General features: G+C 31.6%; 5 protein-coding genes across 6 annotated transcripts; 2 read left to right on the plus strand and 3 right to left on the minus strand.

The window, feature by feature from the left end:
* Positions 1 to 5516: 5516 nt before the first annotated feature.
* Positions 5517 to 14776, minus strand: LOC113397930 (uncharacterized). Its single transcript, XM_064216674.1, has 6 exons — positions 14710 to 14776; positions 13902 to 14027; positions 11549 to 11631; positions 6711 to 6819; positions 6213 to 6351; positions 5517 to 5664 (listed from the first exon to the last, which is right to left on the minus strand). Exons 1-6 carry the CDS (start codon positions 14774 to 14776, stop codon positions 5517 to 5519), a joined length of 672 nt encoding a protein of 223 aa, XP_064072744.1.
* A 2782-nt stretch (positions 14777 to 17558) lies between these two features.
* Positions 17559 to 20099, plus strand: LOC113397882 (dynactin subunit 5). Its single transcript, XM_026636408.2, has 4 exons — positions 17559 to 17823; positions 18031 to 18218; positions 19194 to 19305; positions 19639 to 20099. The coding sequence occupies exons 1-4, from the start codon at positions 17776 to 17778 to the stop codon at positions 19837 to 19839; spliced, it is 549 nt and encodes a 182-aa protein (XP_026492193.1). The 5' UTR covers positions 17559 to 17775; the 3' UTR covers positions 19840 to 20099.
* Positions 20100 to 20550: 451 nt separating this feature from the next.
* Positions 20551 to 40001, plus strand: LOC113397881 (PAN2-PAN3 deadenylation complex catalytic subunit PAN2). The gene is made up of 22 exons (XM_026636407.2): positions 20551 to 20743; positions 21255 to 21415; positions 21794 to 21963; positions 22709 to 22829; positions 23293 to 23492; positions 24525 to 24741; positions 24935 to 25074; positions 25296 to 25448; positions 25852 to 25948; positions 26276 to 26362; positions 27188 to 27304; positions 28727 to 28808; positions 29392 to 29546; positions 31384 to 31621; positions 32691 to 32833; positions 33771 to 33940; positions 34587 to 34671; positions 35174 to 35265; positions 35773 to 35893; positions 36116 to 36309; positions 36807 to 36956; positions 37678 to 40001. The coding sequence occupies exons 1-21, from the start codon at positions 20692 to 20694 to the stop codon at positions 36922 to 36924; spliced, it is 2913 nt and encodes a 970-aa protein (XP_026492192.2). The 5' UTR covers positions 20551 to 20691; the 3' UTR covers positions 36925 to 36956; positions 37678 to 40001.
* A 1693-nt stretch (positions 40002 to 41694) lies between these two features.
* On the minus strand, positions 41695 to 45666 carry LOC113397931 (ras guanine nucleotide exchange factor L). The gene is made up of 4 exons (XM_026636461.2): positions 45018 to 45666; positions 43435 to 43585; positions 42526 to 43080; positions 41695 to 41833 (listed from the first exon to the last, which is right to left on the minus strand). Exons 1-4 carry the CDS (start codon positions 45409 to 45411, stop codon positions 41716 to 41718), a joined length of 1218 nt encoding a protein of 405 aa, XP_026492246.2. The 5' UTR covers positions 45412 to 45666; the 3' UTR covers positions 41695 to 41715.
* Positions 45667 to 49369: 3703 nt separating this feature from the next.
* Positions 49370 to 54660, minus strand: LOC113397958 (uncharacterized). Of its 2 annotated transcripts, XM_064216810.1 has the most exons (3): positions 53521 to 54648; positions 53095 to 53121; positions 49945 to 50055 (listed from the first exon to the last, which is right to left on the minus strand). In XM_064216810.1, the coding sequence occupies exons 1-2, from the start codon at positions 54203 to 54205 to the stop codon at positions 53105 to 53107; spliced, it is 702 nt and encodes a 233-aa protein (XP_064072880.1). In that variant the 5' UTR covers positions 54206 to 54648; the 3' UTR covers positions 49945 to 50055; positions 53095 to 53104. The 2 variants fall into 2 exon arrangements, with proteins under 2 accessions (XP_026492280.1, XP_064072880.1); XM_026636495.2 differs by lacking the exon at positions 53095 to 53121 and having other exon boundaries at positions 49370 to 50055; positions 53521 to 54660.
* Positions 54661 to 72089: the final 17429 nt, after the last annotated feature.

The following is a 72089-nucleotide window of genomic DNA, read 5'->3' on the forward strand; positions in this document are numbered from 1 at the left end:
GCACGCACACACTTACAAAATCGATAAAAACGGCAAGCCCGTGAACTAATGGTTAAGCGAGGTAACGAGGTTACGCCCGAATATTCTAATAGATGGCGCCAAACCGAGCGAAGTAAGATCAATCATAAATCTCATAAAAATTAAAAATAGATAGGACAACAGAATTGTTTTTATTTCTTTCGATGTTAGTTAACAAATGATTATTAAATAAAACTGATTCAATTAAACTTACAATATTTTTATTTATATTTTGTATACAATAAAATAGACAGTTAGTTATAACCTTTTTTTCTTTTATTTATATTATTATACCATAATAAGTCCATTAAAATGTTACATTGACTGAACATTTCCTAGAGGACGCGATTTTATTTGTGGGACATTTAGGGTGGTCAATACAACCTTAACCCCAAGTTTGTGGGGTTGGCGCCCTTGTCCCCCGCCCGCCATCTTGAATAAAGGGGTGGAAACATATTTTTAACTATATCTTCGAAAATATTAATTGTACGGAAAATTTGTAAAGACATAATTTGTAGCAAATCGTTGTGGCTACAATTATTTCTAAATAACTTTTTACCATAAACTCAAAATTTAAAAAGTTATAAGCAAAAAAGTGAGTAAATTTGCTCAAAAATTTTCTTTTTTGCTTAATAACTTTTTTTCTGTTCATTTTAGCACAAAATTAGTTCAGAACAAATTTATAGAGCATGTCTTTCTGAAAATTTTACTCTATATTTGTTTCAACGCTTTTTGGGATACTGATTAAAAATAAGTAGATACGTATTTAAGCGTTTCTGGAAATTCTAGCCCTAAGGGGTGACATTGGGGTAGCCATTTCTTATACAGATTAGTCTGGAAGTCCACCATTTTTGAACTTAGAAACATGAAACATTATTTTTGAGATACTGATTAGAAGCCAGTAGATATATATTTAAGCGTTTCTGGATATGCATGGAAGACCTTTATTTTTTAAGTTAGAAACACGAAACTTTATTTTTAGGATAATGGTTGAAAATATATAGATATGTATTTAAGCGTTTCTGCATATTCTACTCCTAGGGGTTGATATTCCTTATGTAGGTTAGTCTGGAAATCCGTCATTTTTGAAGTTATAAATATTAATCTTTATTTTTGGGCTACGGATGAGAAATAAGTAGATAGTACATATGTATTTAAGCGTTTCTGGATGTTCTACCGCTAAGGATTGAAAAAGGGATTGAAATTTCGTATAAAGGTTAGTCTTGAAGCCCGTAATTTTTTATGTTAGGAGATTCCCGCCAATAACGTTACTGAGGAATTTAAGACCTCAAAAATTATGCAACAGCACCAAACTAATAGTAAGGGTTCTCTATCGTAATGTCATAGGTTACAGTTATCACTGGATGTACTAAAGGAGAAATAGTACACAGGGTTACTGGTAATTCGACGTGTTCCCGTTAGGAGGTGATAGAGGTGATTATTTCCGATAATTTTAACCCCCATATGCATGATGCAAAAGTGAACCATTTTTGAGTTGTCACGTTTTTTAGATTTTTTCAAAATACGTCAAAAATGCAACTTCAAAAATTTATTTTAAAAAAAGTATCAATTAAAATCTATTTTTTTCTTCTGATTTATAAAAACGAATAAACACTGGTTATTTGACAATATTAAAACAATAATTATCGGTCCAAAATTTAAAAATGCGAGACGGAAAAAGATATTATTTCTATTTCTTTTTAATTTTTTTTCCACAAAAATGCCAATTTAATACATAATATAAATTTCTGCCAGCGTCTTTTTTGGTCATTTTATTTCGGTTGTTTTGAAATAAGTTCCTAGTTGTTACACATTTTTGGAGAGCTGCTAAAACGGTTATGTGTTTAAAATAATCTGCAGGACAAGTTTTATAACGATGTTGCAGATATCCATGGGCGGTGGTAGTCACTTTCCATCAGGTGAGCCTCCTGCTCGTTTGCCACCTCTAGTATAAAAAAAAAAAAAAGAAATTTCCACTCGAGCAAAGCCGCAGGCAACAGCTAGTTTATTATAAAAGTATGTATTTAAAAAAATATGTATCTAAATATGCCCCATAGTACTTTTAATGAAAAATATCATATTGCTTCGAGTTCATTACTATCGAATGTAGTCACTCTCAATTGATGTTTTCCTTACTTTGCCCAAATACTCTATCGTAATATTTAAAAAATAGCTCGAAAAATCTGATTCTATGCGAACTGATTGCACATTTTTTCTAATAGATGTTTTCAATATTCATAATTTATAATAAAAAAAAAATGTTTTCTAATAAAATACTCTTACCTTTTAATATCGTTCATAATTGTGTATGTTCGGTGCTTAATTTATATAAACGTTTTTTAGTTTTCCTCACGCGTTTCACTTTATTTCCCATAATTACACAATTAAAATTTATAACAAATAAGTTAATAAAAAACAAATGCCTAATTACTACTACACTATTTTAACTTAATATATTTATTTACAAGAAAAAAAAATATTTATTATAAGAAAACATGAAACAATGAATTTACAATTAAAATTACAAAAAAATATCTCGTAACGTAATGATGAATGATGCGGCGAAAAGATCGACACGTCTGTATAGCATCAGGCCTCGGCCGGCAATGTCTGTACACGGAGTTTACGCACACATGCGTACGCATATTGTTCTATCTATATATAAATCTAGTGATTTTACTAAAAAAGTGACACAGGGGTAAACTAGTATATTGCTTGCAGAATAATCTGACAAAAAACCAGAATTATTGAATGTATATAAGTATAGTTATTATTTGTTAAAAGTTTTTTTTTAGAGGTAACTTTGTGATTTTTTTCTATCGTACCAAATTAATTACATCATGTTTTCAAAATAACAAATAACTAGCATGTATTCTGAAGATTATCATATTTTTTTTTCATTTTGTTTAATGCATTGGATCATATACTTTTTTTCATTATAAAACTTGCATTTAGCTCATGTAGTCCCGTTAAGTGTATGTTTGTATACTGGAAAGGACTATTCAATTTTCTTGAATAAAAACGATAAATGTAACAAAAATTGATTTTTATTTGTTTTTTAAAAAAATAGTCTTTACAATAAAAAAAAGTAGAAGTGCAGATCTTTTTTTAACTTTTGTTTGGACGAAGTATCCACATTTGAGTTTAGAAAACTAATAATCAATACTATAACAATAATTTAAATTGCAAATGAAAAAAAAAACATAAATAATTAGTTCAAACTTTACTGTGTTATTATAACACACGAATTTGAGAGTATGCATATTTATTTTTTATTTTTTAATAAATATACAGTCTCGACATTTCATTTAATTTAACCTAAAAATTTTGCATAGGTACTTATCAAAAATATTAATTCGAAAGTAATCCTGAACTTTGAAACACTTTAAGAGTCCGTCAGTGTATATACTCCTATTCTAACCAAATGTGAAAAATATATTATCGTGCACGAAGACATGTGTTCTCTCGATTCCCTATCAAAATTCGATGGGACAGCAAATCCGACACGAATGAAAAGAGTTCAAGTGCAGGACAAATAACTTTACTACGGACGAAGAACTATACATTTTTAAATTATAGAAACATATTTATTTTTGTTCGTATGCTTGGAAGAATGAAATATCGTAAGAGTTTGAACGGGATGTCTGTCTACATCTTGTATCATAGATAAGGTTTAAATTTAAAAAAAAAAAAATACAGCAAATAGTGAAAATTAATTTGTTTGTTTTTAGAAAAATGGTAAATAAGTAGAATAATGCAAGTGTTATTTAAAATTAAATATAATATAACGGCAGAAGAAACCACATATAGCTAAAGTCAAATATTGCATCTTGGATGTATCGTTAGCATAACAAGTATAATCGGATTCCCAAACCTCACACATGTAGATACAAGTTCTTTAAGAGGAAGAACAAAGTATTATTAATAGAAAGGAGAATCCTTACACAAAGCTAAAAAATATATATAATTTTTAATATCATGGATGTTTATTTAGTCACTGTAAGAAGTAATTTAAATTTTTGTGCCAGTATTACGGTACTAATATAGTACCTAAAATATACCTACAATTAACGAAAAACATAGCCTCAACTAATAATACCTTCCCAGTATATTTTATAATTATAATGTTTTAATTCTACTTTATTTAAGTTACATACAAATTTAAGATATTCTTAAATTATACCTTAAAATAACGAAGTTAGTTTAGTTAAGTTAGGAGTAAACGCCCGTTTACCTAAATCTTTAGTAGTATTTTGGATATTTTAGCCTTGTTCAGCATTGGTTCTGAGCAAAAATAAATTATAACTAATCAACGTCAAATTTATGTACGTAAGTTGGTTAACACTGACATGGACTTAAGTAGTACGAGAGCTTGCTCTTTATATACTTATGTTAATTTTACGCACACCCAAACAAACCCCATCTCACTCAATCTTTCGAAGAGATCTGACATACTGTTTTGATAATGAATTCTTCCTTAAAACGCACTTAAGTATGATCTGTCCAACAAAAGTTATAAGTGGCCCTTATATCCAGCGTTATGTTAATGAACGAACGTTTGGCGTCATCCCAAGCTTCGATGCTAGCGCAGTTTATACTCAACAACCCGAAATGCCTTTTAAGCGAAAAGCGAAACTTCCAAGAAGCATTAGGAATAATTCCATGAAGATGCCTGATGCTACCAAACATGTGCCAAGTCGTTTTTCGATTGGTAGTAAGTGCCATTTTCCAATGATTTTTATCGTGTCGTTTTCACTTCAAAGCAAAAACAGTGGGGAAAAAGGTATAAAGATTTTTTATGAGTAATTCAAAGAGGTAATATGATGCCAGCGTCCTGGATTCAATGTCATAGGACATTTTGGATGGCGTGTTTTTTTTAATAATTTGTATCATGTCTATATACGTTTATTAAATTTTTTTTTTTTTTTTTTATTATTTCTTACATTGCATATTTTTTAAGTTTGTTAATAAATTGTTATAAGATTATTCCTTGAATAATAAAAATTATTATTATTTCATTGATTTCTTGATTATAAATAAAACTACAATCAATATTTATCGCTTTAATATAATTAAATTAAACTTTATAGGATATTCTCCTCGGAACATTAAAATTTACAGGTTCATTTTTAATAAGCTCAATAACTTGAATATTTTTGACCAGTCAGTAGTCACTTTCCGAAAATTAATAATAGAATCAGTAATTTAACATAAATATAACATATTTATTATAAATCATTTATTGTTCATTGTATTTTTTTTGGCTTAGGTTGTATAATGGGATTTTATTTAATGTCTAATTACATTTAAAAGATGGATGGATGGATGGATGGATGGATGTGGCTTTTTTTATGTTTCTTTTTGGTGTAATTGTGAAATGTAAAATTGTTGGTAAACCAAATAAGGAGAAAAAAGGGAAAAAACATTAAAGGAATTATTTTCTATGACAAAGGTAAAAATTAAACGAACTAACAACGTGTATTTAAAATTTAAATATTTTAATTAAAATATTCTTTGCAAAGCTTCGTGATGTGATGAGAAGCGACAGCAGCGCGGCGTGGCAGTGAAGCGACGTCATCGCCAATGGCGGGTCGCACATTGAACGCTTGCAATCTACTCGTTCCCGGCATTACACGTCCTATCACCCTATTTATTTGGAAATGAAAACGAAAATAGTAATTCTTTTAATTTCGCACCTAAAAATACTGAACATACACATTATCATAAAATCTTATTTCAAATGATACCCCTTGCCGTTTGTAATACAAACACTTGGGCACTCGGGCTATTTTTTCATGTTAACTATTCGATCTGAAAATTAGAATTCTGAAAATCAACAGTAAAATGGCAGTTACAATTCTTGTCGTCATTCCCTCACGATCATAATTCAAAGTACGTATTTCCATAAAAGGCTTCAATATTTAACCGCAAATAATACAGAAACAATTTTCCTAACCAAAAATCGAACTTAATTAATTGAAACCCAACGAACCCGTATTAATGCACCGGTCAATAATAAGCGTCAAATAAAGCACATTAAACGAGACATTAATGAAAAGCGAATATAATAATTTTTACCTAAACTATAACGTCTATAAAATCTACAAATCCGATTGTTGAAATTTGTTTTAATTCTATTATGTCACAAATATGTTTTAAAATGGAAAGAAAAAAATATTAACATAACTCTGTACCTTATCATACAAGGTATTTTCAATTCCGGTAACAAAAAGTCTATTTCATAGTAGACTACTTGAATAGCTGGGCCATTATCATCTCTCACGACCAAGTTCTTAGCGCAAGATTCTCCAGCTCTTACGCTGACACATTTACCTAAAAATAATTTAAAAACTGTGCTACTAAACTGTTCTGTTCCCAACTATTATTCATAAAAAATATTCCCAAAATGAGGAACGCTTTGTATTTTTTTTATAATTAGAATAAATTTAATGTGTTTATTTCATTATATTAAAAATTATTGATGTATTTGATACATTCCGATACAGTTTAACTGATCGCCATGATAATTGCTATTCATTTGAGAACAGAGAATAATAATTTATTTTAAGAGGCATTGCAATGCCGACTTTATATAAAGTTAAATGAAGACTACTAGAAAAGCAATTTAAAATACACTTAAACTGATTTTTTATTTGAATATAATATTAGCTAATATTTACAAATAAACTTACCGACTATTTCATAAAGAACCATAACCCCTATGTCTTGTAGCGACTTATGCCATTTTAGAATGTTCTCAACAGATCCAGAATATACGCGTGTGCCATTTATATATAACTCCTATTTTAAAAAGAAAAGTTACGATTTATAAGATTATTAATAGATATTATGAAATTCTATTCGGATTTCGGTTACTCTATTAAAAAAACAAATTAGCGTATAGATAGATTTGTATAATTAACATTTAACATATTTTTTATTAAAACACTAGTATCTGTTTTCTTCAAACTTCCACCCTACTATGCGTTGTTATCCGTAACTTCCTTAACACTACGTAGCAAACTAAAGTTAGCTTCTGAAGTAGGTAAGTACTTCTGTAGAGTCGTAGACAATAGAATTATCGATAAGCATAAGGAATCGTTTATTGAATAAGGTAATGGGGCAAACAATTTGATTAATTATAATATTAAATATTGAAGTTTAACGCAAATATTATGAAATTATAAATCATAATTTAATGATGATGGAAATAAGGATAGTATGGAATAATTTACTTTATTATAATTAATATTAAACATTTTATTTATATAGAATAAATAAAATGTTATACCGTTATGTAATGCGAAATATAATTATAATAATGTTATTAATGACACTGCATAATTAACGGTTACTACAATGAAATAACAATTTTATATTCATTTTATTATTTGAATTAAAAGGTAATTTTGTAATATGTAAGTTTGAGATATATTATGCCCTAACGATCTACAAACGATGACGTAGTATTTAAATATCACAGACGTAATGGATGTACCGTTTGTATGCTTGATCTTTCTAACGTCATTCTTGATAAAGCTAAATCGTGGATATGCCACGTGATTCGTGTATGGACGGATAAAAAGCAATATATTTTATAACCCACGGCTGAATTTGGAACTTATGCCACATTGGTTTCATAGATAAAATTTCATCATGCTCATTTTATGTTTCCCTTTACTGACGAGATACATACAAAAGATAAAACACAAATAAGGCAATGAAAACGAAATAAACTCAGTGTTGCATGCCTGAATTTAAAACTGCAATATTTGCATAATGAGCCGGTCGCATTTCGGTTATCATAAAGTAATACTCGGAGTTTTTTTAAACTATATTTTCACACCATCAAAGTGTAATAACAGTTATGTAACTTGTTTTAGTAGCGCCGTCGATATATGGTAGCTATAAAATAACATAGTTGATCGTTGTTACGCTCAATAACTGTGTAAAGTATGAAATTATTTAAAAGTCCCGCATTGTACACAAACTCGTGATACAAACCATTCCAATGCTTTATATGAAAATTTCATTCGTTCCCTGAACTAACTTGAACAATGTTGTAGGTTTCCAATTTAATAAAATGTTTCTATGTATTTGACTACTGCAGCTGCTATATTATATTAAATAAATTGCGCACATTATTTTAATTCATGAGATTATATGTTCGACTTATTGATTACTCGAAAACGTCTAGACCGATTTGGATGATTTCTACTTTTCTCTATCGAAGTCGGTCCCCAAGTAGTCCATTTTATTCTTTCAAATTCAAAATATTTTCTTTAAATTATAGTAGAAATGCCCCATTTATAAGGAATTACTTATATTCCAATTTATCCCTCCAATGTGGGTTTACATCGCAAGGTGGCCGTTAAATCGTTTCGCTATTGACGCTTCATATATTTATATCAGGTTGCCCGTGTACATTAATAATATCATAACATAGAACATACCGTTTTTCAGAAAATCGGGATAAGCCCTATACATAAGAGGGCCATTACTGTATGCTTTCCATAGATTTTGTTACAGATTTAAAACAAAACCTTGAAAAACATAATTAAAACAAGTTAAAATTACTGAATCTATAAATACTACTGAATCGATATCGATTTGTCCAATACGGGCAAATCGATACCGATTCAATTGTTCTTAGTTATATTACAGTAAAGAAGCTTTTAAAACAATTAACGCTCACTTGCTGACTTCAATCACTTCCCAATTACTTTAGTCAAAATCTTTATTAGAGTTAAGATAGTTAGGAAATTGTAGGATCAGTTTTAGAAGAATTATCGCTTTTAAAATGTTACAAACAAAATGTCTTCCGGCTCTGATTACATTAATCTTACTAAGATTAATGTAATCAAATCGTTCAAAGTACGTTCGGACCTCGCGTAAATTAAAGTCAACATGTTTTGCGCCGAGTTTACGTGTCTTTAAGCGATTTTACTAATAACTAATAATAGTTTTTCGGCGTTTTCGGTGCGATGTTCCCGTGAATATATAACGTTTAACCTAACACCACAATATAAAAACTAGTTAGATCTGAACTGCTCGCAGCCGAAGGAACCGAGCCAGTGGCTTATACCTGGTCATAATAATACGAATATGATATGTTGACTAAACAAAGTCGTCTGTTGTACGACGTAGTATTTTATATTACATTTAAGTAAGCAAGCTGATATAGTTCCTGATATGTAAGAACAATAGAACACGGAAGAGCGCACGCGCAATAAACTTGTCCTGACTGTGAGCGGTTTGAATAGTTTTACGTCCTGTCGGGTTTTTCGCAAATACAAAAAGGTGGCGAATAAAGCATTCGATCAGCACGTACCGTAAGACATTAGCCTTGCTCAGTGTAAATAACTGTGTTATTTAATTTTTTTCATTGAAATTGTTAACAAACATTGTTTACAATATTTTATTAAACAATCAACAGTATGTTAAAGGTCCTACTATTATAGTCACCTGAGGTAATTGCGTCTATAAAGACAAATGTGTATTTCGATGATATCGTAGAAGCACAACAGCGTACTCTTTTTTATATTAACTGTGTCAAATAAAAGGCACTAAAAATGTGTATGGTTTTAAAATGTTGTGCTTCTATTTCATCATCAAAAGGCGCATTTGTCTCAGATAACTATACTTATTTCAATCGAAACTATAATACTGAATATCAAAGTGGTAATACAATATAAACTTAAAAAAATACGTTTCAATTGTTTAATTTAAATTTTAAAATATACAAAAGTTTGTACCGATTGTTTCTAAAAATGCATAATATTCGTGCTGGCAACGTTCTAATGGTTACGTTTGCACTAAACGGCCGTTACATTTGAATTTGTGTACATTCGTGAGAGAAAACGTGTTTCGTGTCACGTATTTGTATTTTAGAACACCGATGTAATTACATCAATGGCAAATGATTTTAGTTTGGATGTTTATTAAATTTATTTTAGTTTTAAATTTTACCATAGTATGATCGACAAAAATAAAAAACGAATATAAAGAGCACTTCATCGAACCATAAACTATTGATTGCCTTTTAATATTTCCTTAGCAGGTTATTAAGAATTCTATTCAATGAAAAATCGGTACCCATCGAGCTGTGATAAAATCATAGCGTTAACGCGACAACGATCGTTCGATGAAAGCTGCTATAGTTTTTTAAAGACAAAACGTTGAACGGATATTGCATCGAGCGCCTTACCGGCTGCTCCACCAATGAACTAGCTTTATTTACTACGACAAAATCACTCACTATTACTTCTAAGAGGACCAAGAGAAAAGTGCTGCGTTTATTTTTAATATAGACGAGCTGTTCCCGTGGCACAGTTAGCGTGATTTTTTAAAATATGGCATTAAGTTTTATGAGTAATTTTTCTGAAAACCTTTAATTTTTTAGAGTTTAATGAAAAAGGATAATATTTACATAAACGGTTCTGAAGTGTAACTTCTTTGGGTGAGAGAAAAGTAACTTTGTCCAATTTAAATGAACATTCTATCAAGAAAATTCTACCGTGTTTACTGAATTTTCACGTCTCATAAATATTGTGTTTACTAACGCTTTGCCAAAGTTTCAGGGAGCTGATCACATTTGTCGAAAGACCGATACCCAATACCGAAAAATCAGCAAATGCAGTGTAGGGCAGTTCCAACCAAAGGTAGAGCGATAATTTAAACACGGTAACAAATCTTGACTGAACTTGGAAGGCGAGCTGAGAGCTTTCTACGCCAAAGGCTTCGGCCTATTTCCAATAGTACATTACAATTTGCTGGATGATGATGATGACTGATATTAAATATTAATTATTATTATATTTTAACTATATGTATTGCATAAAAATAACATTCTATGACTGAAAAACCGCGATATTCACATTCGAGAAAGCCTCTGCTCACACCGTTAGGTAAAAGATTTAATTAAGATCTTAGAGCCGCATAAAGGACGCTCTGATTTAATTTAATTTATCGCGCATAAAGCTAAATTAAAACAGTTTTCATACAACTTTACACAGCTAATTAGTTTGAATAGCCCGGACAGGTATATTAATTTTAATTAATTAAATATAACAACCAGTTGTAATTCTAGACGACCGACATTTTGTTTTATGAAAATGGCAGGTAGTCGTAAATGGAAGACGTTTTTACGATATAACACTTCGGTTAATATTTAATAAATTACCTATTTAAAAAATGTATAATATAATTTTTAATAATTTTAGTCTATCTACTTTTATATATAAAATATATGTTATTATGTTATCGTGGTGGAAGCAAAATCAACACATTCAAGACCCTTCATTGTGATAACGGGAACCGACAATGTGTATTGTATTTTGTTCTCAGGCAATTAAAGAAGAATCTTGGACACCCAGATAATGCGAAGAAGTCTGGGAAATAACCTCGCAGCCAATAAAATGAAACTAGCTTCTTTCAAAATGAAATAACCTGTTAATGGTTGCCAATGTTCAATTTCCTCAATAAGGAACACAAAAGAGGAAAATTGAAAGAAAGACAATGATACACTTACTTTTAGTTTCTCTCCACGAGTTTTAACTTGATACTGTACTTCGTTCTTCAATAAATCAATTTCCGTTTGTTTGTTTGAAGTATCTATAGAAACAAAAGTGTGTCTTATTTTTCTTCAAAACACACTGAATTTCACCAGGTATGAACTTTACTTAATGTTAGATGAACCGACAGAGCATATTCCACGTTTATAGAAGGGCGTTAGCGTAAACCCTGATGAAATCGAGGATTCATAATTTTGATTTGATTGTTTATTTGCTTTATTTTTAAGTTATATGCCTCGTAATCTTACGAGTATATGTCGACATATTATTATTGACTGGTTTACTGGCTTACCGATCGCTTTAACACAAAAAAAAACATTTTTCATTAGTCAGTTTATAGTTAAGACTAATGTTAATAATTCATTATATTAACATTTAATTGAATGATATATACATAATAATATTTAAAAAAAAACAAATACCTAAGATATTTTTACTATAAGTAATATTCAAATATTTACAAAAGAAAACAACTAATTAATAGTAAATATATACATTATATACAAAGTAGATTTCATTGTACAATACACCTAAATTGTAACCATTACCCTATTACAAGTTGTGTAAGTACCCTCATTTTAATTAACCATCCTGTCCACAGCCTTTGAAACTTCAGCCTTGAGGTACCGAGGGGTGAAAACAGAAACTTTGTCTTTACAACTCTGGGTCAAATGTAATGAGTCTTTGGAACTTTAAGGTTTTTAAATCAACCCATTATACTTTTAGATTTCAAAATTACGAGTCGATTTAAATAATCCTTTTTTTAAATTTAGTATTGCTGTTATAATAAATTATTGTCACTGTCAACTTCGTCGAATCTGTTATTTTGATACTTTGTTTTGATTATAAAAAAAAGAAAAATAATGTACACTGTACAGTTTTAAAATTAGTATTAATAATATCTACCTATAAAACTGTCAGTGATTATAAAAAAGAAGTTCGTTTTCTTTATATTTTCCGTAAAATAAGAAATAATTTTGAATAATCTTTCGATAGTAAATGTAGTTACATTGAATATGTTAATATAAATAACAAAAATCTGATAGCACTACCAACGTTGTTTACTGATAAAACCGAATTCTATGTAAATAATCAGATTGCATCAATTACATAGATATAAATTAAATTTATCAATAGAGACTACGGCAAAACTTTTGGAATTAAGGCTGTTATTGCACGTCAAATATACTAAATATATATTAAAAATAAATTAACTGTGAAATATTTTAGGTATCTAATTCAAATAAAATATTCCTAGTATTACAAATTGTACCAATCAATCAATTTGGTGGTATTATTTTAAAATTACTTTTTAAAATAATACATATTTTGAACTAGACGAATACAACTGAAGTTAAATAATAGCATATAAAATAAATAATGTTGAAGCTGTAAATGTAAAAAACACGTCCATGCAGTCGACACTTAATCAAAAATAATACGAGTTCACGAAATATTTGACGCTTAGTAGAATATTTTTAAAACTATGCTTACCATCTTTAAACTTTATCTGGGGTTGTTGTTTTTCAACAACACGAGGTTTAAGTGTTGTACATTTTAGAGAATCTTCTTGTTTCTGATATACTTGGGATTAAAAAAGCAAGAAAAACTATTGTTGTATTATTCTTATGTCTGTCATATATTTTACATTTATTATTTTCTTTCAGAGCATATGATAAATATTACTCTACATAAAAAAAATTAAAACACGTAACAGTACACAGCGACCAATGCAAAATAAAATAATTATTTTAAATTCAATCCAATAATCCGAATATATCTGTAAATTAACTTTGATGATTTTTAAATATATTTATATAATTATTAACAAAATTATAAAATTTAATCCATCTTCCAATCTTGTACGTTAAACGGTATACGGAATGCCTATTAAAGTCAAAGTGTAATGTGAAATTTGCAAGTTCGATCATAACAAACTCTCCAACTACGAATACAAAATCCTTGCAAACTGCCATTGTTAGTTTTTCAAACCAAAATAATGCTATGGAATTAAAATCCAAGTCAGCGGTATATATTTGTGGGACACAACATTTTATCAAATTTATTCGAGTTCTCAGCGAATGCGTAATGGAAAATCGAATGAAATGTCGAAATGTTACACCATGTGAAAATAAATTTGTGATAATAAAAATTTTCTTTCTAAAATAAAACTATCAACATCTCAGTATATCATCTTTCTGTAAATAAAGGCTTTTTTATAATTTTGCGACATTCCCCTTATAGCTATCCTATGTCACCAAAATGTAAAGAAAATCCATGTTCAAAGGCTTAATAACACAAAATGCCAACCGTTCGGAATCCTTTGTGGTGCATAGCGTTTATTTTCGGTCCTTTCGGCTCCAATGAAATTGCGATTCTGGTAATCGCTGCCGAGTGCGTTAACAGCGATTGGATTAAACTCTCTATGTAATTGTCCTGACGAAAACACAATGCCTAACTATAATTTATAACTCCTTATATATAAATAAATACTTGTAGTTATATGAAAAATCTGATTAAATAAAATGTCAATATACTTAAGTAGGCTCTCTCAAGTACTTTAGAATCTAAAAATAGAAAATTCGCCACTAAGGGGGAAGTGTAATGGACATGGTAAATATAGTTAAAATACATAATAAGGAAAATATATATACTCTATTCCAACCATAAGAGGAAAAAAGAAAAATAAACAACATTTGACAGCAAATTGTCGCAATATCATTGGTTGAGTGCTTCATTAATCTATGATGTTCACTATGGATATGCGAAAAAATTGAGTTTTGAATGTCGACGAAACTATTGTCAGAATTTTGGAAGTAAAATTAAAGTGGAAATAAATAGTTAAATGTAATAGTGTCGTATTATAAATAAAGATATATTAATAATAAACACTTAGTAGTACACAATATGGCTGAATAATTAGCAAAACGCATGAAATAAGTAAATATAAGATTTGTTTATCTTTTATTCTACTTCCGTAGGAATAGGCTGTTAGTAGGTAGGTGTTAGTTTTTCAATTTGTAAGAGACAAAAATACGATGTAAATCCGACCCTACGATGGATTTTAACTGAACAAACTAAGTATGAAAAATAAATGAATAATGTTTTTTATTATTACCTGTAGCAATGTATCCAGTGCTGTTATCTGTAAATGCCGCCAAATAACGGGGATCAATTCCAGACATGATTGGACCTTGTGATTGAATTACCTAAAATCCTTCTCTGTTTAAATTTCATATATTTACTCATAGCAAAAATAAAATAAACATAAGCTCAAAGTAATTTAATTTGACAACTGTTCGGATTATAGTGAACTAGCGGCTTCGGCCAAATGTTTCTGTGTCTACGTTATACGTTGAACGGTTGAATTATATAATGTAATAATGTTTAGACAAAAACTTTTTCTGAAACACGCTGAAGATAATGGTACAAATTCTATGTCAATATATTCAGAGACTTTTGCATGATGTGCGTTAAAGAAAAACAGCGATCTTTTTATAGATTTAGATCAGCATGTTCTTTGTTATTTAATAATTTATACGCTCACTGCTTAATATTGTAATGTAATTTTAAGAATTAATATTGTAAAAAAATGGCTTTCATTTTAAACAAATCATAAATTAATTCATAGATAGATTAAACTAAACTCTACCGAAAACAATGATATATATATATATATAAAACTATTTATATAATAATAATGTTATGTACATATTTTAAAAGTAATAAAACTTTCAATTAATACTACTTTATTGAGATTGAGTGTCCAAATCTGGAAGCAAATCTTTTAAATCGTCTTGACTTAGATACTGTTATTAAGTAAAAATAGGTATTTTTTATAACTAAGTGAAAATAATATAGAGTTAATAGACTTTATAAGTGAAATTAAGGAATGAATGTAATGTTCCATACATTTGGCGAATAACTTGGCGCTTGTAGTTGAACTAATCCTGGAACGCCCATATGCATATTTATGCTTGGCGTATTGGTATTACAGGCTCTGTAGCAAGCGTGTCCAGGCCTAAAAGTTTCCAATTTAATTAAAAAAAAAACTAAATAATAATTAAAGATTTTAATAGAAATGAAACAAAAGTCAATTAAAATAAAACAATACGATTTGGGGTTTTAAGCGTTTCAATAATAGAAATTGTATTTTTGAGTAAAATTTCGAGATTTTCTTTCTCTGCAATGTATAAATGGGATCCACCGACCCATTGAATACGTTCCAAACATTGTCCTTAAAGAGATAGGCCTTAGCCCAGCAGTGGGATTTACAAAGAAATAAGAAAACCTAACGTTTAAAATTGATAAATATCTGATGCAAAAATTCACTTAGAAGTCCAAGTTATTAATGATTTTTAAGTTCCTGCGATGACTGTCCTCGGCACGGAATGAAGAACCCTGGCCACTAGTCTTACAAAAATAAAACTACCCCATTTCAAACCCTGAATTTCGTAAGAGGCGACTGAAGGATTTTTAACTAAGCACGTCTTCTAATTGAGTAGGCAATCCAAGAAATTTTTAATTAATATTTCCATGTAACTTAAATACTACGACGAAACAATATATAGGTATATACGGTATACGGGCAAGTACATTATGAGATGATGTATGTATTTATTCAAATTACACGTTAGATAAGCAACTCTAATTCATAGCTTACCTACAACTTACTTATTTGCTGCTAGTTAACCTGAGACAAAGTTCAACTTTATACAAAATAGACTATACTTTGTAACGTTCAGCGAATATAAGTACATATACAAATAATTGAAAATTAAAATGAAAAAACTATTGTTCGAATAATATTGTAAAACAAGCGCTTGTTCCTTTTTTGAAAACAACTAAAATAATTTAATTTTGAAAAATATTTAATTAGCCAAACAGATAAAGTCCGTCTTAGGTTCTTATGTTTTAAATAAAAGATAATGTCAAAATATAAGCCCCCTGGAGCTTTCCAATCTCACAATCTCCCGGCTACTTACATAGTAATATTATTTCCTGTACTAGTTGCTGAAAACGCAATCATTTGATTTCCCTCGGGATATTCTGAAAAACGTTGATTTTACGATACAAATATTCTATGGTATTTTGTTATTTGTTGTCTGAAAGTTTTTATCATTTTATATTACTTCTTAACGCCTCGATAAAGACTTTATAAGATGTTGTTTTTTTGTTTAAATAAAAGTGGTTTTGGTTTAAATACATTGTACACTATGTAGACATATATAGTTAGGTTAGGTTAGACAGGTTTTTTAAATGACGCCATTCTGTTAATTTGTTTGTACTAAAAACAATGAAATGAATATGTAATTAATAAAAAATACATATCTAATTAGCAAAGCTGCCACTAACCTGCGCCTATTCTTTGTTCTCTTATAACATATCGATCCATTTTTTAAATAATAAATTTATAGTATAAACAGACTTTCAAATGCAAGACGCTTAAAAAACTTATTTAGGCGCCAATTTTTATTTATTTCTTTGCATTACAATAATGACAATGGCAGCATATTTTTCATCTTTAAATCATAGACAATTTTCTTATTCAAAATAATACGAGAATTATTTATTTAATTATAATAAATATATCTTTAATCTTTTGAAGATAACTTCTGTAATTACAAAAGCTTTCCATAAATGTTCAATTTTATAACATTTTCTTCGTAAAACTATTTTTGCTCATATCAACTGACTGTGAAAATAACGTTTAAATAAGAACTTGACGTAGATTAATGTTACCAGTTTAAAGGTTACCCTCCTAAATTTTAAGGTAAAAACTGATACCAGCTTTTTACTAAAAATTTGAAAGGTTGTCGGAGATTACCTTCGATTAAATCACAATATATGTATGTATATCGAATGAAATAAATCTATATTGTCAAATTTCCCAACATCTTGATTGTTTTGGAAAATATATCTCACGCGAGCGGAGCAAAAGTTCAAGGGCTGGCGACACTGCTGTCGTAACGACGTAAGACGTCAAGTGAAAAGTCTTGTTTATTAGTCATTTTCACTTAACATTTTTGTAATTTTATATTTCAATATATCATTACTTGACATTATAATAATAAGATAGAAAATATATCAGATAGGGATTGAAATAAATATGCACTCAACTTGAAGTTGAATTGTTAAATATTTGTTAGGAAAACTTTTAGTCTACGGATAAATATAATAAAAAATGGAGCTTCAAGACACGTACTATAACAAATCTGAATACGTCGAAACTGTAAGGAATAAACAATATATTTTAATTTCAAATTTTTCGAAATACTTAAGGAAAGACGCTTATTATATGTTGTTGATTATTTTATATTCATTTACACATAATTTTATTATTGAGTGATACAAAAACAATTCGATGTACGATTCGAATGATAGTCAAATCAAAGTTATAAAAGTTTATGTTGAATTGTAAAAAAATTTTGTTTTACAGGCTTCTGGAAACAAAGTCAGCAGACAAACTGTACTCTGTGGATCCCAAAATATAGTATTACATGGCAAAGTTATAGTTCAAAGCGATGCAATAATCAGAGGTGACTTGGCTAATGTTAAAACTGGGAGATTCTGTATTATCAGTAAGGGTTCAGTTATTCGGCCACCTTTCAAAAAGTTTAGCAAAGGGTAAGCTATAGAGAAGAATATATTGAGCAAGTCTTGTTTAACTACATTATTATATGAAAAAATCATTAAATCAAGTTCACAAATGGGGTTGTCAATAAAGACCAACTAACACTAAAACTATATTTTTAATAAGAATTGTAAACCTACTAATAAGTCTAACAAATATAAGTATTGATTGAGAAGTTACTGGCCTCTCAGATACAGGGTTTCATAATTTAGGGGTAATCTTGTGCTACTTTAATATTCTTATTGTTTAAATGTAGACTAATTTTTATGTTAATTAATTGAATGGTATAGAAGTTGATGTCATGTAGTACTATGTAGTGGCAAGATACTACAAATTTGATAGGATAAAAACCTCATCAAATGAGCTTATTGAAAGATTATAATAAATTATCTGTAAAAAGAACGTACATTTCACACAGTTTTTACAGATAATTTATTATAATCTGTGAAAACATTTTATAATTAAATAACTAAATTCATCATCCACCTGCCCTTATTCCAATTTACTTGGGGTGCAGCATGTCTTCTTCTTCCATACTTCCCTATCTAATGTCATCTCACAAATAACACACAATCCATCCATCTTTTCATTGGTCGTCCCCTTCCTCTATATCCATCTAATTAATAACTAAAATATCACATGCAATTGTACTGGTGTATCATGAACGCTGTAACCCCAAATGTGACATGCATAAAATTAAATACACCATACATACAATTTCATTTATAGATTTATTATTCTATGACGTTTGATTATTATGAATAACTATTCAGATACCTAAAGATGAGTTAAGGTTGACATACTAGCAACAGTAGGTTTTTAGGCATAAAAAATGTCCTATGTCCTTCCAAGCTGCATTATTCTGCATACAAATTTTCATTAAGTTCAATTTAGCAGTTAACCATGAAAGTGTCTGTCTGTTGACAGACAAAGTTACTTTTGCATTTATAATATTATATTTTTTTCAGGGTTGCATTCTTTCCTCTACAAATGGGTGATCATGTTTTTGTGGGGGAGAATACAGTCGTAAATGCTGCTGTTGTGGGTTCATATGTCTATATTGGAAAAAATGTTGTTATAGTAAGTAAATAATATAGCAATAATAAAATAATATTTATATATTTTTAGGAACTACATAAATATTTCCTTAAAATTTATTCTACTTCCTTAACAGTGTATGCCTTGTTATTTTTTGGTGGCTAATTTTTATTTTTTATTTACACATAGTTAACCTTTTTTGTAAGATGATTAATCAAAAAACAAAAATTAACTACTAAATTTATCGATGAATAGATATTAAGACTAGCTATGTTAAACAAAAAAGTACTATTTAGCCTACTCTGATTTCCATATAACTTATATTTTATATATAACATTGTATATATGTATAACAATATATGATTTTAATTTTAGGGTAGAAGATGTGTACTTAAAGACTGTTGCATGATTGAGGATAACTCAGTGCTGCCGGCAGAAACGGTAGTGCCTTCATTTGCAAGATACTCTGGCAACCCTGCAAGACTCATAACAACACTTCCTGAAGCAATGCCTGATTTAATGACTGAATTTACAAAGAGTTATTATCAACATTTTTTACCAACTACTGTGAATTAAGAAATGTAAAGAGAAATCTTTAAACATTGTCAGCTGACAGAAATCAATTATGTAGAAAAAAAAATTGTCAGACATTATGATTTATGTATTACTTACTTTCAAACTATCAACAATTAACATAATATTGCACTTGAATAACTTTTCCGAGAAACGTGTTGATTTGAAAATTATAAGGGCTAAATTAATCATAATTTATAGTATGTTTATGATAGTCACCATGTAATATATATTTATAACAATAAATATTAAGTAAAGGCTACCATTTCGTCTTATTTATTTTAAAGGGGTTTGTATAACTACTATGGAACATTTGCGGCCAGTAATTATTACGAATGTATTTTTGTAGTTATTTTAAAATACATAATATACATAAATAAATTTGTGCTAGGTGATATTATCAAAGTCAATATATTCAAAATCCAACCAATATAAACTGCATTTAATTTATATTAAATAAAAAAATAAAATTGAAATTTTTCTTTTGTGTAGAGTACACACAAATAAATTTATAATTAAATTTAGAAAAAAATAGAATATATATCAAAAAACCGTAATTTATATTTTAAAAATAATTATTTTATTACTAATATTTATTATTAAATTAACGATAATTTTTATTCAAAATGACAAGCACTATATAATTTGATTTTTTTCGTATTTTATGTTATCTATGTAACATTGATATATCTGTTATCTGTAGTTTGTCCTCGATTTGATGTGTCAAGAAAACAAGTGCGAGTTTGTCAAGTTTGGTCTTTTCCGATTGTATAGTTAATTTTGTTGTTAATTATTTAATTTACAATATAAATGGCTCCTAGTTGAATGGTTTAAATATTTTAAAATAATAAAACCATGGAATTCCATTATACCGATCTTGGTATGCAATCGGAACATATAATGGAAGGTAAGTGCTTTGTACTAATTATTGGAAAATTAATACATACAATATTACTATTTATTTAATAAAGTGGTTCTTATGAAGTTAAACTACATTTTCAATTGTCGAAAAATGTATATTACCATACGTACAAAATAAATCTTCTGTCACAATATATGGATCTGCTTCTACCAGCAAAACGTGTATGATTCGTGTCAAAATATATAAATAATGTGAGATTTCTTATATTATACATTCAACAATAAGAAGTACAATGCCTCATAAAATTTCAAGTTTAGTTTAAGTTATAAAAAAATTGTTAATGACATGAAATATACTATATTAAAATTTATATTACTTATAATTCGGAAATTTGAATTTCGTATTTCCTAGCATGAAGAAATATTTATTTTAGATTATTTAAAACATTAGTTAATAGTAATTTAATAATACCCAAGCTCATAATAATTTGAGGATAATTGCATCTAGCACACATTACAAATTTTCTTCTAATCAAATCATATTCTAATGTTTATAGATCAATTCCAAACAAAATATTCACAACCTTATATTCTGCGAAACCAAGAGGCAGAATATGAAGTTCGAAGTACAGTACTTGTTGATGGTGGTGACCGTTATGGTGTGTCAGCCTCTGTCTTTGACAAGTATGAGGAATTGGTATGGATGGGTAATCAAGGGGTAAGTTGTGTCACTATGAAATGTAATATCAATATAACTCTTATTGAGTAAACCTTTTAGTAAGCATTTCATGTTCATCATTGACTAATACAATCAATTTTGTCACTAAAATTTGCAAATTACAAAATATCAACCACATGTAATGTGTAATATAAAAAAATAGTAACGGAAAAGTCTCAACCACAATTTTTGTAAAATAAGGTATGAGACTTTTCCATATCAGATAAATGTGTGTGTGAAAAACCCACATTGAAACAATGTAGAGTAAGCTCCAAACCTCAAAAAGGAGATTATAGATTAGGAGATTATTTACTCAGCAGGGGTCAATAAAGGGTTGTTACTTTATCCAAATAAACAAAGATTATTTTATTTTTTAAGGGGCATGTTACATCTTATTATGGACCAAACTTGCAAAAATATACATCATTCCAAATCCATCAAACAGAAGAAGTAAGAGATATACTGACATTAGAAAAAGGTATATATTGTCTCACTAAAACAAGTTTAAGACACCAAATAAGAAGAGGCATACCTCAGCACACACATAAGTAAGGAGAAATATAACCACATATTTTTTTTATTTTGTTTGGATAACTATTTCTAACCCGCTTTTTTATACAAATACATTGAATATTTTGTGTAAAAATATAACATTATTTTGTTCTTATAAGACGAAAGTTTAAGAAGTAATGTGATGTATCTTTAATATTACCTAAATATTTATAATGACTTTCTATTTTATAATGACAATATAGAATAGAAATCTCTTTTAAATTAGATACTTTTTGATCTGTAATAATATTTAGTTGGAAGATTTATGATGCAGACTTATATTATAGTAGTTGTCGCTTGCGTATTTACTTGCATTATGGATGAGGTCGTCAGGTGTTAAGTATAAAAATTGGTCTGTAGTAGGCTCAAGCTTGCTTTAAACTAAATTTCATCAAATTCGATTCAGTGGTTTTGTCCTTGAAAGCACAACAGAAAGACAGATCACGTTTACGTTATACTATTAGTATGGATGTTGTTCAGAAAATAAGCAGGTCTTCTTTTTTGGGTGGTGTACATGTGATGTGCTATATTGACTATAATAATTATAAAATTTATGAGATATGTGTATAAAATGGCATATCACTAAGTCACTCGTCAACATTGCACTGAAAATCTAAGTAGTCTACTTGTCTGAAATAATTTGTACTTTCCAACATATAGAAGACTTATAAAATAATACTCAATTCAATTAAAAAAAATTGTCATATATTATGTCTATTAAATTAAATTTATCTTCCACAGATCCTCAAATATGATGGACATGCAATGTCTTTTTCAAGTAAACTCGCACAAGTTTTTGATAGGTGGACACCAAGACAAACTCCTAGAATTAGATATCAACAAGATGACTGAGACTGTGATAGTAAGAATATTTCATTAAACATTTTTCATTTACTTTTTACAATTACTTTCCATCATTTGTATTTAACTGAATTTGATATATCTATTTTATAATTTTATTATCTGATTGAACTCTTTGCATCCAATATATGTACAGTAATGATCATTTAATTGTAAAAACTACTTGTGGGGCCGTAAATACTCAGTAGTACAAAGAAAGGCTGTTGGTAGTCTTACAGTCCCCTGTTTTGTAAATCGTTATGCTGTGTTTTTGCGACTTTTCGCAAAATGGATGTTGAATTGTCGTACTACGTTAATATATCTAATATTAAGAGTGAGAGGATAGTGTTTGTGTTAACGCACAGACGCCTTTACTTTAATATCTTCTGCACAGTTAATCATTGAGACTGACTAGTATAGCCCAAATTGGTTAGAAACACTTAATTCGTATATTTATTGTTTTCTTAAAATTATTTTTTTTACAGAAAGTACCAGCAGATGGCTGTGCTGTACTACGGAGTGGAGGCGGCTCATTAGTTGCATGCGGCAGCGCCAATGGCATGGTGTCATTGCGAGATATACGAAATCCCGGTAAAGCGGAGCATACGTTCAGAGCACACTCAGCCTGTCTCTCCGATTTGGACATGCAGGGAAATCATTTAATTACATGTGGATTTACTCAATCGCAAGTGTTAATCCTATTTTTTTTTTTTGTAATAGTAGGCAGAAGCTTTTTTGTGTTATGCCATGTATCTGATGGTAAGTGATTACCATCCCTCATAAACATTCATACCATAAGAGATATCAAATGCATTGTCGATGTTTGCTATTCCTGTAATTAGTGTACAGTTTAAATTGACGATTTTTTAATATTGCTGACAGTGCTAATGTCTATGGGCAGTGGTGACTTCTTACCATTAGGTGACCCATCTGCTAGTCTGCTGACCTATATGAAATAGTAGGTACTATCCTACTCAGGTTTTCAAGCTTCATACATAGGGATGTGAGAACCTTGCAGTTGCTAAACTAATTTTACAGTTGTCAAAAAAATCTTATACAAAGTATTTATTAAGTGTTATTGGAAATAAAGTTAATGTGATTTTTCCCGAGATGACCATATCGTCAATCTGGTTACCATAACAATAAAAGAACTAATTTTTTCAAGACAATTCAACTTTAATATATTTGTGTAGCTATTAAATTTTTCTTTCAATGTAACCTACGAGTAAGAATATAAAAGTAGTTTGCCTTGTTAGAAATAGATAGTACTATGACAATAGCAGTAAATAAATATTATGACAATAAGCTGAAGGTTCTGCAGGTGTTGTATTATTTAATATCCTGATGCTCAGGAGCAAAAGAGAATCATACAAAAATAGAAACTAATCAGAAATTACTTTCCTTATTTATTTATTTATTTACTTTATTATTTAGTCTGTGTTTAATTTTTTTATTTAAAGATAGAGGAAATAATTTATGTGTTGTATTATATTATTCACTAATGCTATGAAAAATAATTTAATAAAACTCAAACTACTTTTTATATATATCCACACTTAATCAATAAACATAAAGTTTGTCTTAGTTGTGAAGTGGTTCTTGCTTGAAATCTAATATATAATAGATTTTTGAATATATCTAACATTTGAATTAAGTAACTAATGAAATATTTCGAATTGGTAAATTTGTATTAATCATTAAATATTGGTAATTTTAGAGCTACCGTAGCAGTACCGGAACCTTATGTATTAGTATGGGATGTCAGAAGAGTTAAAGGCAAAGCGGCTTGGTCAATACCAACTGTGTCTCCACCGTTGTTATTGCACTTTGTACCAGCTGTGTCCGGACGGGCTGTGGCATTGGCTGGGGATGGACATGTCACTTTATTTCATGTTAATGAAGCCCATGAATCTGAGTACCAATCTGTATTTCAGGTTAGTTAAAATTAAAAAATGACATAGGTCCTATTTGAATATACATTAAATTTGTCTGAATTTTTGAATGAGTTTTAATGTATGTTTAAACAATTCGGTAAGGATTATACCTAAATAAAATTTGATCAGAATGAGTTACTTCGTGTTTTATCGTGAGAAAAAATAGTTGAATAATTAAATTTTATAATTTCAGGTGAATACTCAAACTTCTCAATGTAGTGTTATGGACGTGTCTTCCACTAGTCAAGCTCTCGTATTTGGCGATCAGTCGGGACATCTTCATCTATTCTCGGCTCAGCATAATCATGAACCACACTTTAACAACTTTTCTAGGTAAAATAGTCTAAATTCTTGTAAATGGCGTATTATAAAGCTTTCTATTCATTCGCCATTAATATACGGCATATGGAACACCAATTCAAAGCATTGAGGGTGCTGGCAGAATTTATAATGAATAAGTATTAGTTTTATTTTCGAAAATCGCTTATGTTTGAACTATTTCTTACAACTATAATGATGTTTAAATGTTCTCAATATTAAATTTATACTTTTAGGGCAACTGAATTTGCAGACCCAGCACCAGAACTTCCAGTTGTCGGTTTTAACGACACCACATTCCAATTCTCAACCGTACCATTGTCTCCTCTTGCATCCGGCTCGAGGTGGTTCAACGAGTTGCCTCCGGACTTCTTTAAGAAAATATACAGGTGAGACATTTTTTTATGTAATAGATAGGCGGACCGGGAAATGGGCCACTTGATGGTAAGTGGGCACCACCGCCCATAGACATTGGCGCTGTTAGAAATATTAATCATCCCTTCTCCAATGCGCCACCAATCTTGGGAACTAAGATGTTATCTTATATCTTGTACCTGTAGTTTCACTGGCTCACTCACCCTTCAAAGCGGAACTGATAATTGGGTGGTACCTACCCAGACGTGTTTGCACAAAGCCCTACCACCAGCTTAACTTCATTGAGTGAAGTGGTATTTTATATGTTAATATAACGGACTTCATTGTTTGCCTTTAACTCGAAGTTAGTATTTATAACACTCAACTCTATAGTTTGCCTGATTGTATTATGTTATACATACTAAATTGATATTTCAGAAAGCCAAAGCCAATCGATCCCGAAGTATTAAAAACAATGAAGATGCAAGGTCCAATCGGTTACGCGCCGAATCCAAAGACTCATAGACGAAATGAGGTAAACCTTTTTATATTTGAGTAAAGCAAAAATGCATCAAGTCACAAATTTCCTATCTTATTGTGATTACCATGATATTTTTTTTAGATTATTAAAAAAAATAAAAAGTTTTATTGAAATGGTTAAAACACTTGGCTTGGTTGGCACTTGTGGGTATAATCAATTAATTATATTTTGTAAATATAATCTGTTTACTTAAGATCAGTACGTATTTTCATTTTGATGCGATAATGTTGCCATAATTTTTCAATAGAAGCTCTTAAAATAATTAAAGTATAATATATATATATATACTATATAATATTCTAATATAAATACATATTACAGATGCCGTATGTCGAAGACAACCTTGATAATGTAAAAAAGAACGACGCTAGTATTAGTATACAACCGATACCTAGACATTATTTAAAAGTAAGTATAGTTTTATTATTTTTTAGAAAAAAAAAATATATACAATAAATAGTACAATATAGTATTGGGAAAAATTTTGATTTAGCTCTAAGGTTAGGTTATATTATGCTCTAAGGGTATTATTGTCGTAAAATTATAGTCCAAGCGCCGATCTGAAAATATTGTGTGATTTTTCCTGATTTGAAATTGAAAGTTTTCATGTATCTATTAAATAATCTAAATTATTAAGGTATTTTTTCTTTTTGTGTATAACTTTCTACTAACCCTTTTCTAATTTATACTTTTCATTTTTTTTCAACTATTAAAATAATTAACTGTTACATCTCCAATTGTATCGCTGATTTTTTTTTAAACTGTTTTATATAAAGACTCCAGAGAACGCCGAATTTGTAAGTAGTTGTCGCCCGCGGTTTCGCTCTCTTTTAAGGGGTTGTTCGTCAGGTGTAAGGCATACAAAAGTAGCCTATGTCCTTCCTTGGAGTTCAAGCTTGCTTTGTATCATATAAAATTCGATGCAGTGGTTCGTGAACCTTGAAACATTGATCATTTAGCATTTATAATGATATTATAGATGTTTATAAGATTGACAGAGTAGCCCAGAATTAATATTTAATTTATAATTGGACGACCTCCGTGGTCGAGGTCCCGTGTTCGATTCCCGGCCGAGTCGATGTATAAAAAGTTCATTAGTTTTCTGTCGTTTTGGGTCTGGATGTTTGTGGTTGATTTGATTTTCCATAACACAAGTGCTTTAGCTACTTACATTGGGATCAGAGTAATGTATGTGATGTTGTCAAATATTTATCTATTTATTTATATTTTCAGATAGAAATTCGATTCAATAAATTGTTACCAAGTGACGAAGATATTATAGTAAATAAAACTGGCTTTCCAGGCTTAGAATCGACTATGCCTAATTCATACTGCAATGCAATGTTACAGGTACTATTACACATATAATTTTTAGATAAATAACAAACTATATCTGCTAACAAAAGGTTTCAAACTTTCCTCCCAATTCGGATTTTAAGAAATGTACGGATAAGCAAGTGGAACCGATTGTGACGTAGAATCTATTAATATGAATATAAATATGCAATTACAAATTTTTCTTCTCTGTTTATCAAACGATTTTTTATTACGGTTTACTGCTTAAGAATCGCATGTATAAGAATTTATTTTGAAGCCACTGGTAAAACAGTTTGGAGGGTTGGAAAAATAAGTGTTGACCAAAAGCGTTTTTTTTTTTTACCTTTTTTTATTACACTGGATAGGCGGACTGGAAAGAAAATAGGTAAGGAAAATGGGTCATCTGATGGTAAGTGGTCACCGTCACCCATAATATTGCCGCCGTAAGAAATATTAGGCCCCTAGCACATGGCGTATTTTAAGCGCGCAGATGACGCGCGTATACGCTCCAAACGAGGTTTTAATGCAACCTTGTAACCCCACACTTCCACGTTTTGGTCATAAACTCATCAAGTTGTAAAATACTTATAAGAAATACATTATCCTTCTTATTCCTCATTCGCCTTATCCATATTCATGACGGGCATAAATTACACCGTTAAGATAAGAACTCGAGTGGGAGATATCAATTTAAAGATATGTATATACTAATTTACTACAATTTAATTCAATAAACTTCTTAGTACTAAATGTAATTTGCGACATGTGCCGCATAATATTTTAAAGAGAGTTTACGTTCACCAAACGAACTTCGAACGCGCTGCACACGCGCGTATGTATCGCGTTTTACGCGCGTTCGAATATACAAAAACACAAAAATAAGCTACGGCGCGCGTTTAAAATACGCCATGTGCCAGGCGCCTTAACCATCCCTTACAACCTCAACCTCAACCTTAACCTTGGGAAACTTGTATCTGTAGTTATATTGACTCACTCATCTTTCAAACCGGAACACAATATTGCTGTAGAATTGCGATAGAATATGTGATGAATGGGTGGTGCCTACCCAGATGGGTAGCCCAGATGGGAAGCCCTACCAACAAGTATGATTAGAATCGTGATTAAAGATTAAACGCCAGTTGCGTATCGATAACAACAGTGATCGAATTTCGACCACTAGTCGAACAATAGTTATTTGCAATGTTACGTTCGCATCTTTGCATTTAAACGATTTTATAGTATCTTGAAACGTGTGGTTTAGTTTTACAGTTGATTCTACGTTGTCTACGTACTGGAATTGCTTAGTCGTGCAATTGTCTGTCAAAGATAGATAGATATATATTGAGATATTTTTAATATGTTTAAATGATGTGTTATTCTGTTGTAAAGTCCTTGACGTGATGCTTAAACGGTTTGTGACTTTCAGATTATAAATGAGATAAATTTAATATGCAGGTACTATATTACATTCCACCACTGAAAGCTACACTACTGGCGCACACATGCGCAAAGGAATTTTGTCTCAGTTGTGAATTGGGTAAGTCATTATCAGCTGGTGAGCAAAATTTATACATAATTTGACCATGTAGCGGGTATTATTGTATTAATTGCACTATATATGTGTAATTTCTTCGCGTTAGACCCACAGGCTGAGGCCGTGCGTTGTATGTCAGTCAGACATTTTAATATTTAATTAAAAGGATGTACGCCTTAGTTATATAATTACAATTTATGAGTTTCATCAATGACATATTTAGATTTCTTAAGATAAGTTTTTTAACACACTTTTTACACCATAGAGCAATGTTGACAAGAAAAAAATATAATATTAAGTTTATATTATGAATAAATATAAATATTAATAATTATAATAAATAAATTCAATACCTACAATTACATCACTAGTTTTTATTGTCGTGGATTCATATATATAATTTGTGATAATTTTGGCTATCAGCATTCTAATTTGTGTAAATGATTTCTTACAATTATTTTTTACTATTGTAAGTGCTATAATGAAAAAACTGCACAATTTCAATTCGTATTAATTTTTGTATAAACAAATCGTACACGAAAATGCTATCCAGCTCCCCGACCATGACCACGAGTGTTTCCGTCAGGCTTCCTGTTCCGCACGCTGGACACGTCGGGCGGCGCGCCGTGCCAGGCGAGCAACTTCCTGCGCGCCTTCCGCACCGTGCCCGAGGCCGCCGCGCTCGGCCTCATCCTGCCCGAGCGCGCCGAGCCTCGCGCCGACCTCGTCACGCTCATACAGGTACGGCGGAGTGTCGCGCTGCCAGCCGCGCGCCGACCTCGTCACGCTCATACAGGTACGGCGGAGTGTCGCGCTGCCAGCCGCGCGCCGACCTCGTCACGCTCATACAGGTACGGCGGAGTGTCGCGCTGCCAGCCGCGCGCCGACCTCGTCACGCTCATACAGGTACGGCGGAGTGTCGCGCTGCCAGCCGCGCGCCGACCTCGTCACGCTCATACAGGTACGGCGGAGTGTCGCGCTGCCAGCCGCGCGCCGACCTCGTCACTCCTATAGGTTTAGCTCATGTGGTGGCGGCTGCAGGTTGGCTGCAGCTGACAGGCTGTGGGATATAATAATATATTATGCTAACACTCTCTCACTGTCCCATGGGATACGACCAGATCATACCAGACCAGATGAGAAGAGGCGTAGGATCCAAGGCATTCGTTTAGGACACTGGACACTGGGGATGCAGAGAAACCGTCCCAAACGCAAATTGAGTCCATTGAAGCCGTATATGAGAGTTTCGTCCTGGGCCTGTTACTGCAGAGGTGTAATTTGAATATTACAAAATAATGATGAACAAGCTCATTATTGAACAATCGAGGCATGTAAATTGTCCAGTTTCTGACTGAAAAACATTTTAACTTCATTTCATTTATATCCTCAGGATTTATATGTCATTGGCGTCAATGAACATACCTTAAAATGACAAAAGAGCATCGACAATAACGACCAACACCTCAGCATAAAAAATAAAAAGAAAAAACAAATTTCCCCCTGTATAAAACAGCAATTTATAGGTAGGATATTCTTTGGTATCAGTCCACCTGGTCTAGGTCTCCTAGTCTCTTGTTTCTGAGTCGTGGTTTTCAGTCGAAGACCTTTCTTCTCAATCTGTTAACGGTCCTTCGAACAACGTACTCTGTTTATAACCACTTCAACTTGCTATATTTGCGAGCTAAGTCGGTTATCTTCGCTCTTCTACGGATTTCCTCGTTAAGAATTCGGTTACGTATTAAAATACCGACATTAATCTTTGCATATTTGCGATCTTGGAATGCGAAAGAACCGGCTGGATAAGCACCACGACTCAGGTCCTTAAATCTATGACATTGGTCTATTCCCCACATTGTTCGATTACTTTCGATTGACATTGAAGTAATTTAGATGACAAGTTATGTCTTAATTTTCCGAATGCTGCCCAGACGAGTTGGATTCTACGAGTGACCTCTCTCTTAGTTGGACTTACTCATCTGGACTACTTTTACTAGGTAAAATATATTAAAATATATTCGTCGACAACGTCGCGAGCAACGCCTCCAACAGCAAATGGTACTGATATGGCATAGACATTGGACATAACTTTCATGTTGTATATGTTCACGTTCAGATCCTCCGGTGTACCGCTCTGTTCAGGTCTGCTCAGCGTGAGACTAAGTTGTGATCAATTTTGTGGATATCACGAGTAACAGGATCGGAGATTCTGACCCCTCTCCGCATTTGGACGGGTTTTGTCGCACCTTTGTGTATATTATCATAATTCAAAACTTCGATCGACTCCAGTACCGCTTAAGTCTCGATAGAATTTAAGGCTTTCTCATAGTGTTCTCATATGCAACACTAAGAATAATATATTTATAGATAATCTTCGTTCTTTTGTGTAACTAGCTGGTGTATGTTTGTGTATGTAAATGGTACTGTCATATTTTCGGAAACTGGCCTTTTGGGAAGCTAAAGGTCATTAACCTGTGTGCAATGCGATATGTAAATACTCTCAAAAATGTGATTCAATGGGAGCTACTAATCAATTATTTTTACTTTTCAATCATAATAATTAATATACGAAATATTTCAGAGTTGGAACCGCTTCATTCTCCACCAGATACATTACGAAATACTAGAAACACGTAAAAAGGAGAAGGAATTGACTTTCCTAGCACAAAAAACGAGTCCTCCCAAACCTCGAGTTAATAATACTAGGCAAATGAACGGACAGTACGAGTATCAGTATAATAACGATCTTGAGTTCTTGGGACCTTCGGAATACGAAGACGAGTTAGACGAGGAGCAGTGGCGTAATAACCACGATGAGGGTATGTGTACATTTCTTCTATAATACTAGTTTATTTCGATATATCGTTTAGTTTTCGCTGGAGTAGAATGGAACAATTGGACCATCATAAGCCATGGATGCTGTAAAAGCTAAGGATTGCTATTGTGTTAACCGCTATGGGAGATGTTCGCTTACCGGTGAAACGCCTGTCTAAAGCTCGGTGCAACCAACGGTGCCTAGTATTTCTGCTGCTCTGCAGCAGCCGTCTGCTCTGCTTCTGCTCGAGATGACCTATCGAACCGTCGCGTGTCCAATTGGAGGAAGATAACGTAACTGCAGCTAGGTAGAATAAGTACTCCTGGCTGGCGGACACGAAGTCCTCAGCTTACAACGTCTAGTCGACGGACTCGACGACGTCACTATTGCGAACGACATCGTCCGTTGTCAAGTCCAGTCGAGGTGCGATCTCAAAGGAGACCCTCAGAATCCAACCTTAGGACGTTCGATTCACTGAACCCTCACGTAGGCTACCTTTTCTCAGCTGAATTTCAGTGTTTGACGTACATCATTGACGCTGTAATCCATTAGAACCAACAACGATACACAATTTAAAATATTAAGTAAATAAATCTATACACATGGTGCTTGCATCACTTAATTATCTCTGCGAGAAAATCTACCGATTCAGGAACATTCATCAATACCGTCATTTTACCGTCTCAACCAACCGTATGATGTCGGTGAACCAATCCGTCACCTAAAGCTTTCCCAAATAAATTTGACGTAAAAGTATGCAAATATATATGTTTTTCTTACGCATATCGGCTCATTTAAAAAGACAATAGTTAATAATTCTATTAAGCAAATTAACAAGGGACATAACATCTTATTTACCAAGGTTGGTGGCGCATAGGTGATGTAAGGAATGGTTAATATTTCTTACAGCGCCTTTGTCTATGGGCGGTGGTGACCACTTACCATCAGGTGGTCCATATGTCCGCCAACCAATGCCATAAAAAAAAGAGTCGAAGTTGTGTAACATAATGGAATAAACGCCAATAATTCTAAATAATACGAGAGCTTTGTGATTTGTTGGTGTATTTTTTCAGGTACGGCCGTAACGAATCACGTTCAAAACGAAAGTAATGATTTACCGAATAAGCGGCAAGCTGATAACGAGGAGTCCGAAATATCGCAACTATTCGCTATTGGTCGGCAACAGGTCAACAAATGCATGAAGTGCAATAAAGAGGTTTGTATACTTTTTGAAGAATATCATAAAATTTAAGTATTTTGAGGTCACTGGGTTGTAACTGACGTTGTAAATATCGATCGCATGAGAAAAATCTTACATTATATGATTTTGAGGATAGTTATAGCGATTGTTAAAAATGTATTATAACATATAAATATACTGAAACAAATCAGAGTCAAAGCTGCCTATTAAGAATAACACGATTATAATATAATGTTGTTAATTTAAAACAAAATATTTTTTTCACAATATTTAATGCACTTAATTCAAAGTTGCACTCAAACACATATTACAAAACGTAGATAAATATCTTACTCTCAAAAATGAAAAGAAAACGCGAATTCCTTCCTTAAAATTGATGCAACGGTTTAACATGAATGTACTTTTTTATTATCAGGAGGATCGCGAAAGTAGTATTGGCGTTTGAGCTGTAGCGGAGAGAAACGACAAGTTCTTAGAACCGTTACGTCCGATAGCAAGCGACCCACGATAACTGCATATGTATGTCCACAACCTGTAACAGTGTAGACGAATATAATAGTCTTAAAATGACAAGCCTTTTCTTTCGATCGTGTTATTTTTGAGTTGGTTGCCGTTCACCCTGTGTTTTTGTTTCTTATTATTTTTTAACTACGTGCGTTATAATATCTGAAAACATCGATCGTATATTTATATGTGTAAAAACTCGAAAATGGAAAAACATGATAGTCATCGTTATCTAAACAGTAGCAATTCTCTTGACGTGTAAAGATAGAGTGGAGGCGTTGTAACAGTTGATGAGCGGGTGCGAGCCGATCATCAGGTATCCCACTGATAAATCGTGTTTCGGGGTAAGAAGCGAGTGAGTAAGTGGCGCGCAAAAGAGACATAACATCTGGAAGGCGGGGAGGCCTCGGTGCGCTCGCGCGGCGGCACTAACGCGCGGCTGCCGCAGGAGGAGCGCGTGTCGGCGGCGCTGGCGTGCGCGCTGGCGTTCGCGTGCGAGGCGCGCGGCGGGTTCGCGGAGCTGCTGCGCGCGTCGCTGTGCGCGCGCCGCACGACGCCCGCCTGGTGCGAGCGCTGCGCGCGCTTCACGCCCACCGCGCAGCACGGCCGCATACTCAGGTGACGCCTTGGCGATATGTCGCTCCGACGGCGAGGCCATCTCTGGCTTCGCCCTCTTTCGACAGGCGGACGTAGACAAATATAAATATAGGTACATCCTTTTTATCGGAACGTTTTTTTGCGCGGCTTACAGTAAACTGCATCAGCAGAAATCGTTACGTAATGGAAAAGCGTTATGCCCCCGTCCCCCTAAGATGACCTTTACCTCTCTTTCTCTCTTTTTATAATGTACCGTTTTAAATAATATTATTTAAACCTGCTTTAATTTACATGGGATTTCTTATAAAGGTTCAATTTTTCCTTTTCATTTCAGTATTCTTATACGTTACTAATTTATTTCATTTTATCTGTTCTTCCATAAGTAAATAATATATTATAGCGAAACGAACTACGTTCCAGCCGAGTGTGACGACTCCCCTTTTTTGTTTATGTTTATAGCATTGTGTATGACAAACGTGTATACATTTGATGATTTTGTGAAAAAAAGATAAACAGATTAATCACCTAATAATAAGCAGTTGTTTAACTTCTATATTCATAAATCGTTTTATTCAGCCATTAACAGCCATTTTATTGATAGTTCAAAGAAAGAGTCCAATATAAAAAATTATATAATATAATTTTCTATTATCCCTTTTATTTCCAGATTGCCACCAATCTTGGCAATCAATTGCGGCGGTGTGACCGCACATGAAAAGGCTTATTGGGCGAAGGGCATCCAAAAGGATGTGGTAAATATATTTTTTTATTTTAATAAACAAACTTTATGAACAAATATTAAAAGATTTAATGAGTTTCTAAACAATAATTATCTCCATTACAATATTCAAGGAAGCATTAACTATGCTTACGGAAAGTAGAATTTTCTATTATGTGTAATTCGAAAGCATACAAAAACTTTTCGTAAGTCTATCTAGTGTATAGAAACGACGTTAACGAATTGTTAATTGTAACTTTGAAACCTTTAAATACACACAGGAACCAAAAAGTAAAATATTAAATACTTAAGTAAAATATAAATCTGGAGCTAAAACTGTTTCGTATCGTTATTTTTCCAAGGAGAACCAAGTACAACCAACCAGAAACAGTTATAAATGTGTATAATATTTAAGGCTGTATTTGTTCGTAAAATATTTGTCAATTTAAGGTGACAGGCTATCAATTTGCAATTGAATAATAGATTTTTATCCATCTACAAATACCTTGTATACAATATTGCATAATATTTTTCAGCCTGAAGCATCAAAAAGAGCTGGAATCAGTAAGCCGTGTCGTTATGGCTTACACTGTGCGAGACCTGGCTGTCGGTTTAAACATCCGGAGAGGTATGCCATATATGTATATATATAACAAAACTAGCTACGTCTGCGGTTTTACCCGCGCGAAATTTATAAAACACAAACTTCCAACCGCCGTTTTACCCCCTTAAGGGTACAGTTTCATAAAATCCGATATCTACACCCTATAAGGAACCTACCTGCCAAATTAAAATGTTGTAGGTGTTACAGTTTCTGAGATTTCTTGTTTAATCAGTGAGTGGTATTTCGCTTTTATATATACAGATTATAAATAGCAGATAAAATTGATATTGACGTTTTAGTTATGGAAACTTAAATGGGCAAAGGCTGATATGATAGTTAAATTATTTTTGCTTTTTGAATATTTTTGCTATTATGTTTGGTAAGTTTATATTCCTTAAATGAAATTTTATTTCAAGTAAAAATCATAATATTATCTTAAATACAATTTTTTTTTAATTGATCGTTTTTTTCTTATAAGTTATGTGATATTTAAAGTGAAAATATAATTAAGTAATCAAATATGTTTTGTAGGTCAATATTAGCACCGCAATTTCATTCTCTAAAGAGTTCAACGCAAGAAAGCAACTGTGTGTTGCCGCATCAATTACACATTCGACTGCAATCCGATGGCGAAGTTATCATAAATGACAAGGTTAGCTTTTTTTTAAGTCAAGGTGATACTCCATACTGCCTTATTACTAGTGTTTTCTTTTTTTTTTAATAAATATATTTTATTTAATGCACATGAACACTTAAAATAAATTTGACATAAATATGGTCCAAATTTGAATATTTAAAAGATATTCGAAAATGAATTTAAAACGAAAAACAAATTACTCTCCATTTACTAAAATTTTGAACGGATATTTTCCAGACTGATTCATCGACAGACCGACTACCGGATATTAACAAGCATAAGAAGAAACCAGTCACCATGAGATCGGAACAGGACTACCACCTGTCCGCGGTGGTCGTGTGTGTGGAAGACAATCCTAAGAATTTAGTGTCGTACGTTCGGATACCGGATAAAAAGGACGAAGCTAGGTGGTTCTTGTTCAACGACTTGAGGTAAGGTCAACATAAGCTTAATTGTAAACATTTGGTAACACATAAAACTGAAAACATTACTTATGTTTTACATATTAATATTATTATTATTATATTAATATTTTGTCTTGTCTGTTTGTAAAGAACTACAGGCTCTTTCACGGCCAAAACAAGTGAACCGAATTTGATCAAACTTTGACGCAAGCTTGATCTCCAAGGAAGGACATAGGCTACTTTTTTATGCCTATCACATATCTATATGCACATATAGAATTATGTTTTACAAAGCTAGCTGCTGTGCTGTGCTGTGCTAAATGTTAGAGTTTACTGTTCTGCCCATGTCGATCAGCGTAATGTTTGCTAGTATAACTTTTACTTTTTCAATAAATTACTACATAACGCAAATAAAACATACTGGTAGATCGTAAACAAACATACGAACTCTTTAAATATTTCATAATAATTATTACAAAATAACTTTGTAATCTACCTCACAATATGTATTATTACAATTTCAGCATAGTCCAAGTGAGTCCGGACGAAGTTGTCCAGTTCAGTAGCTGGTGGAAGTCTCCGTGCGTCCTGTTCTACACGAGCTCGCGGGTGATGCTTCCTAGCGACACTGAAACCTCATAGCCGATGCTTATGTATGGGCCGAACAATCAGGGGTCAGTATGCTCACAGTGCATTAAAATACAAAATACAATGCACAATTTTATATATTTATTTAATTGGTGGTAGGATTTCGTGCAAACTGGGTAGGTACCACCCACTAATCATATATTCTACCGTCACTTATAAATTTCCAATGGTGGTGTAATCGTGTTATACCTAAATAAGTTTAAAATATTTATAATAACCTCATTGGTTAAAATTACGTTTATGTAGTTTAATTTTTATTAAGACATTGTTTGTATATCTTGAAAAGTAAAATAAATAAATCTTAATTCGACACTTAGTATATAGCTTGGAGCTATTATTAAGTTATTTTTTGTTATCATATACATTTTTATCTAAATTTTTTTACTGGGCGTCATGCTGGTTATGTTGAATAGAATCCACATTCCGAACCAGTGGTAACACTTGTCTGCCTGTATGTATGCATATTATCATCGAAAACCACTGGCTTACGATTGGAAATATATCTAGTCTCGAATAGACTAAAAATCAGCGTCGGGGCCAAACTTTGACTAAGGCTGTACAGTTTACAAGTTTATCTAGGTACTTGTTGTTTTGGATAGTTTTTGTGATTTTTCCTTTTTTGTGAAAGTATTATTTTGTTATTGCTCTGTATTTATTCTTGTATTCCACGTATTGTGGTGTGTTTACAAAGTAAAATATTATATTCTATTATAATTCAGCCTGTAATAAATATATTTTACTTCACAGATGCAATGGCCCATACGAAATGAACGGTATCAACTACGAATTACCAGCCGAAGAGACCTACTTAATACGATGAGCATATTATATAAAGTCTGACAGAAACTAATAGTACGAAATGTTAAGAATATTCTGGAAGTAGGTTAGTAGATTATTAAGTAATTACTAGCAAAATGGAGTATAGCTTTTGAGGTAATAGTTATATAGATACGATATTTATATAGTTTTAAAACGAATACGAAGCCGCGATTGGACGATTTAGCGGAAAACATTTTTATACATGTTCGTAATTGGTTAACGATGTTATTAAATATTGCGTTTGTAAAGGTGATTTTTTTATAAGTACAGGATCTGTGTTGGCCGATAGCATTGCATAGGAACCCTATTATAATAATCCTAAAATGAAAAATTAAGGACAATTTTGGAAAAATTATGAGTAAATAGAAAATTACCAGACAATTTTCTATTAAGTGATTTTTATGTTCGTTATTGTTCATAAGGTCGGCACTACACTTGCCTAAACGTTGTCGCACAGTGATATCGCGTTGTTCGACCAAATATTCCATACACGGGCTGAATCTCAATTAACTCAAATATATCAAAATATTTGTTTATTAACAATTTAATGAAAGTTAGAGCCGTGCGGTATTAACTAAACTAAGTGTGGACGGTCAACGCGATTGTTTGCCTTATTCCTTTGATGTTCCATTTAAACACCGACAATTAGACGGAAACAAAGATTTGCGTTGTAGTATTTTTACAGATGAAGCAATTATTTTAAGTGACGGTAGAGCTTTGAACGACCCCGTCTCAGAAGGTACCACCCAATCATCACATATGCTAGTGGTAAATAGCGATACTCAGTTTGTTACGGTGTGAAGGGCGAATGAGCCAGTTTAACTACAAAGGATATAACATCTTAGTTTCCAATGTTGGTAGAGCATTGGTGTAATAAGGAATGGTTAATATTTCTTCCGGCGCCAATGTCTATGGGATCCCCATGGTGACAACTTACCATCGAGTGATCCATTTGTCCGTACACCTAATTAATAATAATCAAATATGTTGTGCAGACAATAAATACAAATACGAGAACACGTTACGCAAACTTAAGTGCGTCGCCTAATGAATCCAGCTTTGCAAAAATAAAGCATTCGCTATACATAACGACAGAGCTCGACTTGGCGAAGTCGAAAGCACATTAAAACGCACTAGTTTGAATCGCACTTAGTTGAGTTTATTCGAATACTCCATTTTGCTAGATCGAATAAAAAGTTACTCTGAGGTTAAACGGTTCGAAGATGTTTTGTCGCGCTTCAGAACATTTATTTTGTAAGCAACTTGTCGTCTCGGTATATATTTTTATACGGTCAGAACGCCTTTTATATGAAGCAATAAACATTTTATATGAACAATATGTTTTATACCGATCAACCGAGTGAACGGCATTTGCTAAAATAAATATTTTTTTATTATACGACATATACTGTTTGCGCGTGACTATTTCGCCTCGGAGCGCTGAAGGTTTTTTAAATTATCGGTAAGTGAGAGTTCCATTAATCTAAGGCACAAAGAATGGTAATATTTTTAAATATAAATTATTTAACGTAGGCGAGCTAGAGATGCATAATTTTTTTCTTTGTTAAAAATAATTGTTATAAATTATTGCCACGCGTTTTCAAATGAGTACTTAAATACTTTTCTATGTCTGTGTCCAATGAAAAATTGTGGTATATTTTTTTTAAGAATTGATAATTTATCAACTTTTTACCAATGAACATATCTAAAAGACATTCTTAATTAAACGACTACAATTCAACATTGAATCTTCTGTCTCTTTCTAACGAATTGGAAACTATTTTTGAGAAGAAAGGATGTCTATACGTGAGTAATGATTATAAACGAAAGAACATTTTCTAGTAATTGGCCTAAGATACCAAATTAGTTTAAATGTCAATTAAACATTACCGACTTTACCTATGAATGTTGCTTTGGGTGTGAACGAATTCTTTGTCCTCTTTTTTCGAACGTTAAATCAACGATGGCAGAAAGAGATGTCAGTGTTTAACGAAACGCCACCTTTACGCCACAACATTTATAATGGAGGCCGTACATTTCTGTTAGTACGATATGTTTATGGAATATATTTGTATCCCCATTATCTTCGGTTGTGATACCTCAAACCTTGCATTTTTTTTTTCATCAACTGTTTTAGCTCACGGTACCCGCTTGTGCGCTAACAGTACATTTTCATGTTTAAATTATTTTCAACATTTCCATGGTGGCTGGTTATTTTTTATAAGAGAAATAAAATCTTAAATCTGATATAACTGTTTTATTTTAAACCTTCGTAACAATATATAGTTTTATCCATAATCCAAGAAATACTAAGATAGCTATACTGTAAGTGTAACACTTCGTATCTCACTCGAGAAATGTTGAAAACCGACTTAAAAGTGATACGCCATTTTGTTGCGTAATAAAGTAATCTTTAGGTGTTGTTATAAGTCAATGTTGCATATCATTGTTTTGCGACTTGTTACGACTTTGATACACGAGACACAGAAAGGGTTAAACATGTTAATAAAATAAAAAAATTAACAATAAATTATTAACCCTATATAACATCATATTTGTTTAGACTTTTTTTTGTTTGTAATTTGTGTCTAACAATAAATAAATTTGAATTGAAAGCTATTCGTTTTATAATAAATGTCTACGGCTTTTATTTTTTGAAATTACTAATTCTATTTAAATTTAAATTAAGATTTTCGTCATTTAATTTAATGATAATACAAACTTAAATTTTTGTTCAAAATAATCTCTGTAAACATGTTGCTTGTTTTGTTAGACTCAATTTCAAAGTACTGTGAGTTCTTTCAAATTTTAAAGCTTACTAATGAATATTTCAATTTTTTTTTGGACTCTAACCCCTTTTTACATTTTGTTGATTGTATGCCTCACTAGGTATTCTAGCTGTATAAATAATGGCGGATACCTAGATGGCTTTTGATTTCAATCAATAGAGCCACAGAATAAAGTGATGTGAAACATAGGAATTGTAAGTTTATAATATTAAAGAAAAACGAATTAAATTTAAACATATATTTTTTTAAATTAAATATTTTCTATAGTAAATAGCTTTCAGGAGTATACTTTTATATTGAAATCGAGTACTTTTTTCATTTTAATTTCATTGTATATACAATTTTATTCTCAAAAATAAAACAAGTAATGGCTTACGAAAAATCCTATTTTCAATACGTAATGATTAATTATTATAATTAATACAATTCTATTAATTTATAACAGTTCCCGATTTTATACCAATCCAATTAAGTCATAACCGCAATGAGATCGTTGTGTTATTTGAGTAGGACAAAGGCAACGACTACGTTATTCGACTGCGATAACCTGACAATTTGTTAATAGAATTAGCTCCCCGTTTCATTTACTACATAATATATAAGGGACGCTTGACATGTTCCGAAGACGACGCTTAACGCTTCAACGGAGCGGATTAGTAATAAAATGTTTATTATCATGTGATAAATCCTTGTATTTATCTAAACTAAAGCTTTTATTTTAACCAATTAAAACAAGTATCATCAGTGTTCATAATGAGATTTCATCATAATTATTTGAAAAATCCACCAATAGGATCACGTTTTTCTCCTAGCCTCGTTGAGCGCAGCTCTGGTAGAATAGTGATGTGTGGGTAAGTGACGTGAGCAAGGGATGCGAACGACGCAGTGCTGCCAGCTAGAACAGACTGGACTACCAGTCAATACACGGTATTTTTTAGAAGCAGATCTGTAGTACACTTGTACATCTTCCTAGCACAGGTAAAAATATTATGTTAAGTTTCCTCGCACTACTCAATACACACACACACATCTTTCCACAGCTCGGATACTCATCCCCATACCACTCATCGTCTTCGTACATCAGGAAGGTTTATGAATACATAACGAAATAAAAACTATGTTTAAAATATAATGTTATTTAATAAATTAACTGATTATAATACCAATTTTCAATTCATTAAACGAATTTCCAATTCAGAATAGCCTTTCCCGGTTTCCATGCCTCCGCACAAGTCTTTGAACAAAATGCAGCGCTTAGAATAATATCTTCGGTAGCTTCGATTAGGATTAATTTCCTGAAATTGTAAATACATATTTAACTGAAACTTCAAACAAAACGTGAATCTTAACAAAAATTTTCGGTTTCTTAATACATATAAAATATTTATTAAGAAATCGAAAAAATACTTCCTTCAAACCTTCAATAGAGAGGAGGTGTTAGCTCAGCTGTCTGACATTTAATGGCTGCTACTTCATAGTGAAAAGGTTATTGTGGGGACAACTATATGTCTCGAATATACATTGTATGGTTGATACTAGATACGTATCGAACAACCCTCATCGGAGTAGTGTGGACTAATCGGCAAACTAACTTCTACCCAAGCGAAGGCTCTAGCACAGCTGTGGTATATAGACAATCTGTTGTTTTACCTTATTAAAAATACTGTTAATAACCTTATTATCGTCATGTCATGACCAAATTAAATATTAAGTGTGCTAGCTATGTGGTTTTAGGTGATTTTGACGAAACTTAATTTTTTTTCGATTAGAATCCGGGCTGCTACAGAAATATTCAATGTTTTTATTTGCCTGCCTGGTTTTGCATTTGGAAATTGGGAATCAGCTATCTTATAAGCTAACCGCTAGCGGTGAACGACATTGAGTCAGATGGATAAATTAATATAAGTAAAAAAAATCTTTATCGCAAAAAATATTCCGAAAATATAATTTCACATTTTCTAAATGTAATATAATAAATGGTACGTACTCAACACAAAACTCGTAATAGACGAAATCAAATATAGGCTTCTTACATCGCGCGTTCTCGCATCTCGATAAAGGCCCATTATATAAATCATCCCTTATAAATCTTGGTAGGTAATCAAAATATTCTTCAATCATATCTTTGGGTTCGCAGCTACCTTTTCTTTTGCTTCTTAATATTAGATTATCATTTTCATTCGTTCTTTGATCATTTGAATTAAATATAACATTATTGTTGTTATTAATATTACAACCGTTTAAGGTTTCTTGTACATCTTTAATGTTATAGTTAGTTTCGCATTTATCAGCATTGTAAAAATCAACATAAATACTTAGCGGAGCTTTGGTCAGTTTCATCGCTGCTTCGTTGATATCATCATAAAATCTTCTTTTTGATAACTCGAATAAACTCGGTACGAATGACGTGCCTTTATCGAAAATATGATTGTATTTTGTTGGAAAGTTTAAATCTAAATGGCATCCTGGTAAATTTTGGCTTAACTGCAAAACACACCTCGCCGAATTAGACGTTTCATGGTGCTTTGGTTGGCTTAAACACCTAGAACAAAGATCAATTTTTTAAAAATATAAAATAATGGAAATCTGATCGTAGCTATTTGTATCGATGAGATTAATCGGTTATATGACACGATAGGCGGTAATTATCAATACGGCAAAAAAACAGCCAGTGCCAGTTCAGGTAAAACCTCTGTTGGCAGAAAGATTTGGAGATTCTTGACTCCGAATCCCCTAATTCAATGCGGAGTAATTATTTGTACCGTTTAGTAAATTAATACCCTGTCTATATTCTGTCTATTTCCCCCTTTCTGGTGGCTCTTGTTTTAGAGGTTATTCGCTGACGACTAAAAAAAGACGCGGTCGATAACTAGTCTAACTAACTAGTCTAACTTACCCTATATCGAGACTTCTTGTCTGCTGCCCTCTAAACATATGATACCATAATGAATACGGTATAGACTTCAGACTCGAGTTCCTCCAAAATCTCAATTCGCAATGATGATAATTATAAACAGGTCTTTGTGGTAACCATTGTAGGGCGTTGTCTGAAAAAATATTTATTTAATTAATTTGTTTTGAAATAATCATAACTTAAATTTGGTATGGTACAAAATAACTTATCATGGCTAAACATACATACATACTGTGTAATTATCATGATTGAGTTCTTAGTATTGTTTTGATACTTTTAGAGTATGTACTGATTATTGCTACAGATTCCTCTAACAATGCATAAAGCCCTCTCTAACAAAGCATTTTCGCGTACTGTCAAATTATTCCTAACACATACATAAAGATACATCTTTGGAACAGTGAAGTGATAAAGGACACTGTTGTAATAGGTAATGCCTACTTATAAATTTCATTTGAATTTTTTTAAAAAGTTAATTATTTAATTTGAAAGAGATTTGGTTCGTTTTTTATAATAATTAAGTTATATATTTATGTATATTAGTAGTTTTATATAATTTTATAAATATATTCAAAACATCACAATTATCAATCTATCCCAGAAATATACTATAATAGACAACGAAGTTATACCAGTATCCATAGACAATAATTTATATCATGAGTTCTCAACAGTGTTTTTTCATAGAATTTAGCTTTACCTGAATGAGTATTCGGCAAAGTTATAATATAATAGACACAATATATTCGAATATTATCTAATATATAATAATTTTCCACATATTAATTTTAATCAAACAAAAACTTTGAATTCACCCAACATTTAATAATTAACAATTAACAATTAGCAACATTTAATAACTTCACCCACTGTTAATCTTTTTTACCAATAATAATTCAGTGATATTAATATAATATATACTAAGTATTATATAATTGCACTATATCAGAGATTTTCGTAACTTGGTGCAAATGGGTCAAACGGATCAACGAGGAAGCGTTCGGCTTGATTTATAACCACTAGTTTGTTATCGGAAAACATAGCTACAACTGTTTCCTTCGGTTTACGAGCGATACTAAATCTAGGTATTGGGGTCACAAAATTTGGCTAATTATGAGAAATATGGCAACATTCACAGAGAGATTAGTTTTATTGGTTTTATTATTTAGAATTATAATTATACTATGACTTATTAGTTTGTTATTGTTGTTTAAAATTCAAACTATAGATAATTTGTTCTATTTTTTTTAATTAATAATATAACTTAATAAAGTATACAAACGCGAACACGATATCTTTAAATACTTATTATGTACATGAATCTGTATTCGTGTGAATGACATTCGAAATTTAAAATATGGAGGTAGTTGTGAAGACGAAAATCATTTAGCTCTTTATCTAATAGGTACTTATTATTTATATTAAAAAAATTTGTTCTTACCTGTAAAATTGATTGTGAGTTAGAAGATATTATTTCCAGCAAAATACTTTCGAATCGTATTGTTAGTCAAAAATCGGCACACTTGTAAACACGCAACACAAAACCATATCAAGAACATGATTACCACAAACCGAAAGATAACGAAGCGTCCGCAACTCAGCTATCCTTAACGGCAGTTCACGGAGTTCATTCTCATCCAATATCAAAAATTTTAAGTTCCTCACTTCGCCGATCTCATCCGGTATATATCGCAATCGATTGCCACTAAGATCCAAACACTTCAAACGAGTTAACTTCGATATCTCTCTAGGCAACTCGGTAATGTCATTCCCGCTCAGATATAAGCTTTCTAGGTTGTTCAGTTTACCAATATCGCTTGGTATACGAGATATTAAATTTTCCTTTAAATAAATGTCCGTTATCTCGTCCTCCTCGCCTTGTAGACGCTTGAGGGGAAATTCAGTAAATCCCCTGTAGTTCCAATGTAGGACGCTGTTTGCGATTCTTCCGCAGTCCATCTTTATGTTGCCTTTGAGCGTAATGTGCCAAACCGTAATACTTTGCTAAAACATTCTTTAATCCTGTTCAAACTTACTGCACGAAAACATTCGAGATTTTTCTTAATGTTTTATAAATTTAAACACTAATTATTTACAAATTTGTTTTATATATTTTATATAAAACAAATGTGGTATCATTTAAGATATTCTAATGTAAATAGCGTTTACGATACTTCTTTAAACGTGTAACACAAACCAGACGAGTTCGTTTCATTCGCGCCTCTGTAAGACTGCTACAGCATTCGAGGTTAAAGAATTATTTTTAAATCTAGCAAGGCCTTTTATTTAAAATTACGTACATCACTATCAATTTTATTTAATATACAACATCTTATAATATATCAATCATAGCTTGGGATGGATATTCTTGGGAACTCATATTTGATTTTGCAAGGTTTACGACTTGTTAGGGAACTTCCGTATATTCAGAACTAATACCAAACATCTTGCTTTTGGCTTAGATTGTTCGTTTTGTTGTTAGGTTATTCTTAGATCTATAGAAAATATACTTACTGTATATTTTTTTTAATTTTAAAAATAATATAACTATTATTCTATTAAAAATACCATGTGGATTTGAAGGAATAATATAATTATATCTTTATATATAAATACGAAGTGCATAGTTAAAATTCTAATACAACTCCAAAAAAAGAACAAGGTCACTAAAACGTAAACGTGAAATCAAATTTAGCAACTTATATAAAAATTGGGAACCAATAAAAAAAATGCGATATTGAGTACAAGTGTTTGGCTCGTATCCAAGTATCGCGATTGTACCGGGTCGAGGACAAGTCATGGCATAAACAATGAAAATAGTCGAACATTACTTTTAGCCCCAATACACACTACAGTCGCCATTTCCAAACTGCCTTGGGGTGGATATCATTTTGCTGCTGATCTTTTACTGATATGTATTCTGTAATTTTAGTACTATTCGTGGACTACTAATAATTCACACTACTGATTTTGTCGTTTAAATAATACTTAAGGTTATGTCATTATTTCGAGAGACTTGTTGAGATCTGTTCATAACCGCAAAATTTTATTACTGGAAATTTGGTCAATGGTTTTAACTAGACATTCATCATTATTTATATCCCAATTATCCCAAAGCATGTTAATTAATAAGACAAACTAGAAATAAAATTAAACTTTTATCATTTTCAAAAATCTACTAAGATCTCAAATCATTCAAACTTCTATTACATTGAATGAATTGACAGTAAACGAACAAACAGTGACCTGTTTTTTGGCTTCACAATTCATTTACCTCATGATATTATCAAATAAAACATAAAATATAATTTGTAATATAACTTTATTGAATATTATTTTAAAAACGTTGTCAATTGTACTTTAAAAGTTACAAGAAGAGGTGCGTAGGTAATAATATAAGATCACATGCAATTACATATTTACCCACATTTATATTATATACTAAATTACAATCAGACTTTATAGTTTTTAATTATATTTAAAGTAAATAACGAAAAAATAACACAGCGAATAAAAAAATATATAAAAATAACGTTATCGTTTTTATAATTCGAACTTAAAAATGCGTTACTTTTGTAGTAACAACGTTGTCGAATAGTTTGTTGAAATAAATGTAGTACTAAATGTAACAACAGTTATTATTTAGCGAAATAAAACTATACACAGATAGATAAAAAATAAAATTATTGAGTCAATTGGTTTCAATTATACTCTAGTATCTCGATAAGATTAGCAAATTTAGTAATTTAAAATTGATATGAATTTATCGTATTTAGGTATATAGGAACTTACACTTTGGAAATAGAAATATATCATTGAAAGATTTTAGAAGACCCTTAGCTCGTACTCGTAGTATCTTTTTAATCACTAAGATTTATAATTTATTTTAACTGACTACGTTTTAAACCTTATAGGTATATCATCATAATTAATAGAAGTAACATTATACTGTCCATGTTTCGAATGGATAGAGTAAGGAATGAGTACATAAGAAGAAGTTTGAAAGTGGCACCGGTAACCGAGAAGCTATCTGGAAACCGGCTGTCTTGGTATGGGCATGTTATGCGGAGGAATGAGGACCATGTTGTGAGAAAGGTTTTGAGAATGGATGTGGATGGATATAGAGGTAGGGGACGACCCAAGAAACGATGGATGGATTGTGTGAAAGCCGATATGGTTATAAAGAATGTTACTTGTGAGATGACGACCGACAGACAAGTATGGAAGAAGAAGACATGCTGCGCCGACTCCAAGTAAAATTGGGATAAGGGCAGGAGGACGATGATATTAGAAGTAACATTATAGAAAGATCAATGTATGGTTCAATCAAACATTATTATAGTATTTAATCTTAAAAATGCATTATTAAGATATAATTTGACTAGATACTGTAATTCTTAAAATTATATTTAATTACGTATATTAATATTATAAATTGTTACAAGGATATGCACTTTAATACAAGAATATGAAAATGTTAATACGATAACTATACAAAATTCATTCCAATGACCACATATATGTAATTAGTACATACATTTAATCGTTCAAGATTAGTCAAATATTATTTCTGGTCCACGTTTCTCGCTCCTTAAAACCAGCTTAAACAAAAGCGGGGTAAGGATCATATACATATATAGAATATGTTAATTATTATTGAATATAAATATTGACGTAAGAAGATTTTACACAAGGCTCAGAGTTCCAGACACGATTAAAATCTATTTAAATTTCATCGAAACAAAACAATCACCGATTATAATATAACCTTAGAATAACTCTGGCTTAGCCAATGATAAATATATAATTTAATCGTACAATAATATTTTATTTATAAGATATTGTGATATTATACTCAAGGCTCGGAGTACAAGTTTCCGGAGTCTCCGGATCCGGAAAAAGTCGACTTTGTTGCGCTCGTCATGCCTATAGACTACACGCGTAGTTACAATCCGGAAATAAATTTTATCATATGGTATATATCAATGGTAGCTCGAGTTGCGATAGATAAAAGATCTCTCTTTTAAAGTAAAGTTAATTTCCGTTGATATTTTTAGTTTAGTTGTTCCAATAATAAAAAAAAAAGAAAAGATGATGCTGCTGAAAGAAAATGCTGGATTAATCCTTCCCTTCAAATTGCTTTTCAAGATGTGCATTCACCACCACCACCAATCCAACCCAAAAATTACATTACTTCATTTCAGATACATTTTGCGAATGATACAATATCAAAAAAATAATTTGGCAAATAAAATATAAAAATATGCGCGTGCGTCTAGCTGCGAGTCTGTAATAATGAAACCGGTCTGGCTCGAAACTCATTCTGCAGCGTACATTTCAATAAACTGCATATCAAAAATCACCATCCACTTGTGCCAAGAAAAACATTCCAGAGACTCGGATAAACCCGAGTATGATCCGGTTTATTCCGGATAAAAATAGAAAATCTAGTTGAATTGTCCGGTTGTAATCCGAGCCTAGTGCGTTATTAAATATAATACTTATATTTAACATCTGGACGTGTAATAATAGATAATACACGTTGATGTGTTGACTGACTGCATTAGGCACGTTTTGTTTTAAATTAAAATTAGTGCTCTTACATTCACTTTTTAATATAAATGCTTATTAAATCTTAAAGTGCATTGAAAGATTAAGTATGAATAGTATTATTATCTCTATTACATGTAAGGAGTATATGAAATTTCTATTTTATTGTCAAAAGGTGATAGATGAATACATACTGTATTAAGTTTACTTCATATTATGTATTTAATAACTATTAAAAACGTTGTCATAGAAAACGTTTTGTTATGATTAAAAATATATTTTAAATTGGAAAATTTTAATTAAAAATACCAAGTAGGTATTAAAGTCTTTTTGCGTAAAATATGTATTAATTGTCAGCAATGTCTTTGTCTATCTGGATTAAAAATCTTTCCAGTCTCCACAGTCGACATTTAACATTATGTCGTTTTGACTAAAGTAAATAGGATATACGAATACTAAATTATAATAAACAGCTTAACATATTCTAACAAAGTGGGTTGAATCTAAAATTAAAATATCTAATTTTAGATTGAAATAATTCAGTTGAGCTCTCTGTAAGAATAAACTCGAAACTCACCGCAGAAAACGATGTTGAAATCTCAGAACGTTATAAGCGACTTTGTCTATAATAATTATAATATTCGAAGGAGACACGAATCATAATAGCAATATGAGCTAATTTTCAGCATTTCACAAGTGAGATTCGAAATGAAGTTTTACAGAATAGCACTGCAGAGCAAAGATTCGTGTATTTTTGTCTTCGAGTTCGAACGAATATTTGCTTTGTTTATATCATCAAGTAAATTAAACGTTCAGAAATGCGAGTGAATTAGCGGATCGTTGCTCGCGAGTCACCTTGTATTATTAATAGCGTAAATTATTAGAAGAAAACTAATTAAAATCTACGTATGATCCTGACACGTCGCCCCTTCCCATCTTCGTCATCGCTGTCGAATGATGATTGCTTGCTGCCCATCATCAAAGCTTGGATCTCAGGGTTTAGAGGTAAGGCTGGGTACGATGAGCGACGTACCATCGGGGCTGGTCGACCTCCTAAAAATTATCAATTTTAAATAAATTGTGAACCATTTAATAAAGCTTCTGGTGAATTTACTGTGAATTTAAGTTCTACGTTAACGGTTATAGGATCAATGATCGGTGAAAAAATTGTATTGCTAATGTAAATATTTAATTCGATCTGAGTTTTGTTATTGTTTATCTTTTCAGTGTTTCAAAGACTGCGAAAAACAATCAATAATATTTCAGTCGAAACATTACACACTGCTTTCCGTAATGGTGGTTGTGTTTAAATATTGACGATTCAAAAACGCTTTATTGTGAAGTTTACTTGAATAAAATTGATTTGATTTGATTAAACGTAAAAAAATCCTAATTATTTTATGAGTTGATTACATTGATCGATTGACTGTGTCTATATGTATATTTCTATAACATCTGGCTCCTGTTATGGGTATCTCTTAATATTAAGTGCAACCGATTACGAACACTACTTTAACAACTTTAACTTTAAATACAATGATTCTGTTCGATACATATTAAATAGGATATGATTTAAGAAATTATTGTCCTTTAAAGAATAATTAAAACCTCAAGATTTTGTACATAAAGAATAGACATATTATAACATATTTTAATTATATCACGCTGCCTCACTGCCGCTTGGACATTTGTGACAAGCAAAAGTCACTAGTACTTGCCCGGATTAGCAAATTGTTAATGTTTACGCCTTAGATTTATCTAGAAAGAAATAATTGTCAACTCTTGGCCACTAAAAACACACAGTAGTAAATTAGAATGATGTTTAGCAATATAAAACATATGTAGCTGTCACACACACCAAGATAGTAAAGTTAACTCTTTTGTTTTAGTTCTTTGGTAGTGCGATACTTTATCTGGTTATAGAAGTAATCTAAGGTTTACGTGATTAAATGTTTCAAATCATAAGCTACGTATGTAAGGAGTATTTTTCGCGTAAGTCTTAATGTGAGTCTGATAATTAAGCCGTTATTTGAAAAGTTCATCTCAAATATTTTGATAACGTGGTTACGATATCCACTGAAATGCTCCTTACAGTACCACGACCAGGCTAAGGGCAATTTACCCAGGATTGAATCCAATCATCGGTAAGATCAACTTATTCAATACGTAATCTTGTCTTTTCTACTCTAACAAACAAATTATCTTTTACAAAATACAAACCGTCTTTCATTATTTATCTTCAAGTACACTAGAACTAAACTTGAACATTAAAGAGAAGTTTATAAGGATAATATTTGAATTTATTTAGCATTATGAGATAATATTGTAATATCGACAATGCGGTATGCATTTACTTATATATTTATCTTTATTAAACTTCGAAAAAAAGGTAGCTTCTATTGTGTTTTTGTGAAAACGCACAAATAATTACAATGCCTTTTAACATAAAATTCCCGCGATTCGCGAAATGTGAACGATGAATGACAGATGATAAATACATTTCCAAACCAATTTTCTATTTGTTTTATTTTCTAACACAGGTATTGCATAATGTAATAAAAAAAAACAAGGTAAATTATGTCGCAATACGAACAAATGTTTAATATTAGTAATACTGTTAATTTCCGCGAACAATGAACATTGAACAATAAACAACAGATAATAAATAAATTTCGCAAACCTATATAGGAACTATTTACTCTGTGGTCTATTACAGGTATCGGATAATAATTGTTTAACAAATGCTTTGATTAACCATTCGGAAAATTCGTGTTTAACAGACCGAGAGGGTCATGATTTGAATTGAACAAAATCTGTTGTCGTACGGTGTGTACTTATAGCAAATAAAATTTGACTAAATACTTTAATTTATAATTGAAATTTATATTTTAAATGTTTAATGAGCATTAATTAATAAATTCAGCTCAATAATCTAATAATGTTATTGGTATTGATAAACTAAAAAGTAGTACAATTTGTCTTAAAAAGTAATGGTTCGTTTCAAAATACAATTCCTTTATTCAATATAGAAGCATTTATGACTTACTTATAAATTGTCAAATTAAACACTACCACCGATTCGGAAGAGAAAATACTCTGACTTCAGAAGAACCGGCGAGAGAAAGACAGCTAGTCTTTTTATTATCCGAAAACTAAAAACTATATATAATTTAATTTCATTTGCTAAAAAATTTTTTAATTTTTTATTTTGTGTTTATAATTCATCTCGTCCCCGGAGGTGAAAGAAAACATCGTGAGGACTCCTGCATGTGTCTACTTTTCAACGGAATATGCTTCATGTCTTCTCCCAAAGGAGAGTCCCAGTTGGAATTTACAGGCTGTTACTATTCTATATACAAAACATTAAACGGATCGATTAGATGAAGATAAGACGTTGGGTTGAAATCCCATTTAAATTCGTCATTTGCGGCTATCACGTAAATTGATAGTTAATAACGGTAATTATTGTTACTTGTAATACCTATAATACGTACCATCGAATTTGGAAATATCTTTATTTCCAAATTTTTAATTTCAGAATATGACATGCGATGAATATGTACAAAGCGTTCTTATTTATAATTTCAGTTAAATTGTTTTGTTATTAAGTATTACATAACCCAATACAGTGCTTATTCATTCCATCGAACCAAGAAACCTTTTCGCTGCGTCTTTCCACGCACGTGCTCAAAGGCGATTTAACATGATTAATCGATTTCAAGCAATGAACGTGCTGTACATATTACATTGCTGCGTAACCTTATATGTAATATTATTATGTATTACCAATACAGTAATGTATTTATATTTAAACATCTAAATGAAGAAGTCACATTTTAACTTTTATAAATTAAAAGTAGATATTTATAAATATATATACAGGTTGTTATTTTTGTTATACACACAATCTTTAACCCAAAACCTAATAAGATGTTCTGTGCAAATTAAAGCATACAAGCAAGAAAGTGCAATTTTTATAAGAATCGTCAAGCAATAATGCGCTATTTGGAATTCATAAAAACAATCAGTCCTTATCACGTAAAGTAAAAAAGGTGATTTTACAAATGTATTTAGTGTGAGAATATTAATTACCTGATACTTTTCAGTCGTCAGACAGACCTTGTAAAGAGAGACAAAAAAAAGACAGGATAGATAATTAAAACATCGACAACAGACATTCAGTAAACATTCATAAAGTTAATATTTAATAACTACAAGTCTATCAGAGAAAGGATACTTGGCGTTTATGTACATTGTTATGACTGTCGATATTAGTACATTTATCGTGTATTTTTTTAAATATTTCTTATAAAGAATAACTTGAATGGAATATTTTCAACACAGTGACAAGATTAAAATAATATATTTTTGTTTGTTAATCGTATATCGATCTCATTTATTTCTCTAATAAACTTGATTTTGTATTAAAATATTCACAATAAATTTAATATTATATTGGGTTAATTAACTTATGTACAAAAAGGCAACATTTAAATATAAAAATCTTTCTATACGTACCAAATAACTTGGCAATCGATTGCCTCTTTGCAGATCTCGGTTCCGATATTTCGCCGATGGAAGCCGGTGCTGAATTCTCATTTTTAGTTGTCTTCTCGCTTAGATAGGAATTAATTGAATCTCCTCTCGTGTAGGGCTTAATTTCACGGCGGCTCATATTCTCTTCGCTCGAGGTCACCACAGATTCTGCGATTTGAAACAGCTGTAGACCAAATTTGCTTGACTCTCTTCGCAATGTTTTCTTGTTCGCAAACTCGGCTAAGGATTGTCTTCTCTCTCCATTAGGGTTCAGCTTCCTCCTTGCTCTCTCTTCTTCTTTCACTTTGAGAACGTCAAGTAAGGCGTTCAACAATAGTATGACTAGAAAAACAGTTATACCGATCACTGTCACAGCATTGTTCTCGATTTCCATATTATCGCGTTTTATTTTATAACTATGCGGTTTTTGTGTGAATATTTCCAAAGCGCTACAGGCGTCTTTCAGATATAATGGTATCACTTTTGTCTTCACTACGTATTTGACGCGTGAAATGTTTGGTTTCAATTCTGGATGTTTTTCAGCGATCGTGTCGGGCTTCGGCGGTTTCTCCTCAGTCACAGCGTTTGTCATAAACCACATGTGAACACTGTATAGGCAATAAAAAATTACAGAGAGTGTAAATAGTAATATCTTACGCTCGTTCATGTTTACATCGCAATACGTGATGGTTTGTTTTGACAGCGGCTCGCGCGTGCGTGACGTTATTCGCGTACGATGCGATGCTTTTAAAAGTACAAAGCTTACATTGATTTGTGGTTCTTTATTATTTTTATGATGATTATTTATGAGTATTTTCAATGCACTGAACACGCGCCACGTCAGTTCTTGTTTTGTGTAAGGTAGTCACTACTGTTTGCGCATGTGCGGTTTTTCAGTTAGCTCGGGCGTAGGGGTCGACTTGCTTGTAGTGAATTCTATTCGTACGTAAAAGCACACGGAGAAATTGTATAAACAATTCATCGATATGGAACCGTAGCTTACTATATTATAGTGATTTCTCTTGGGTATAAAATGCATTTGTTTAATTTACGTTATCTGATTTCCTGGACGGTCGTTCATTTCTTATCAATATTATTTGGGAGCTTCGCTATCAGTGTTTGCATCCTATAATGTCATAGATAAGAGCTTACTTTAATTAAATTCTATCCTCATTTGCACTTGTGTTAGTACAAATAAAATTAAAAGTAATATTGGACAAGTAGGTACTAATTGTTTTCTAAGGTTACATTTGAATACAATAAAATACTGTAAATACAAATGAACTATGACTTTATAGATTTAAAAATTGATTCACAATAATTGTAAAATTTGGTATCGCAACAAACATGTTTTGTGTCTACAATTTTTATTACGAGGCATATATTAATACCAACTCACGAAGTCGCTTCTAAGCTAAATAATCAGCGTACATTAGTACGAGTGAGGATCGAGCTTCCAAGATGTCGTAGTGTGCGTGAAATGACTAAAGAAGGAGTATAGACCGCCCCACAAAAAACCAAATTAGATTATATGTATATGTTAATGCACGCCGATCACTTAACTTGAACGCGCGACTCGTGATCTATATTACATTTATTACAGAGTATATATTTTAATCACTCACATAACTTTAACAATATTAGTAAATGCACTGGAATTTACACGGTTCATACAAAATATAAGACATTAAATCTATTTTATTACATATAAAATATAAAATAATCAACTATTTACGACGAACGTGATAATGTTTTACGTTTGTTTATTTTGTATCTACCGTCAAATGTTTATTTAAAACTAATATAGGGCAATGTCTGCATTCAAGTCAAATAGCGTTTAAATAATTCTCATTAACAAATATATCTTTAAAATAAAATTATTAATATGTAAACAACATATTAATAAATATCTGACATTTAAATAATATATAGAAATCCAAGTAAAAGCCTTCGTATGAATATGATTTTGCACAATAGTATGATATTTACAGTCCCCATAAATAATAAGTCCCATTACATAATGGTTTCAATATATACTTATTACTTTTCATAGATTAAATATAACCATACTTTTTTTAAATTATTTGCTGACATTTTAAATACACGCTGATTATTTTTACAAATATTTATGTGCAGTACATATGTTTGTACTTTGTTAGGCTATCACGCGTCGTTATTCGAAGAGCTTAAAATAAAATTTTACTACACTAATGGATGCACAGATTAAAAATTTTACGATTTCTAATAAATAATATTTATGGCGATAACAGATTAATGAATGTAACACATAAAAACTATCCGGTGATGGTTTTGTATGGATTTTATTTTATGGCGTCTGTGAGCGGATGGTCAAATGGGCCACCTGATGGTGGTCACCACTGCGCATAAACATTAGTATCGTAATAAATATTAATCAACATCATCATCGGTGTTGTAATGTACGGTATATAAATACATATATGTTTATTATTATATAAAAAAATAGCGAACCACGCCGGATTCGCACGGGTGCCAATTGTTAAAAAATAAAATGTGCTCCGCAAGAAAATATTAAATAGATATATTTATTTTATTACCTTTATTTATTTAGTATTTTATATAATTTTTTTTTACTATGTTTGATAAAGTACTTCAAAATGTTGATTTTCCTAATAAAAAGCCATAAAAAATATATTTCGGCAAAATAAACACGTTTTCTTGGCATAAAATTGTATTAAATTTTGAACCTTTTTTATTCCCGCAAAAACGCTGTCAGTCATTTCAGTGACGTCATATTGATAAAAACAACAGTTATGTGTGTACGACTGGCACTCATTCAACGTTAACAGCTATAAATATTTGGTGTTTTTTGGGAAAATAATGAATTATAATCACTATTTTATTGTAGTTTTAACGCCGTTGTTGTTAGATTATAGGTGTTTAAATTTGTTTATTTCTGGACTCTCAAATCGAAGTATCAAATAATCGTTATTACTTCAAAGGCTTAATGCGAATTGTACCGTTTATATTTTTTGTAATAAGATTTTTATATAAATATTTATTACTAGTTTCCAATCGAAACACAATACGTACAAAATGGTCAAACAATGTCATACGGGCGAACTCTAAATTGTGCTTAGAATTATAAAACCATTAATGATTTAAGCTCCGTACACTTAGCCATGTTTTCATTGCATTTGTAATTGAATTCTCGTAATGCAGGTCACACTTGTGGTTATGAACGCTACCACGTGTTTCGCTTCTTAAATGCAAATGCTAGCGTATTGCTCCGTTTTATTATTGTCTTAATTGAATTATATGTAAGTAGTTACTATCGTTTATATATACATTTAAATAGCCAAAGAAATAGATCTTTACATACATGCATCTTATATATATTTATGTATTGTATCTCTATGTAATATATATATGTCCTTTTTTAAACTACAGTAACAGCCTGTAAATTTCCCACAGCTGGGCTAAAGCCTCCTCTCTCTTTGTGGAGTAGGTTTGGAGCTAATTGCACCACGCTGCTTCATTGAGGGGTGGTGGAGTGGCACATGCAGGTTTCCTCACGATGTTTTCCTTCACCGCAGAGCACGTGATGAATTAAGTATAAACACAAATTAAGTACTAGAAAATTCAGCGGTGCTTGCCTGGGTTTGAACCCGCAATGATCCCTTAGGATACACGCTCTAACCTCTGGGCCATCTCGGCTTTCTCTTTTTAAACGAATTGGTAAATAAACAGTAAAAAACATGCATGTATGTAAAGTTCTATTTCTATGGCGTTATTTGCAAAACGTTTTGAATTGCATGTAAATAATAAACTACAGTAAAATACTAATATAAAATCTACTTATGAACGATAAAATAATAATTATTATTATTATAAACGTCACCACTACTAAAGCACTTAGAAATTTAAACTATCGCAAATTATATTTGTAATAAAATAAAATAAACATTTTATTATACGAAGGTGTGAAGTTATATATAAGTCAAGTCAAGTCGCTCGAAACAGACTTATATTTCGAGCGACTTAACATTTGATTGGCGGCTTAGCGAGCAACTTCATCTTGTAGTTTTCATGTCGTGCCGTTCGCGCATCATAAGAATTCACTCTCATCGTTTTTTCATGATGCGCCAAAAGAAGTACATCTTCAACAAAAACTAAATAATCATGAGGTTTAGGATACTTTAGTCGGTGGACTGCAGACTAAGGTAGTACGGACTTCTTAATACAATTAATTTCTTGAAGACGGCGGCGGCGTTCCTCTAAAGACGGAATAGCGGGTTTAAGTAAGTATTCGGGCATCAGTGCTTGTGCCTTCGAGTCCCATATACTTCGCTTCTCGTGGGAGAAACGGATGAAATCAAAATGGGATACAGAAACTTGCATTAGATGCCGAATACTCCCTTTCGGTAGAAATCTAACTTTTGTATACTATTAATTTAAGATGTCATTCCGCCTTTTTGTATTGATTGTATTTTAATGTTAAATGTCCACTAGGTATAAAGATATTAAAACAAAAATAAAATATAATAAAATGTTATTTATTCACTTATCGTATCTTATAAAGTAAGTTAAATGAAACAAAGTATTTATTAAATGCATTCCTAAGCGCCTACGCTGCAAGAAATGCAATATCACCAGTTTGCGAGTTTACGATTAAAAATATGTTTCGATATTGCATTCCGGTAAAGGCAAAGTTGTGATCCAAAAAGTTTTCCATTACCCGCATCGCCGCATTTGGTTGAGCATTACAATTTGCAAGGCGTATAATATTTCAATTTCACTTAAATCTGAATCAATTTCGTAGCAATATATTATCACTATTTCATTCCAATAAAAAAGCAATGCGACTGTTTTATACAATTAACGATTTATGAGGTTATTCATATCTTGTATAGATATATATACTTACAGGTCTCTTTAGATTTCAATACATAAATCAATCAGTATCGATATATTACAGCAATATGGAAATGCGGCCTTTGCGTCTCTACTCGGACACTAAAAAAGTGCGAGTCGGACTCGCCCTCAGATGGTTCCGTATATATTTTTAGGGGCATATTATAAAAAAATTGAAGGTATATGACCATAAAATAATCAAAAACAGTTTTTATTTACTTAAATATTCAATTTAATCCAGATTTGTTATTAGATAACTAACCTACCTATACTTATAAAAAGGAAAAAGGTTTTTTTCTTATTCTTTGTCATCAATCCAAAAGTATACATTATAAAAATAATTAAAAATCTATTTAAGCTTGTGTCAATGAAGCCCTTTCATACGATTTACTCAATTCAATATTTGGACCGCCTTTCCTGGCATAAAGACCTTGTTTTTAATGATTCAATTACAAATGTATAATTATCTTCACATGCAGTATAAGAAGGTAATATTTGCCATATTTCATAATTCTAGAATAATGGAAAACACCCTATAAATTTTGATTCCCCTTAGAGTGTCGAAATATACGTTTTTTGCGTCATAAGCGGCCGTATCTTTTAACTTAAAAGTTTGATTTTTTCACAGCTTCAAGAAACTTAAATATATCGTTTTAATTTCAACCCAATACCTCTATGGGTTCCCGAGATAAAGGGTCTTGACAAACAGACTGACGGACAACAAAGCGATCCTATAAGGGTTCCGTTATTCTACGAAACCCAATATATTTACCTATTGTAGTTTTAGTATCATTCTCTCATTTATTTATTTTAATTTTTTATTTAATTACTCCTCTACCTTAAAAAATAATTTATTTTATTTTGCGAAACGAACATCGCTGCAGATTTTCCAAGGATCTCTAGATTTTTAATAAAAATCAATATCAAATCTTACAATTAATTCATAAATGTGTTGAAATAATTATATACTCGTCCGCCAACCAATGCCATAAAAAAAGTACATTTAATACTTAAATAAGTATATACAAATAAACATGAAAATGTACCCTCTATACTTACTGTACATGATATTTTATCATGACCGTGGACTGGTGGCAAGAACGCTAGCAGCATTTCTCGCTTGAATCGTATAAAAATATACCAGCCCACCTTTCACCAATGGAGGCAATAAGATGTGGTGCTATATGTTTTGAAGAAATATCGTATTCAACTGCAAAAGGAACAATATTATTTCTAAAGTACCGAAATAACATTACGGAATCTTTAAAAACACAAGTCACAATAGTTTTTTTTTTTTTAATTTTATCTTTAGCGTGTTTTTCAGAAACTTTACCAAAATCGGTAAGTAATTTCAAATCTAGTATTTTTAAAACAGCGTTCTAACCCCTCTAGGCTTCGATTCAATGTAACCGCTTGCGTCAATTATTTCGCTCAATAAGCAGTTTTATATTCGCTTCAGAGATGGGTCCCGAAATGCTCCCCTAACGCATGCCTAATGAACTTGAATGGCTTTGTTACGAGATAGACACTTTATTAGCTTCATTTACATTTTAAACCTTAAATAAAGGTAATAAAGTCCTTTATTTACGTAGTCACAGATTGTACAGAGTGAGACTTATCAATTTATGACTTGAAAGGCTTTATCTTGGAGGAATCATTGATATAATAATGGCGACGCGGAAGTTTTTGCGTCAATCATTTTGCTAAAGTTTTAAAGCTGATCGATTTTGTAGTTTTAATTGTGTAGTATATCGAATATATTTTTATTTGACCCAGAGGAACCGTGAAAGCCCTGCTAAAGTCGTCTTTATTACGATTCGGGGAGCCTACTAGGCAGAGAGGATCATTCCAATGTACCTACTCGTAACGCTCATATCACAGCACTAACATACAAATAGATATTATAGCTAGGTGCAAATTCTTAGGTAAAAATATGTAAAAATAAATAGATGTGTCAAATTATTTAATCACTGTTATTGCCTACACGTTTTTGAACGTATTCCATGACACTACTTTACAGCCACAGTAGTACTTACCTGCAATGGAGGATTTATGAAGCTTTTTCTATATATTTGAAGAAACCAGAATGAATTTACAATGACAAGATTAAGTAGTATTTTTTGGGCAAAATCCCTTTTACACATCTTCTATTGAAATTATGATCAAAATAATCAACACATTTTATATTTATTTTTACATTTACTGACACAACATAATTATACAAATATACATTAAAAATTTGTGTTTATAATTCATCTCGTGCTCGGCGGTGAAGGAAAATATCGTGAGGAAACCTGCATGTGTCTAATTTCAACGAAATTCTGCCACATGTGTATTCCGCCAACCCGCATTGGAGAAGCGTGGTGGAATATGCTCCAAACCTTCTCCTCAAAGGGAGAGGAGGCCTTTAGCTGGGCTATTTACAGTGGGAAATTTACAGGCTGCTAATGCTAAAAAAAAAAAAAACATTAAAAATTGTTCTTGGAATGGTATCAAGAATGCTAGCATAAATATAACTTTATATGTAGAATTGGCGTGAAGGTACAACAAACAAACAGCGATATCTTATCGTCATATTATGTAATATAAAAACCCATAACTCAGATTAGATCAGAGTTTCTCAATGTAGTTATAGATTTTGAAATGTTTATAATGTCATCGGAAGGCACTGTCACCTAAGATACAAGCTCGCCCCAGTCTTATCAAGCGTGTATTTTTATTATTATATATGTACGTTTATTTGCGTAATATAATGTGTATATTAACGAAACTACATAAATTAATTTAATAAATAAATAAATAAATATTGGACAACATCACATCCATTACTCTGATCCCAATTCAAGTAGTTAAAGCACTTGTGTTATGGAAATCAGAAGTAACGACGGTACCACAAACACCCAGACACAAGGCAACATAGAAAACTAATGAACTTTTTTCTACAACGACTCGGCCGGGAATCAAACCCGGGACCTCGGAGTGGCGTACCCATGAAAACCGGTGTACACACTACTCGACCACGGAGGTCGTCGAAATAAAAATAAAAATAAAAATAACTGTGCCGATTAATTTTAATTATAATCGTATTTCTAATAATTCTTAATTCGTAATTTCTGACATTATAAAACATACAATATTTTTGTTAAAAATGTTATTGAAAATCAATTGATGTTCATAATCATTTTTACCGAATCAATCTCTTGATTAAAGGTTCACTTCATCGTTTGGAACGGAAATCGTCTTGAATAGCCAATCGCGAGTCTTTGAAATGGGGATTTTTCCCCAATCAGACTTTGAGCGCTTCCTAAGGTTGACACCCCACCTATATACCTGTTTCGCTTCGGCCTGAAATTCGAAGAGTAACTTGCTCCAATTCATATGATTTAATTAAGTTACATTACCAAAATGCGCGCCTGCTATGGTCGAAGTAAATTCTGTAATGTTCTTTTTAATAATGAATAATTGGCATAACTATGCTACCTTCCACTTTATATAAATACAATTTTTATACTCTTTTTAAGTCGAGACTTTTAAACCTCACTGAAACTTAAATATCTAAACGCATAAACTTTTTGTATTTGCTTTAACACATTTGTACCATACCTGTCACTTTGTAAATGATTTCAAACAGTTTTGTGCAATATAAAATTTTAAATTGACATAAACTTTTTAATGCCTTTGTTTTTAATGTCTAGTTGTAAAATTTCAAACTTTACCTATTTCGAGAAAGAGATGCGATGTAGAAAGGAGCGCCGCGTGTCGCTCCGTATCCCATGGATATTCAGCTCGGAGCCATGGAAAGGAAATTTTTCCCCCAATTTGAATTCGAACGCGGCCTTAATGAGAGAATTGAGATCGCTATTACGTATCTCAATTTCAGTCTTATTGAATTCGTTTCGAGCAAAACTGATACAGATTGATGAATTTCAATTTACGCATATTTTTATCAATTTTACTATTAAATTATATTTCAGCAATACTATTTAAAAAAAATACTTTAAATCCGAGTTTATTAATATAAAACAGCAGCTAAGTCCTAACAAACAAGATTATTATAATACATAAAAAACTGTCTAAATTTTAATTATTTTATATAAGTCTTTCTACTCGAATAGTAATAATTGTGTGTATATGTAAATTTAAAAACAAAATCTTGATATTAAGCAAGATTTGAGTTGATCTGTTGCATCACAAATGTCATTGTGAATACAGTTCGAGTAGGCACAAACCGGTCACGACATCTTCCATTTCCCCAGCATCACTTATGCTAACTAGGTCATTAAAATTATGTTCCGAAGATACATTTCATCTAAGATTTTACTATTTAGTTAATCCCTGCAGAAATTAGGCTTTCTGTGTATGTGTATACCAATTGTCATGACGTTCGGTTGAAAGTACAGAAATTTAGCACCAGCTGGAAAAGATTTACATTTCCGATACAATATGCAGGTTTCCTCGCAACTTATCCTTCATCTCTGATCACGAGATCAATTAAAAATTACAAATTAAGCTAATGGAAATCAGTGGTATTTGTTTTTGAACCAGCAATCATCCGTCAAGATTCTTGTATTTGAACCACTGAGTCAAACATAGGTACTTACGTTATATATATGCTATAAGACTTATCTAAAATCGAATAATCATTACAAAAAATACTTCAAACAAACAACCTGTAAATTAACTAAGCTTCATTTAAGAGATACGCTCTAAATAACTATCTTATCTACAAAATTCTAAAGCGGTAATAATAATTACAATTATAAACGAAATTTAACACGAATCCTATCTGAGATGAGATACGAAAATCGTAACGTTTTTCATTAGAACATTCAAATACACCTACAATCTAAAGTTAATCTCGGTTAAATATCCACAGAGAGCTGTTGCGGAGTCTGAGATTCGTGAGTGGAATATACTAATTCAAAAAATTATTGAGTTCGTTTGTTTTAAGCATTTAATATTCATATTTAGGTCATAAAGAAATTTTGGCATGTGCAATTTGATCCATATGTCACGTCAAATATCAAATGTCAAATTAATATAATGTTAATTTATGTCCACAGTTTCTACCGCAATGTCTTTTTCTGTATACGTGGTCACAAAATTTCATAATGATCGGTTTTGATACTTTAAACTTTAGGAAATTATGAAAAATATATTTGATAAACATATTAATAATGTATAACGTAAATAAATCGTGCTAACAATTCTTGGTTGGTGAGTTGAAGCTGGTGAGTTTTACATTTTAAAAGCAGGGGTACGATATAAAACCAACGTCAGTGAATACCATTTAATTTTAAGATACCTTTTTACATTACCGATGTCAATGTACTTAGTAAGTGACACCCTTAACCATCCTTGTGAGGAGGGGTCTATCCCTCTTCACACACGGAACACGGTAAAGTGTTTATATATTAAAGAAAAAATACTTAAACGCGTTGTTTTAACATACCTGTAGTAAATATATGTACCTAAGAGTGGAAATGAAGAGCTCGCTACATATAAAGAAGCGAGTAGGCCCAAATATTTATATAACACTGTAATAACTAAGGACCAATCCTTACAACAGGAAAAAACTAAATAATATTGACGTTAAACGATAGGTAGGTAGTGCTACAAACCCAGACAGGCTTAAAGAAGGCTTTCTGTATCTAAACAAATGTTTCAAGGCAGAATTTACGAAAGCATTTATTCTAAAAGCAATATTTTATTGGAATTTAGCCAAGAGAAACCACAGGTATTAACTAGTTTCGAGAATTAGAACGGCGAGAGTTAATTGCGGCATCGGGAGTAATCTGCCTATATTGCGATAGGAGTTACGCCAAAAGCATTTTAGACATTCTAGCTTAGACTTAATTTACCTTTGGAATAAAATGTATATTTTGTTTTATATTTTCTATTATCGCCCTAATACACCGAGTATTAGGGCGTTGGGTAAGTCCGTTTGGGTGGATACCCACTCATCAGATATTCTACCGCCAATCAGTAATACTTAGTATTAATGTAATCCGGTTTGAAGAGCGAGGCAGATAGGTAACTAAAAAATACCATCTTAGCTTAGGTTTGTGGCGCATTGACTATGTAAAGAATTGTTTATATTTCTGACAGCACTAATGTCTGCTTATCCAAAAAAACTATGCGGAAAAACTATACGAAAACTACGCGAAGTCGAGCACTGAGGGTTCCGTACCCACAGACAGATAGACAAACAGACACTGATGTAACAACAAGTTTACGGATTCCGGATACTTGTACTACAAGATATTGCTTCTTGGCAAATAAAATGATCCTAGGGCAATGGGATATATATCCCTATAAGTTTTGTTTCGCTTTGAAATGCGATATAAACGGTCATTTCTTTTAATTGTGTAGAGTTACATTTATCAGTATTTGGTATTAATTTCAACGGACAGTTTCATTTTTTCATTAAGAGGTATGTGATCCTAAAAATATTAAAACTGAATTAGATAATAGTTTTGATATTTTTATGTTTTATTAAGTATATTTCAAATATATCTATATATATCCTTAAAGTAAAGATGCCAACTAAATCGGCCAAATGACCTCGTTTTCTAATAACAGTGATTAGGCTAATGAGCGTCGTCACAAACAAATTTTACGTTGTAATCGCTTAACTTGTGTAATTAAAATTTTAGGGACGCGGGATGTTACACGGATTTCTAAAGTCACAGAAAAGTTATAACAATAATTCGATGTACGTTGAAGTAAATTTATTTATTAAAATTAATTAACTTTTGTAATCTGCGTAGGTTTCTCGAAAACAATATTTATTAAAGGGATAGAACTCATTCGAAAATACGTATTATTTAGTTGATTAAAAAGGTGATGTTTTAAAACTTTTTTATTGATTCAACAGAACTATATCCGTCCTTTAATTAAATTAGATAAACAAATTAGTTTCGAGATTGTCCAGTGGCTAATTATACATACAGAAAACTTAGATTTTGATTAAATATCTTTAGGTCAACGTTACACTGAGTTTTCTAACATCCTGAGTACTTGATTGTAGTGTATGGAATATTGAAACATGTATAAACACTAATTGTAGTCGAGCAGCGTAGTCGAATAAGCTCTAAAACTCCTATTCATCAGTAGAGAAAACTAGTCTTTAACCTGGAGTAGCATATTTACAGGGTGTTACAGATAAGTAGAACAAAATAATGATTCGAAGTTAATACGAACTTCACGTTTTTTTACCATCTATATATTCGTGTAAATGTGTGATAAACCTTCACTTTTAACGATTGCAACATAAGACTTAAATTGTTAACGGGGAAAATTTAAAACACTTGCGAAATCTTATTATACAAATTTATACATTGCCAGGACAGGATGAATCGGAAACTCAGCGTTACGAGTTTATTTTTACTTTTTTTCGTTGATAAAATTAGTGACGCTGTTTCTTTCAAATTTATCTACATTTTTTAAATATAAAAATAGTACAGGAGTATAACAGTAAATTTAGTTTTTAAAGATGCAATCTTATTAAATTTACGATACTACTGTTTTTGTATGTACAATATCCATTATGTTATGGATATTTTAGCTAAGCGTACGGTTATTTTAAACACAATAAGATTTTCAGATAACATACTTCGTATATTTTTTTGATTTAGAGCAAATAATATCATTATGTAATAATAATATACTTCATAATGGGTTATCCTTTAAATTAGTAAAAATTTATAGCCTGTTAATGTCCCACGGATGGGCAAGGATGGGATGTCCCTTTTAAGGAGAAGGCTTTGGATCTTACTCTACGATGTTGCTCCAACGCGGTTTGGTGGATACACGTGGCAGATTCTTATTCTGCACGAGGTAGAGGTTGATGAGAATCTGCCACGGTTGCCTCACGGTTGTTTTTCTTCACTGCCGAATACAAGATGAATTATAAACACAAGAATTCGGTGGTACTTGCATAGGTTTGAGTTCAAAATCATCGGTTAAGATTAACGTCTTAACCAGAGTGCCACCACGGTTCAAATCTAAATGTGTACACAATGTTATTCATTATATTTTTTCATTTTAACTTCATCACAGAAAGTGTTCATTGTGCACCTTTAGTTTTCTGATGAAATAAATCAGTAATAAAATTATATTTTAAATAAAATAAAATAATTTATTTGAAACAGGATATCATTTTTGGTATTAATAAATAAAACACGAATGTACAACTTAAAAATATTGCACGAAAAATTTTTAATATCCGAGGATAGCGACGGCGGCGTTTAAAATAAAATATGTGCTTGATATTTCGTACTAATACAAAGTTCATGAATTATTCGTTAAAATAAGCCGCTCTCTCTGCTAAGTGTGTTCGTAAATTGTCCTCAAGGGTGGTTTCGTAATATGTTCCATCTTATAAATATGTAAAAAATTCCGATTTCCATTTCACGCCAAACCAATTACATTCTGGTTTCCATATGAAATCTGAAGCTGATGAAATAAAATCTATTAAACCTTTTCTAGTTATCTATTTTATTACCATTAAAAGTTGCTATTAGTTGTTGATAGTATTCAAACAATAGCTTGATATATTTTAATTCTGTCTGATGTCAATTAGATATATACGGGAACAGCAGTGCTATACTGTAAGTAGGATTTATGGGAGGGCTACAGTCCCGGGACCTCCGTAAAAGAAGCGCCCCGAAAATAGACATTTCTAAAAGAAAACTTAACAATTCCGGCTAGTAAAGGTTGAGTTAACCGAGTTTTTTTTGAGTTGAAATATCATTTAGTTTTCCATGCCAATGAAACTGTTTAATTACATTTAATTGGTTCTCTAAAACTGTTTTGTCAGCTGCAATTTCTTTTAAATATCATTTATTGGTATAATTTTATGAGGCAATGTGGTTTGGTGAGTGAGAAATGCAACAGACAGACAAAGTTACTTTTATTGCAATATTTCCCGTACGAAGACGTTTATATTTTCTGGATAGTGTATATATTTCCTAAGTGTATATATTTTATTTTGGAGTAATATTTATAGATTAATATAATTTACTCATATAGAATGAGATTGATGGTCTGGAATTATGCCGATGACCCTTAAAGCAATTCGGAGTGGGAGGGATCCTTTCTCGGAACCTTTTTAATAGCATTAGATAAATCAGCGACCACAAATAAATAAATTGTGAGTTAAATATATATATCAACAAAATTTTATATATTGAATGTAAATACTGCTAGCTTCTCGACTCCAGTCTACTACTGGGAGTTGCACCGGTAAAACCTAAAATAAATTAAATGGTCTGCCTCAGGTTTTACTTCAAAACCTTAGCCACTAGACTAACGATAAAGTTAATATAATATCATGTTTCTACTTCTTAGGAAGTTCACTCTGTACTACCCTAAGTAGAAGACAGTAAGTATAAACATCAGCCAATATGGCTATAGATATGAAACGGGCGTGTTCCGATCTATAATACATATTGATAGCGGACGAAACAACGTAAAACAGTTTGTAAAGATTCTCTAAACCGTGTTAAAAAACCTGACGATTATTAAACTCTCACTCTTCTAACGGGATGGGATCGCAATTCCGACACGACCGGAAAGAGTTCCATTGCAGAGTAGAGTACGTAATTTCCAAGGCACGGCATAATTTTTCATCTGTGGCCTTATATCCGGTCTCTTGACAAATAAGACAGTCGAGAAATTGGCCGCATTAATATTTTTTTCGTCCAATTAAAAGCAAGATTATCTGATGATCTTTATATTCATGCAAATTATTATAGATGGATTCGATCACGAAGGTGCACCCTCTGCGTTACAATATTATACGCATGCGCTAGTATGGGTGATTGATGTAAAGATAGCAAATACCTAAATACAAATTAGATTATTTGTTAAGTTTATTTTATTATTAATTAATCACTTTTGCATGTATGGGCGCGCGCCTTCGCGATGAATAGATTTATTTGTGAAATGTGTTTGTGACCTAACATAACTGTCCATGAATTATTATAAAGGTAAATAATATAATACGGTTCTACACAATGAGGAAAAGCAATTTATCATCAGGCTTCAAGCGAGAAAAAAGAGACAGTCAATCAAAACATTGTACTCTTTTTTTATTATTTTTAACTACTTTTATTGAACTTCAATGCAAATCACTTTCGTATGCATAATATTTATTTAACATAAAATCGCGTAACAACATTTTATGACATATTTATTTAAATTTATTTCGATGGTTAATTTTAAACCTGATATCATTAGAAGCAGGCGCTTGCGCTACTCTTTCAGGGTTGTCAAAGATTATTGAATGAATTAACACACATTACTTACTTGATGGTAAGGCTTTGTGCAAGGCCGTCTGGGTCGGTACCACCTACTCATCGTGTATTCTACCGGTATGCAGGAAAATATCGTATTATTTTGTTCCGGTTTGAAGGGTCAATGAATGATCCAGTGTAATTAAAGGCACAAGGGACATAATATCTTAGTAGCCAAAGTGGCGCGTTAGCGATGTAAAGTGGTAAATATATCTTATAGTGCTACCATCTATGGGCTATGTGGTGGCTACACGAAGGCGGCCAATTGCTGTATGAAGTAAAAAATTAGAACTATTATTATAATTTTCTAAATATACTTTAGAGTGACCCTAAATTTTATTCTGGTATGTAAAAAGTAATCATCATGTATTTTATTATTATACATAACACACAATATATTTTACGAATATAAAATACGTGACAACCCTTATCGCGACGAAAGTGTGTTTCTCAAGGTGACCCAGTAAACTAGGTAATTATTACGTGGCGGATCACAGCGATCGTTCAAAGAGCTATTATCATGTCAGATCCGGGGTCACAACAATAGCGTGACCATCTGACCATTGTAACACATAATCATTATGTCATTTAAAATCTATATTGTGTATAATGGCAAATATTATAATTTCTATAAAGTTTTTTTTAAAATATTTGTTTGAACTAATAAGTGGTTGAATAATGAAATACAATAAAATATATTTATAATTTAAATATCGAACGTAGCAATTTTACTTGACATCATAGCTTATCTTACCAACGAGTAAAAGTTCCCTCAGTATGTTTTCCTTACCCGCAGATAACACGTCAGGTGCTAATTGATTTTATTTTGATTACGTCCAACGTGAGTAATACTTGTATTGCAAGTCGAGCTATTTTATATTAGTATTATTCCATAACCCATCGCAGAACACGATCGTTAAATGCCAAAAAGTTACGCCTTGCCATAATTGTAGAAACATTCAAAGAATAAGCTCATTAAAATAGGGCAGTAGCGTACGTCAGTTTTCAATATATCACGCGTGAGAAATTCACAGTATAAAATACAAAGTAAGTTCTTATAGAAAAGCAATGATAATAAACCCCTACGTTTCATAACAAAATGAATTCAATTCAAATAGTTTTGATACTTTTTTATTTCGTTTAGAGTTATTTCAGTTGACAACTAAATTGTTATACTTCAGAAATGTTTTCTGTTGAATTAATAATTCGTATAATATCCAATATCGCATAGGTATCACTTTTTGAAATTTGACAATACTTCACTGATCCATAAAAATCGAAAACACAACACCTTATGGTTTCGTGATTACTATCTAAATGAAACGACTTCTATCAAAACAATTGCCGAAGTTTTAACGATTACAACGCTATTTAGTTCTAAAATAGAATAAAAAATGAAAGTTAAGATACGGGTTCGAAGTTTTTTGTTCCAAGCGCCGCTTCACCAGTGAAGTTTAAAGTTCTTAAAACACGGAACAAAGAACTAAGCTCTATAACAGTGTTATGGTATTACCATTAACAAGGACATGAGAATTTGGATTATAATATGAGACAATGGTAGGTGTATATAATATTAATTATATAAATAATTTTGTTAACAATTTCATTCAACCCATATATACTTTTTAATTTTAATAATTTTAAAACATGTCGCTTATTAGAGATTTGAACCTTGTTGATGTAATAATAATTTGTAGCTTGCAGCAAACAAAACACTGTTTTCAGTTGGGCAAAAATAACCCCTTGGGCAGTAAGTGTTAAGTGCAGTTAATCTAGTCACGTGAAAACTTTTGGTTATTGTACTGACTCACCCACCTATGGCAAAAAATTTCTAATTATTGGTCAGCGATATTGTGAGATCGTAGGTCAATAAAATACATTTTGAAATCCAAATGCCAGGTGAAATTCAACTAAACAGCAATGTAGAATAATCGTTAAACTTTTTTCTTCAAAGAACTGGAGGTACTCTGTAGTGGTACATTTTGTGGTTTTACCTTATATACGAATGATCAAATTTCTTAGTTTGCTCTGCATGCCGCCTATACAAACAAGTGATTGTATAGTTTGAGCATGGAACATTCTAATTTAAGTTGTTTTAAAAAATGAAGACTACACAAAAGGAGTCGCTGGAAACAGCTTTTTATGTGAATTATACATTACTATATGTTACGCTATAAAAATCTATACTAGTAGTATAAATGCTAAAGTCTCTTTATCGGCCTGTCTATCTGTTTTTTTCTTAATTTAATTTACAACATCCACGGGCTCACAGTTGCCCGTGCCTTTTTTTGTATTCTACTTTTACACATTTTGGCGTTTTATATTTTTATAGAACGTAAGCAGATCTTCGCTGGACTTCAAGAGTGTCGTCTTCTTGGAAGACGTGGTCCACGCTGCCTTTTTAATTTTTAATATAATATATACATAATCCATAATAAATAATATATAAGTATTTTTTTTAATCCTATCTACTGCAATCCATCGGGCCTTGCTCCGCGCTCGATCAGAGAGAGAGTCTGTCTGTCTGTTACGTTATAACAGGTAATCCTTCTAAACGAATTTGATGAAATTTGGTATGAAGCAAGCTTGAACTCCAAGGAATTACAAAGGGCGAAATCGCAGGCGAAAACTAGTTTAATATAACATTATCGATGTGATATAACTTATAAAATGGTAGAAGGACGAGCAAATAGGCTACCAGATGGTATGTGGTCGCCATCCATGGACATTGGCGGGATAAAAAATATATACCCTTAGAATCAGTAGTATACAATGGCATAACACATTAGCGAAATATTTCGTTGTACTTATACCGATATTTTAATTATTGGCCACTGAATTAGTTATGGTCCCTATGTAGACATTAGTCGTTTTATGATATAGGTAGGCGGACAGACAAATGGGCCACCTGATGGTTAGTGGCCACCACCCATTATATTCGGTTTGTAAGAAATATTAACCATCTCTTACACTATAAAATGAAATAGAGCTTCCATATTTAAACAAATATGTTTTTTTTATCACAATGCCATTCACAGGAACTAGGTTTTCTCGTTCTATATATTGGACGTCGATTCATTTAACTATTTATTATTATTTAAGTATTTGTAATAATATTTTACATCATAATGTAATTTATGTGTTTATTTTATATCGTTTTGTTTGTACATTTTACTGTTGTTCGTATGGCATCCTCTAAGGCAGTAAGAGGCAGTAGAGTGAGATTTTTTTCTAAATATATTTTTCTGTAACGCTGTATCACAAATAAAGTTATTTCAATTTCAGTTTCAGGAGCACCGAACGGCGGCAAAGAGGCGCCATGAGGCAAAGACCGTTGCCGGCTGCCATCACGTCGGTCGG

Source organism: Vanessa tameamea, chromosome 13, assembly GCF_037043105.1.
Source record: "Vanessa tameamea isolate UH-Manoa-2023 chromosome 13, ilVanTame1 primary haplotype, whole genome shotgun sequence".
Lineage (NCBI taxonomy): Eukaryota > Metazoa > Arthropoda > Insecta > Lepidoptera > Nymphalidae > Vanessa > Vanessa tameamea.

What these genes read in the sequence shown, in the direction of transcription:
- LOC113397931 (XM_026636461.2), bottom strand. Translation starts at nt 45,411, where the DNA reads ATGGACTGCGGAAGAATCGCAAACAGCGTCCTACATTGGAACTACAGG. An exon ending in TCGTTATCTTTCGGTTTGTG is followed by an intron (nt 43,586 to 45,017) that starts GTAATCATGTTC and finishes ATATTTTTTCAG; the next exon opens with ACAACGCCCTACAATGGTTA. An exon ending in ACAAGAAGTCTCGATATAGG is followed by an intron (nt 43,081 to 43,434) that starts GTAAGTTAGACT and finishes TCTTTGTTCTAG; the next exon opens with GTGTTTAAGCCAACCAAAGC.
- LOC113397958 (XM_026636495.2), bottom strand. Translation starts at nt 54,205, where the DNA reads ATGAACGAGCGTAAGATATTACTATTTACACTCTCTGTAATTTTTTAT. An exon ending in ATCGATTGCCAAGTTATTTG is followed by an intron (nt 50,056 to 53,520) that starts GTACGTATAGAA and finishes GATAATTTTTAG; the next exon opens with GAGGTCGACCAGCCCCGATG.
- LOC113397930 (XM_064216674.1), bottom strand. Translation starts at nt 14,776, where the DNA reads ATGTCTGGAATTGATCCCCGTTATTTGGCGGCATTTACAGATAACAGC. An exon ending in CACTGGATACATTGCTACAG is followed by an intron (nt 14,028 to 14,709) that starts GTAATAATAAAA and finishes TGTTTTCGTCAG; the next exon opens with GACAATTACATAGAGAGTTT. An exon ending in CTCGTGGAGAGAAACTAAAA is followed by an intron (nt 6,820 to 11,548) that starts GTAAGTGTATCA and finishes TTTTTAAAATAG; the next exon opens with GAGTTATATATAAATGGCAC.
- LOC113397882 (XM_026636408.2), top strand. Translation starts at nt 17,776, where the DNA reads ATGGAGCTTCAAGACACGTACTATAACAAATCTGAATACGTCGAAACT. An exon ending in AATCTGAATACGTCGAAACT is followed by an intron (nt 17,824 to 18,030) that starts GTAAGGAATAAA and finishes TTTGTTTTACAG; the next exon opens with GCTTCTGGAAACAAAGTCAG. An exon ending in TTGGAAAAAATGTTGTTATA is followed by an intron (nt 19,306 to 19,638) that starts GTAAGTAAATAA and finishes TTTTAATTTTAG; the next exon opens with GGTAGAAGATGTGTACTTAA.
- LOC113397881 (XM_026636407.2), top strand. Translation starts at nt 20,692, where the DNA reads ATGGAATTCCATTATACCGATCTTGGTATGCAATCGGAACATATAATG. An exon ending in CAGCACGGCCGCATACTCAG is followed by an intron (nt 33,941 to 34,586) that starts GTGACGCCTTGG and finishes TTTTATTTCCAG; the next exon opens with ATTGCCACCAATCTTGGCAA. An exon ending in TTCTTGTTCAACGACTTGAG is followed by an intron (nt 36,310 to 36,806) that starts GTAAGGTCAACA and finishes TTACAATTTCAG; the next exon opens with CATAGTCCAAGTGAGTCCGG.